This window comes from Phocoena phocoena, chromosome 6 (assembly GCF_963924675.1).
Source record: "Phocoena phocoena chromosome 6, mPhoPho1.1, whole genome shotgun sequence".
NCBI classification, from domain to species: Eukaryota; Metazoa; Chordata; class Mammalia; order Artiodactyla; family Phocoenidae; genus Phocoena; species Phocoena phocoena.
Genome location: NC_089224.1, coordinates 107,618,997 through 107,679,944, shown reverse-complemented (window position 1 = coordinate 107,679,944; position 60,948 = coordinate 107,618,997). Strand labels below are relative to the sequence as shown.

General features: G+C 54.8%; 3 protein-coding genes across 5 annotated transcripts; 1 reads left to right on the top strand and 2 right to left on the bottom strand.

Moving 5' to 3' along the window:
* Positions 1-1,542: 1,542 nt before the first annotated feature.
* ENG (endoglin) lies at positions 1,543-31,358 on the top strand. Of its 2 annotated transcripts, none has more exons than XM_065878715.1 (15): positions 1,543-1,965; positions 9,831-9,973; positions 18,742-18,882; positions 21,752-21,917; positions 22,628-22,793; positions 23,082-23,211; positions 23,654-23,828; positions 24,062-24,204; positions 26,695-26,832; positions 27,045-27,083; positions 27,590-27,706; positions 28,025-28,276; positions 29,306-29,360; positions 30,333-30,434; positions 30,561-31,358. In XM_065878715.1, exons 1-15 carry the CDS (start codon positions 1,899-1,901, stop codon positions 30,683-30,685), a joined length of 1,959 nt encoding a protein of 652 aa, XP_065734787.1. In that variant the 5' UTR covers positions 1,543-1,898; the 3' UTR covers positions 30,686-31,358. The 2 variants fall into 2 exon arrangements, with proteins under 2 accessions (XP_065734787.1, XP_065734786.1); XM_065878714.1 differs by having other exon boundaries at positions 1,899-1,965; positions 29,306-29,364; positions 30,310-30,434; positions 30,561-30,685.
* A 1,085-nt stretch (positions 31,359-32,443) lies between these two features.
* On the bottom strand, positions 32,444-40,952 carry FPGS (folylpolyglutamate synthase). Of its 2 annotated transcripts, XM_065879074.1 has the most exons (15): positions 40,815-40,952; positions 39,491-39,619; positions 39,348-39,401; positions 39,198-39,262; positions 37,488-37,602; positions 37,259-37,339; positions 37,066-37,127; positions 36,875-36,977; positions 36,495-36,572; positions 36,106-36,253; positions 35,888-35,977; positions 34,957-35,107; positions 34,565-34,640; positions 33,663-33,729; positions 32,444-32,829 (listed from the first exon to the last, which is right to left on the bottom strand). In XM_065879074.1, exons 1-15 carry the CDS (start codon positions 40,950-40,952, stop codon positions 32,444-32,446), a joined length of 1,743 nt encoding a protein of 580 aa, XP_065735146.1. The 2 variants fall into 2 exon arrangements, with proteins under 2 accessions (XP_065735146.1, XP_065735147.1); XM_065879075.1 differs by lacking the exon at positions 37,259-37,339.
* A 14,133-nt stretch (positions 40,953-55,085) lies between these two features.
* CDK9 (cyclin dependent kinase 9) lies at positions 55,086-59,215 on the bottom strand. The gene is made up of 7 exons (XM_065878924.1): positions 59,009-59,215; positions 58,482-58,563; positions 57,626-57,716; positions 57,097-57,263; positions 56,810-56,981; positions 56,502-56,650; positions 55,086-56,014 (listed from the first exon to the last, which is right to left on the bottom strand). The coding sequence occupies exons 1-7, from the start codon at positions 59,098-59,100 to the stop codon at positions 55,649-55,651; spliced, it is 1,119 nt and encodes a 372-aa protein (XP_065734996.1). The 5' UTR covers positions 59,101-59,215; the 3' UTR covers positions 55,086-55,648.
* Between the last annotated feature and the right edge of the window lie 1,733 nt (positions 59,216-60,948).

Genomic DNA, 60,948 nt, shown 5'->3' with positions numbered 1-60,948 from the left:
TCAGGAGAAAGCCCTGGCATTCAAGGTCCCCCTCCCAGAGCAGGGCCAGAGTCTGCCCCTCCAGGCTTCCCGTCACCACCACACCCCTGCTTGTCCCACGGTGGTCAGGCCACTTCTTGCCTCTATGCCTTTGCTCAGGCTGGTCCCCAGTCCGACATGCCCTCCTCACCCTTCCTTCTCTCCCCACCCCCAACTTGCCCAGACCTCCACGGGCCAGGCCTAAATGCCACCTCCTCCAGGCAGCTCAAGCTTCCTCCTCTGAGCTTCCTTGGGCCTGACCCTAAAGTGCCACATGTGACCAGCACCATGGTAGGCATGTAGTTGGCTCTTACTGTTTGCAAAACAAACAAGGGACAGTTCTGGGATTGTCTCCCAGGCTCAGGGAGCACTGATGGGTGAGTGCTGCCTGAGTGCCAGGCCCAGGGCTCTGCGCAGCAGTGCCCCGACCCATGGAAACCTCACAACAGCCTGGTGAGGAAGGCATCATCGTGCCCACTTTACAAACAGGATGACTGAGATCTCACAGCTCAGAGCAAGCACGGCAGGCTCTTGAACGTCGGAAACGCCATTAAAGGGACTTCCTTGGTGGCGCGGTGTTTAAGAATCCTCCTGCCAATGCAGGGGACACGGGTTCAAGCCCTGGTCTGGGAAGATCCCACATGCCGCGGAGCAACTAAGCCCGTGCGCCACAACTACTGAGCCTGAGCTCTAGAGCCCGCGAGCCACAACTACTGAGCCCGTGTGCCACAACTACTGAAGCCCACGTGCCTAGAGCCCGTGCTCGGCAACAAGAGAAGCCACCGCAATAAGAAGCCCCCTCACCGCAATAAAGACCCAACACAGCCAAAAAAAAAAAAAGCCATTGAAGTGTGTCCCACCCCTCCTCCCGCCACACACACGCTTTCATTTAGGGCTGCCATTTGTCCCTGAAGTATTTTCCAGCCACGGAGGGGACAGACAGAAAGTGGCCCTCTGCCCGTCCCCTGTCCTTTCTGGGCCCTGAGACCTCAGCCCCTGCTGCCAGGCTGTGCCAATTTTGGAGTGTTCCTCCCTTATCCTGGGCCTCAGGTTCCCTGTTTACGAAACAAAGGAACGTCAGCCGGGTGTCACACTTATGTAAGCCACCTTTGGTGCCCGATGAGACCTGTTCAAATTCCAGCTCCACCATCTTCTTGGGCCAATAATCTCATCTCCGCAGGCCTCTGTCTTCTCATCTGCAAAATGGGAACAGTGAGTACATGGAGCAGAACTCCACATGAAGCGCCTTGGCCAGGCCTGGCCCCTGAAATTTCCCCTTGGTGGGCTGTTGCGGTGATTCTTTTCACCTGCCCCCTGGGGGCTGCCAGATGCACCCCACCAGCCAGCCCTGGACAGGGTGGGATGGGAGGTTGGGTGTATGGGGAGACTGGGTCCTGGAGGCTGGGTCCTCCCACCCCACTGCCTCCCCCACGCCCCAGGGCCCCCCACCCAGCGACAAAGCCCGTGGCACTTCCTCTCCCCGCCTGGCAGGCCGCCTGGCCCGGCCCCTTGTCTAAGGAAGCTCATTTCCTGCCTCCCCGAGCCAGGCTGATGAGCCGGGAGCTCCACACTGCTGACGCTCAGACCCCAGCCTCCAGCCGCATCCACAGGCCGTGACTGCTGCCACCATCCACAGGAGCCCCGCAGCCCCTCCCCGCTCAGCCCTTGGCCAGCGACCCCCCGCCTGGCCCCGCGCCCCCGTGCCCACTTCTCCTGACCCCTTGGCCGCCACCTCAGAAGGCTGGAGCAGGGACGCCGTCGCTCCAGCTGCCTGCTCCCCTTGGGTCCCCACGAGAGCCCACGCCGGCCCCGGCGCCCGCCTGTAGCCCTGCCCCTGGACACCGGCTAAGGCCCAGCGCACAGATCCCCAGGTGGACAGCATGGACCGCGGCATGTTCTCCCAGGCCGTCGCCCTGCTGCTGGCTCTCTGCAGCCTCGGACCCACAAGTAGGTGTCCAGGGACCCGGGGTGGGGAGACTCGGCCCCCAGGGCACAGACCAGGCCCCAAGTGTTCTGGGCCTCCTCCGTGTGTCACGTCCAGTGGAGCTGTCCTGGGACGTTTGGACAGCCCAAGACAGATGCCACGGGGTGACCAACCATCCCGGTTTGGCAGGACGAAGATCTTTCAGCCCTAAAAGTCTCAGGCAAACAGGGATGAGTTATTTACCTTAACTCTGGCTACCCTGGCTTCTGCCCTCCCAGCTACATCCAGTTTCTCCCCAAGAAGCCCAGGTCCCAGAGTGCTGTGCAGCCCCTGGAGACTCTCCTGCCCTCTCTGGGCCTTAAGTTTCCCATCTGAGGAACGTGTGGGATGGGAGGGGGTGTGCGGCCTCACAGTCAGATCGTGGGCTCTGGGTTCAAATCTCATGTCATTATTTCCTCGCAGTGTGATCTCGGCCTCTGAGCTGAGTGGGGATGGTAGGAGAACTCCCCTCGGGGCTGTTGGGAAAGTCGGTGGTGAGGCAATGCTTGTAGAGAGAGGCAGGCTGGTTGTTTCTGTGTTGTTGTTGTTTAAGGATTAGTTTTAAATTCCTCTACCCTCACCTTCCCCGGGATCTGTGAATGGCTCCCAGAACCCTTCGGACGCAGTGCTCTCTCTGCTTCTACCCAGTTCTCTACTCCTCAAAAAGAGTACAAGATGCGGGCACAGGCCCGGATGAGGTGTTCTGCGGAGGCTCCTCAGCCTGGGGGCTTCTCCAGGTGGTCTTGGCCTCTGCTGTCTTCTGTAATGAGCAGATGGGGGGCAGTGACTCCCAGCCCCTCATCCCACTCACTGTGGGCCTCGCTGTGCCCTGCCCTTCATCCGCCTAAAGCCCCGGGACAGCCCTGTGGACACCCCTTCACCTCTGGCACATCCAGGACCACCTTAAAGGATCGGGGGGTGGGGGGTGAGCAAGGGAACAGCAGCAGCGGTGGCCACCCCCTCCCCACCCTACCGTAACGGCAGCATTTGAAAGTCCCTAACCCTTGATCTCTAAAGCTCTTACCACTGCCTCACTGATAGACAGGAATGAGTCTCAGACATTAAGTGACCCAGCAGGGATTTGCCCCAGGCCTGGGCCTCCCCTGAGCACTTGCTCCTGACCTCGGGTGATACGGCGACCCCTCTTGATACAGCTCCTAGTCACCCTGCAAGACTGCGGCCTTTATTGCCCCATTTTACAGGAGGAGAAGTGGAGGCTGTGACCTGCTAAGTTCACGCAGCTCAGACAGAAGCCCTACCTGAGCTCCACGATAGGCCCCCAGGCCACCCTGCCTTTCTCCCACCTACCCCCACGTTCTAGCTTGATAACACTCTCTTCCTCTAGGTCATCAGAGAAAGATCCTGGAAGCTCTTTAGGGCCTGGTTTTATAGGATCAAAGGCACTGGAGTGGTGGGTGGGGTAACGTTTGTCAATATCCACGGTGTAAGTGTTCCCACAGGGCTGATTTCAAGCTATCAACTCAGCAGACTCAGCGTTGGGGCGGATGCATAGTAATAAACCTTTATCTACTATTTCCACCACACAGATATTACAGACGTAGATAACCTCAAGAGCACAGATAATACAAAAGGGAATAAAATAATTAGGGAGTAATGAGTTTTGATATTTATTAACTTTTAAGTATATATAATTTATGTAATTGTAAGCTTATAAAATTTAATTTTTAATAATGGCTGTGTTTAAGAGCCAACTGGAAAAACTCCTGAAAATGTATCAACCTGCTCCTGAGGGCAGGTACTAGCACCCAGTGATCATAGGGCTCAAGGGCATCCCAAAGCATCCAGCCCAGCTCATCTTCAGTCTGGGAAACTGATGCCCATAGAGGGCAGATGGGGACCAGGGCCAGGGTGTGGGAGCCAGACCTCCACGCCAGGGGAGGAGGTGGGAGTGCTAGTGACCCAGGCATCCTCGTTAAAGCTGGAGGGGGTCAAAATGGGATGAAAACATGTCCCAAATGAGTCCAGCCTTCTGGGAACGCAGCTTGGCAGAATCTTTCAAAACCATAACTTGTGTAACAGACTCACCTTCAGAAGTCAACCCCGTGGAGTTACTTGCCCAACTCTGTAAAGATGTGTGGTCCGTAGGTACCTGTAACAAAAACCGCACAACTGGAAACCACCCAGTGTCTGCCAGCCTGGGCCCTATGACGTGGATGACCATGCAGTGGAACCCTACACAGCCGTTACCAAGAAAAAGCTAGCTACGGACCTACATTGCTGTGACATATGTCTAGGACACATTGTCAGGTGTGCAAACATCAATGACTCCACTTCTGTAAGAATAAAATAGTAATAATACACAAGATGCACAAAGAAAATCCCCATGTCACTGTTCTTTAGCACTGGGTTCCTCTAGAGGATTTTCATTTTCTAAGACACACATTTTTGTCTTGTTGGAATTTTTTTTTTAATTGAAGTATAGTTGATTTACATGATTTTAAAGTACAAATATGTAGAGATTTTTAAAAAGCAATTTAACCATATATTCGCTTTAGTTCACTCCTCAAAGGAAACAGATAAGAGGGGGAAAATGACCTCCCCGCTCCTTTACTAGTATGGGTACAATTAGCATGCTGGTGGATTGCTTACTAGTTTTTGTCTAGCTTTTTAAGGTAATTTTAATGCAGGTGGATCAAATTTGGAAATCTTGTGTACCCTTCTTATGCCCCAGAAGTTTTCTGTGTTGTCATGTGGACTCCATACCCATCCCATTGTGGTTCTAGAATAGTCTCTCCCTCAAACGTGCCATCTCATCGTTTGCCTAATGAATTCTTTATTGTTGAATACTTAGGTGGTTTCCCCTTTGGGGCCAGTTATAAATACCACTTCCATGCACGTTTTTGGTACATGCATCTTTTCCTGTATTTTGGAGTATTTCACTTGGATAGAGTCCCAGAAGTGGAGGTACAGGGGTTCGTGGCCCATGTTGGGTGGTTGGGATCAAAGAGTGTCTCCTAAGTGTGGATGAGTGTTCGCTGGAGGATGGGGTAGAGGTGAGACTTGAAGTCCCCCGTACTGCTGGCCACATGTGTGAGGCTCTGGGACTCCCTGGAGAGGGGGGCAGGACATGTCCTGCTAGGGATGCAGGACACAGACCACACATATCCATCTCTTAGAGCCTGCATTGGGCAGCTTCCCATTTGCCCGGAGGAAAGGGAGGTTGAAGCAGGAGCCGTGTGAACCAGGAGACAGTGGGTCCCTGGGGACAGCGGGGGCATGACCATTAAGGTTCTCACTTCAGCCAGACAGATGGTAACAGACCCAGAGGGAGAGAAAGAATTGATGTCTCTCTCATGCACACAGATGGGTCAGTGATGGGCCCTCTGAGGACAGGCCTGGTCTATTTATTTGCTTGAGGACCTGACGAGGGATCTGGGCAAGAAGGAGGGACCTCCTCTTCTGTGTCCCCAGTGCATCAGTCAGCCCTTTGTCTCTATACCCAGGTTACAGACGAAGAAATCAAGTCTCGGGACAAGTGACAGGTCCAGGCTTCTTTTCTCTGCATCTTTGTTGGCCTGGGTGGGTGTGGAAGCCTTGGAGCATTGATTGCCCTGGCTCTGGAGCAACCTCCCCCTTCTAGCTCCAGCTTTGGGGCCTCAGCCCTGGAGGCTGAAAAGGACCCTCATCCAAGGCTGAGCTGACTTCAATACCTGTGACGGGGTGGGGGTGAACGCCAGACACTCCTCTAGGCTTGTTTTGTGCACCATCAGATTTAACCTTCCCAACAGCCCGATGAAGCTGTCACTCCTGTTACCCCCATTTTAAAGCTGAGGAGACTGGGGCACTGGCAGGTGAAGGAATTTGCCTGAGAAACACAGCTCAGAAATGAGCAGCTGGGGCTTGGGCCCTGGACCTAACCATACACCGTAGTGCCTTAGGGAAGACGATGAGGCTCTCTCTGTTGCCAACTCCTCTCACCCCATGCATTAGGTTTCTTTCCTACACCTGCAGTGGCCCTCCCACCTAGAGCACAACTGGATGGGTTCTTTTTTTATTTAAGATTTTTTTGATGTGGACCATTTTTTTTTTTTTTTGATGTGGACCATTTTTAAAGTCTTTATTGAATTTGTTACAATATTGCTTCCGTTTTACGTTTTGGTTTTTTGGCCACGAGGCATGTGGGATCTTAGCTCCCCGACCAGGGATCAAACCCACACCACCTGCATTGGAAGGCAAAGTCTTAACCGCTGGACCACCAGGGAAGTCCCTGGATGGGTTCTGGTGAGAAGCTTTTCACAACAGGGTTTTAAAGGATGAATAGGAATTGAAGAGAAGTCGTCAAATAAAGGAAGGCTATTAGTCTGGGAAAGGGCATGGCAAGGGCAAGGAACAAGGTGTGTTTGAAGGAAAAGTTCACTTCTCCCCACTGCTGGATGTAAATAACTGTGACGGCGGTTGCCAGTTCCTCACACATCAGGATCCTCCTTGGCCCTGTGCATGTGTCAATTTTCCAATATTCTCACCAATTCGTTGAGGAAGGTATTTTGATGATCACCATCCCCATTCTACAGATAATAGCACTGAGGCATGGAAAGGAAGCTGGCAAGTAGCAGAATCAGGGTCTGAACCTTCAGCATCTCTCAGATCCCTGCACTTTTTAAGTCCACTCCAGGTTGTGGAGTATGGCCTTAGCCTGCAGACATCGGGCAGCCGGAGACAGACTAGGGAAAGGAGTGTTGAGGCCTCACTGGTGGCCAGGCCCAGGGGCAGTTGTTGGGCTGGACACAGGGAAATCTCTGAGGCCACGATTGGCCCCTGAAAGGAGCAAACGGTGGCTGGGTAACTGAAGAAGAGGGAATGCAGAAAAGATCCTTGTCAAAGAGGATTGGCCCTGGTTTCATGAAATAATCACAGCTTCCGTGTCCAGAACACTTACTGGGTACCAGGCTCTGTACATGGGTTACCTCATGCAGCTGATACATAGCCTGCAAAGTGGGTGCTGGGCGCTAAAGCTGGATTGTCTGGGTTCCAATACGGGCCCTGCCACTTAACAGCTGCCTGCCCTCAGGCAAATTCTTGCACCTCCCTAAGCTTCAGTTTCCCCTTGTGTCAAACGGTTATAATAACTGCACCTACCTCGCAGGGCTGCTATGAGCATTAAATGAATGAACCCGCAGAAAGCCACAAAACAGTACCTGGCGCCCAGTAAGCGTGATGGAAGCTGTTTTGCAAATGGGGAGACTGAGGCTCAGAGAAATTAGGCTTTTGCTCATGGTGACCAACTTTTTTTTTTTTTTTTTTAAATAACTTATTTATTTTTGGCTGCGTTGGGTCTTTGTTGCCGCGCGCGGGGGCTACTCTTCGTTTCGGTGTGTGGGCTTCTCATTGCGTGGCTTCTCTTTGTTGCAGAGCATGGGCTCTAGGCACGTGGGCTTCAGTAGTTGTGGCTCACAGGCTCTAGAGTGCAGGCTCAGTAGTTGTGGCGCACGGGCTTAGCTGCTCCGCGGCATGTGGTATCTTCCGGGACCAGGGCTCGAACCTGTGTCCCCTGCATTGGCAGGCGGATTCTTCACCACTGTGCCACCAGGGAAGCCCCAAGGTGACCAGCTTTTTTAAGAGGCAGAGATGGGATTTCACTCAGACCATCCAGCTCCAGAGCTGGCTTTGCTTGACCATCATCCTCTCGGCCGCCCAAGGCGCTGGGGGTGGCCATTTGGAAAGGCCCCAAGGTGGCTCTGTGCTTGTGGGTGGGGGAGGATAGGGAGGCAACAGAGGTGGAGAGGTGGCCCCCCAGTTGGTAAGTCTCTCACTCACCCGGTCACCCAGGGCCCCAGCGGCGCCTCCTCCAACCCAGGTCCCAGGAGCCCCAGAGTTTCCCTTGGTGCCAGGGGATTGTTTTCAGCTCTGTCTGGGCCCGCCTCTGGCTCCGGGAGACAGGCCCTGGGCGTCACACTCCCTCCTGTCTCCCCATTCTCGTCTGCGGAGTGGGGGCGGCCAGGACTCGAAAAGGCCCCAAAATAAATGGACCTCTTATCTGATCTCCCAGCCTGGCCTGTTATCTGATCATTACATAATGGCTAGGCCTGTGGCCTCTCCCGCTGGCTGACACGCTGACGGCATGGAGGAGGTGGCCCCAGGCGGCCCCAGCAATCCGGAGGAACTGGGGTTCCTGGAAGTCTGGGGAGGGGGCAGGGTAAGTCCGAAGGGAAGGAGGAAAGCGCTACAGTAATCTGCAAGCCAGACCCCGGGTCTCTGTGGGGAGAGGTAGGTCCGAGCCCGCCCGGTCAGCCGCGTGTGCTGGGAATCTGGCACATCGCCTGTCTCCGGGCCTCGGTCTCCCCATCTGTACAGGAGGACTAAGTAGCAGGCAGGAAGTCTGTCTTCGCTATCAGGGACAGGGAGAGCGTGAGGGGCTTGGTGGGTCCCAAGCGGGGGGGTCAGCCCTTGAGTCTACTTGAGCCTGAGACATCAGTGACCTCCCTCACAGAGGCCCCTCACCTGCAGGCCACCCTGTTCCACCACATCACCACCCACCTAGGACAGTCAGTTCTTCTCCCGTGGCTGAAGGCAATCAAACAATTGTGATAAAAAGAACTGCCACACACCCTGTCTCACCTCTGTGCGTTGTGTGGGTTCTATTCTCACTGTCCTTTTACTGGCGAGGAAACCGAAGCCCAAAGTGAACTCGTTCGCCAAAGCAGCATCAGTTAGTAAGTGCCGTGCCTGAGATTCAAACCCAGGTCGGCCTGGCTCCAGGAACCTTGCTTTTAATGAAAACGCAGGCACTCTGGAGTCCCTGGCACATAGGACAGGGCCAGGGTGAGGATTTATAAGCCAAATGTCCTTGTCCCGGACTTATCCTTCCCAAGGTGTTGCCGGTGGGTGGCCGTCTGCCGTCCTTCTCTGACCCCTGGGGGTCCTGAGCCAACCAGGCGGTGGAAGGAGGCCGGGTTAGGCCAAAGACAGCCCAATAGCCCGGGATTCAGAAGAAGCCTCCCTCCCCCCTCCCCTGAGCTGGCGTCGGCTGGACGTGCGGCCAGGCCCTCCGCACCCATCTTTGATCTCCAAGAAAACAGGAAGTAAGCGCGACAAGATGGAGACACAAACTTCCAAACAGTCTCCCCTTCTCTGTCCTCCTTCCCTCCTCCAGAGCCCCCCCTTCCCTGGCACATTCCTCAGGACGAGGTGTAGGGGCCTCATTTCCTCTTCCTCCTCTGCTGGGTCAGGGTGAAATTCCATTCCCTTCCCTCAGGACCTGCGCTTCCGGGCAGCGGGCCCTGCAGCCTACTCCGGCAGCTGCCCTCTGAACCTGGGCTCACTCTGTCCGTCGGGGCCAGGAGACTCTCAACCCTCCTTGGCCCGTTCCTCCCGGCCTCCTTGAGGCATAAGAGGGGAATTTTTGTCTCCTGATCCTTTGGAGTGGACCAGCCGAGAGGCTTGGATGTGTGCACAGGTGGGTCCTGCCACACATTTAGGGTTGCCAGATGTAGCAAATGAAAATTTAGGATGCCCAGTTTAAGTTTTAATTTCGGATAAACCGTGAAAAATTTTTTAGTATAAGTATATCCCACGCAATGTGTGGGACATACTTATTCTTTAAAAAATATTCATTTTTTAATTTATTCAGATTTAACTGGGTGTCTTGCATTTTATCTGTCAACCCTACACCTACAAGCACTGTGACCTCAGGCAAGAGACTTTGCGTTTCTGAGGTTCAGTTTCTTCATCTGTGGAATGGGTATAATGATATCCACCTTGCAGGGTAGCTCTGAAGATGCAATAAAGCCCTTCACCAGTGCCAAGCACCCAGTAGGCATTTGGAAACTGGGAGCAATTGTCACCACGTTGCTCTTAACTGGCCCACTCTCTGGCTGTGCTTTCCCAACAGGTCTTGCAGAAACAGTCTATTGCGACCTACAGCCTGTGGACCCACAGGTGACATACATCACCAGCCAGGTTTCTGAGGGCTGTGTGGCTCAGAGCCCCAATGCTACCCTGGAAGTCCACATCCTCTTCTTGGAGTTCCTAAAGGTGAGTGCCTGATGGCAGGATCAGGTGGGGACCCAGCAGATGGCCCAGGGCCGATGAGATGAGGGGAACTTTTCCTTGTGGCTGTCCCTGGGACAGTGGGCTGAGTCCTCACCAGGGCCCCTGTCAGGAGTGTGACATCGGCATCTCATCTCACAGGGCCCGTAAGGGGTGGCATTTCTGGGGCAATCTTCTGGATGCCCGCACAAGACCCTGGTGGAAAGGGCTGTGTTTGGCCAGCAGTGGAGTGGAGAAGAGCCAGGCGAGCTGTCATTCATGTACCTCCAGTGATGGGGAGCTCACTGTTTCGCAGTGACACGGCTCTGCTCTAGGCAGCTTTGACCTTGAGACAGTGCTTCCCTCAGTTGAGCGCAAATCTACCTCCCTGGAATGTCACTCATTGAAGATCTTGTGACCCAGCCAGGCAGCCCCCCAGAGACTGGAAGCCGGTGATGTCACCTCAGAGCCCATTCTCCCCCCACCAAGAAGGTCCACCATGAGTTTGTCTAAGCCCCTCTTGATAATAATAACACGTTTATTGAGCACTTACTATGTGCTAGGTACTGTGTTAGGCCTGCTAAGTACCAGGAACAGAGTTAAGCACCTTTCGTGTATTAAACCTCCTGAGGGCCCATCTGTCAGGGTCTGTTTCTCCACTTTTCGGAGGAGAGAACTGTGGCAGGCTGAGAGAGGTGAAGCAACATGCCCGAGGCCAGAGTTCACTAGATCCCCAAGACTCCAAGCTAGGCCGTCACCTGGGTCTCCAGTGGATCTCAGTGTTCAGCCGGCGCCTGGCCTGCCCGGGGTTGGCAGCCACACCTGACCAACGCGGCCTCAGGTCCTGATAGCGATTTAGTGGTGTCAGCTCGGGGTGAACTTGTGGCCCCCAAAACTGTTAGGTTGCCCTGCATTTGTGCAGTGATAAGACAGTGCCAAGACCACCAATATCGGGGGGCCTGCTCCCCACCACCCTGCCTGCCACCAGGACTGTGGGTCTCGATAATCCCCAAGCCGAAGATAGCGCCAAACACACGTTGTGTGGTTTCCATAGCCATTGTAATTTTTTTCAAGTTTGTTAATGATATGGAAAATGAGATTGCCCTCCGTAAGTTCATTACGTGTGTTCGGATGTTCAGGTCTCTGTGCCTCGCCTGGGTGACCCCGGGACCCCCCCCCCGGCCCCAATCACTCAACAGTGAGCCCGTGTCAGAGAAGGCTCCTGGCCAAGCACCCAGGTCTATTGGAGACAGATGTGTAGACAGACAGCCAGCACCCAGATGACTGGTGCTTTCTCGGGGGGCGCAGGGCAGGGGTAGGCCAGCTGCTATGGGATTAGGCCGGGCTTCGTGGAGGAAGCAGGAACAGTAACAAAGGCCAGAGTTCACGAAAGGAAGGAGGCCGTGGGGAAGAGCAGAGGATAGAGTGAACGTACAGGCGGGAAAGTGGGATTCAGCTGAGGCCGGCATGTGATTCACTGAATCGGAGCTTACAGCTCACCTCGGGGCAGGGCTGGGGAGACGGACAAGGCCCCGTTGCCATAGGAAGGGGTTCGGTCTTTACCCTGTGGGCAGTGACAGTCGTTGGAGGGTTTTTAGGGGCATGACAGGGTGCTGCTGTAATATGTCATCCTAGAGCTCACGACAACAGAATCTCCCTGTCGCACTCTGCCTCTTCCAGAGAACTCAGTCCATGGAGTGTCCGGCTTTTAACTCAAGGAGTCAGGCTGCAGGCTCCAGGACAGCTGGGCCTGTTTGTTTGAGGGGGTGATGGAGAGAGCCAGGGTTCGGGAGATGGGGGCTGCAGTCCTGGAGCACTTCGTATCGTGCCTGGCATGCAGCAGGGACTCCTCCCCACGCTCCAATAGACATACACTTCTTGGGCTAAGGGACTCACCGAAGAATCATGGAGTAGCAGAAGCTGGCCCAGGGCCTGGAGTGTACCAATGGCTCTTTGTTGAATGTATGAATGAATGAATGCACTGCCATGTGACCTTGAGGCCAGTGTTAAGAGCATGGGCTCTGGAGCCAGACAGTCTTCGAATCGAACCTTACCCCCCACCACTTACAAGGGCTCGATCTTGGGCCACCTCTCCAAGCCTTGGTTTTCCCTGGGAAACATGGAGGTGATAATCGTACCTAGCTCACAGGGGGCTGTGAGAATCCAGTGGGGTAGCACAGGCGAAATACTGAGCTCGGGCCTGCCCAGAGCCACTCTCGATGTTCAGTAGCTCTGCCTGTTGTCGTCAGAACGTCTCCTCTGTGGGCTCCGTGTCTCCCCTGTCAATACCCTCATTCGGCTGAGCACTCTACAGTGTGCAGTGCATCTTCACGTCAGTCAACTAATTTGATCCTCATAGGTTGTTGCTACGAGGCGGCTGAAACAGGGATGTGAATCCATCTGCAAAGGGGGAAGCTGAGATCTAGCCTGACGGAGCTGGGTGCTCCTGGCTTCTTGCCCCAAGGGTCGAGCCCATGATCCCACCAGATCTACTACCGTGACAGCGAAAGACCCGTGGCTTCCCTGGGAGACATCTTCCTCCCCAGGCGGCCCCCAAGAAGGGGGTCTACAGCTCAACAGCCCCCCTCAACCAGTCCTCGCCAGGTGCCTGCTCTGTGCCCAGCCTATGTTGGGCATTGATGGCACAGAGAGAAAGCAGATCTGGCCCTTGCCCTTGAGCCACTCACAGGGGAGGCAGAGGTGGGCACTGGCATCCCTGGCACCAAGTGATGGACTCGGCAGCTGGAGAAGGGGATGCAGGGGCCTGCTGGCCCCGGGAGGATGATCACTGAGTGTGGAGGGAAGGAGGCATTAGGGAAACGACTCCCAGTGTCTAGCCAGACCGAGAGGGGAGTCAAGGGCATTCCAGGCAGAAGGCACTGTGTGAGCAAAGGCCTAGAGGCAAGAAACACGAGTGGGCAGCGGTGGCGTGGGTGGCGACCGTCTCAGCAACAGGCCCAATCCCTCCCAACCTATGGCTGCTGCCTTCAAACCCTGGCACAGAGAAACAGCTTTCCCCTGCATCCCCGCGTGGCCTCTGAAGCCTTAGATTTCCTGTGGGTGGGCGGCAGATGAGTTGTGGCAGCCAAGAGCCTCGGGGAAGAGAGGTTCGGAGGGGTGTGTGTGTGTGTTGGGAGGGTTTGCAGACAGACGAGGGGGCCGCTGGGCAGGGGCTCTATCTTGCTGGGTCCCCGAAGGGCAAGCTGGAGCCTGGATTCCGGGAGGGGGCCCAGGGTCACATCCTGACCTGCGGAGACAGGAAACCGGCCTGGTGTCTCAGCAGTTCCCGTCAGGCCGACTACACTGATCTGCTGTCCTCCTAACAAACCCCAGACAGCCAGAGCTGAAGCAGCCGCTGATTCACCCCACTTCTGGGCAAACTCAGGGAACTGACGCTGCCTTGCCCACCCCCAAGCACACGACTCACGGGGCTCTGGCACTGACTCTTTCCTGGGGAGAGGGGCAGACAAGGCTGCTCGGGCAGAGGGAGGGCAGGGGGCCCACGGGTTCCCCCAGACCATCCTGGGAGGCTGTGAAGGGCTGTGGAAGGCAGTGCCGCCCTCAGACCTGGGCAAGGGGTCCTTGCCTGGCACCCACAATTTGCAGCCCGTCTCTGGCCCTTGTCCAGTTGCATCTCCCCTGCCCTGGGTGGGGAATCTGCCGAAGGGACCTGCGTCCCTACCCTGGGAACCCAGGACTCCAGAATTCCCTGCCCAAATGCGCTGGGCCTCCTCCCAGGGTTGGATGGGGCTCTTTCTTGTCCTTTCCTCTAGAAGGGGCACTGCACGGCTGGGGTCAGCTCCCTTAGACCTGAAGGCTGGGTGAGGTGACTAAGGGTGGACACTGATGGTGCAGAGAGAAAGCAGACCTGGCCCCTGCCCTGGAGCCACTCCTGGGGGAGGCAGAGGTGGGCGTCAGCAGCCCTGGTACTGAGTGATGGACTCAGCAATGGGGGGCACAGGGGGCTGGGAGGAGTGAGCATGGCAGAGCTTGGGCATCCAGGCTGGTTTTCCACACGTGTCCATGCGAAGAGAAGCAAGGTGGGCTGGGGCCAGGGGCTGTCATATATGTTCTTGTGCCAGGCCTTGCAGATATTAGGGGCAAGCTTGGTGGAGGGGCATGGGCTGGGGGTCAGACAGACTGGACAGGGATTGCATCTGCTCTCTCAGTGCTGTATCCCCAGTGATCAGCTCAGGGTCAGTCCAGGTACTGGATGGATGGATGGATGGATGGATGGACGGATGGGTCGGTGGGTGAATAACGGAAGGAAGGGGAAATATACGTGGGTATTAGCATTTGCCTATTGTCCATCCCCAAGAGGTTAGTGGTGTCACTGACAGTTTGCGGGTGTTACTCTTGTTCTCTGCCAAGCTCCTTGATGACAGGCTTGTGCCTTCTTTCCTGTCCCCCTTTGACAGCATAGAAGCCCCAGGCTGGGCCCAGTGCTGGTCTCTCAGACAAATGAACTGGGGATGTGGGGAGAACACGGGCTGACCAGGGACCCTCAGCTGGGGAGAGGAGCATGCGTCTCCTGGGTGTTCTGGAAGCCCACCCTGTAGCCACCTGGCTGGAGACCATGACCCCCAGATGCCAGTGGGAGCCCCAGGAGGCCAGATGGAACGTCACTGAGCCCAGCTCCTCCCTGCACAGAGGGGGAGACTGAGGCCCAGAGAGGGGAAGCTGCAGGGTGGCGTGGCTGAAGTAGGTCCCAATTCCAGCTAACTGCTGCCCAGCTCTAACGCCAGCCTCCTCAGCCCCCAAACCATGGCACTCCTCTGGATGAGCGGGCAGGGAGAGAACCGGCGGTAGTGAAAGCCAATCTAGCAATACTACCATGGGCACTGGACAACCCGCTTTGCAGGCAGACTCTCACTGAATCCTCACAAGTCTATGAAGTGGGTATATTGTTCAGCCCATTTTCCAGATCAGGAAGCCGAGGCCCAGAGAGAGGAAGTAACTGCCCAGGGTCACAAGCGAATGACTGAGCCCGGGTTTGAATTCAGGTCAGTCTGGCTTTGCCCCCCTTCACCCATTACCCTGCCTGCATGTGCCGTCTGAGTCTGCTGGGGTGGACAGAGGACGGCTGGCTCCAATCTGGCCGGCTCCAGTCAGGCCCTCGGAGTGGGGGGGCTGCAGGCAGCCCCGAGGCTCCACTCCTAGAAGAATTGCTGGAAGCGACTTTCTATAAGTGGCTACTAGCACTCAGGACCTCCTCACTGAAATCTCCCCTTCCCGCCACTGACTGCTGGGCCAACAATGGCATCTGTGGGACACGGGCACAAAAATAGAAACACGGTCTCCCGCCCACTGGCTCAGGGAGGGGGCCGGGGCGGGCCCAGGCCGGCCCAGGTTGCAGAGTTGGGGGAGAGGGCTTGGCTGGCCTGCCCGCCTCGCTGGGCTCCCAGAATTCCCAGGATGACATTGGAAGACTGGGAGCTTGGGGTGGGGGGCAAGGCAGGCCCCTTTCTTAGCCTTTGGGCTCCAGGCCGGGAGGGAAGAGGGAAGTCAGCGTGTGTGAGCGACCACACTGATGAGTCAGGGCCATGGGATGGAAATGTTTGCTGTGGAAACCCTGACTGGGTTTTTCTGGTAACCAGCTGGCCTTCGGCTTGGCCCAGGGGCTCAGAGACCCCAGAGAGCCCAGCCAGCCGAGTTTCCACATGACTCGCTTGCTGTGTGGCCCTGGCCCCTTCCTGCCCCTCTTTGGGCCTCAGCCCCCACCCCTTTCCCAGCCCCCAACTCTACAGGGAGGGACTTGGTGACAACTGAATTGGGGGATTGGTATGTGAGCCCTGGGAGCACAGCCAGATGTCATGACAAACGTCACCAAGCTCCAGTCTCCTAACCCCCTCACCCTCAGCATGACCCGACCCTGACCTCTACTTCTCTTTTTTAACTTCCTTTGTCCCGAGCCCCACCTGGTTTTGGTTCCCAACCCTGTCTTACTCCCATTTCACAGATGGGGAAACTGAGGCACAGAGAAACTGGGACAGTTACAGAGCGGCAGCAGGAACGGATGTTCACAGGGCTCTTTCCTCCCAGCTCAGGGGCTGCGCTCCCAGTCGCTCTGTCACCTGCAACGCTCTCGGCCTGCGGGTGCCCACCCAAGGGCAGAGGAGGGATCTCCCCATCTGCAGCAGCCATGGCACCTCCAAACCATGGGGCCCATCTATTCACCATGTATGGGCCTCAAGGTCTACTCCTCTGTGGGAGGACAGACAGATGGGGCTGGACAGTGATGAACAGTGGGGCAGTCTGGGGAGCGGCAGGATTGGGAGGAAAGACACGGTCCAGGTGAGCTACCCAGGGGTCCAGGCACCCACTCTGGCACCAGGCTGATGTGCACTGGGCACCTGACTTCATCACTCACCTTGGCACGTGACCTCCCTGTCCCCGATGGCTGCATCTGTGAAATGGGAGAGTTCCTGACCCTGCTTCGTGAGAGCATATGCGCAACTTTCACAGCACAGGACCGGGCACAGATTAGGTTGAACCACGTGAAATTACTGATATTTGATTGTTGTTTCTTTAAGAGCTTTGTCGTGAAAACATTTGCCTGTTTAAAGTGTACAGTTGAGTGGTTTTTATCAAATACACAGAGTTGTGCAATCATATTCGATTGTTCAAGCTAATAATACATAGGCAACTAAGGTAAGGAAGCTGGGGTGGGTGCATTCTTGATGGTTCAGACAGGTCAGCAGTGCCCCGGCCTTTCCTGACACCGCCAAGGTGGGTCTTCCTTCACTCCGGTTAATTTCGAGTACTGATCACAATCCTGGAACAAAATGTCCGTTCTGACCTTTGGATTGGTGTTTCATATTTTACCAGAATATGATATTAAATCCAGTATTTAATTCTTCAAGTGTTTAGAATGCATAATATTTTTAAAAATTGATGAAACAAGGTATTTCAAAATCCAAAAGTTATAAACCCATTAGAAAACATAAATTAATCAAAAATGTGAACTTATACAAACATAAATTTGAGACACATCATTCTACTATAGATTAGTATAAAAGTGATTATTCAAAAAATAGGCAACATAAATAGCTCACTAAAATGAAACAAAATATTTATGAAACATTGAAAATGAAACATTATTTGCTTTTCTGTTGTTGTTTCAAAGAGCAAACTTACGAAGAGTGATTATGGTGTCATTTTTAGGTAACGGAAATATTTCTGGCAGATTTTTCCAGCAGCTGAAACACTCCCTGGCTCTGTGACATCAGTTGGGGAAATGGCCCGGAGATAATTAGAAGTTAAATCTAAAAACTTTCCACTGATGTCTTCATCTTGAAATATCTGTCTCCTTTTTGATAAGTTTGAGGAGATTTGGGGAGGGTCAGCTTTTTGTCTCTTTGGAGAGACTGCCAGCTTTTGAGAGCCTCTGGAGTTTGTGTTTCAGTCAAGTGTTTCCATCTGTCTTTGTCCTCGTGAGGACGGGGCTTCTGAGGCCTATACCTGTCTCAGTTTCAGGAGTCACCTGTTTATACTCCATTGGTTCAGAGAGTCTTTGAGCAGAGCAGGGGTTCTTCTTTCGATAGAAGCTTTGCCTTGTGGATTGCTGTGTTCTTTTTCTTCTTGAGAATAAGGAGTATAGAAAAACGTGATGGGACAGGATAGCGGTTGAGAGTAGAGGCCTGCCCAGGTCCAGATCTTAGCTCCATACTTACTTGCTGTGTGATCATGGGCAAATGACTTCACCTCTTTGTGCCCCACTTCCTCCTCTGTGAGTGAGAATAACAATGGTACCTACCTCTTCGGGTTGTCGTGGGGATTAAGTGAGTCAATGTGTAAAGCACTTAGAATAGTCCAAGCACTTAGTAAGCACTATATAAGTGTGAGGTATTAATTATTGTTGTAGCCGTTGTTATGAAAGCATTCTAAATGCGTACACCATGATCAATTAAAATTTTTAATGCAGTCGGTACCTCTCAAGACACAAATGATTTCAACTTACATTTCTTATAAAATATCAAAATAATGGTATTACTCAACAAAATATGAGTATTCAGTACTTTAAAATAGTAAAGTAAAACAGGAATACTGCAAACTGGGGAGGGTTTGATGCCTCAACGCTGTTGCATAGGGACAGAGAAAGGGCACAGGGTACTCTCTAAGTCACACAGGCGTTTGCAGGCCTGGTACACAGCAGGTGCTCTGTGGAAATAATAAACCTCAACTGACTACTGGATAAAGTTCAGGTTCATTGCATTTACTTATTTATATTCATGGAAAGGCATTTTATTTTATTTTATTTTTTTTGCGGTACGCGGGCCTCTCCCTGCTGTGGCCTCTCCCGTTGCGGAGCACAGGCTCCGGACGTGCAGGCTCAGCGGCCATGGCTCACAGGCCCAGCCGCTCCGCGGCATGTGGGATCTTCCTGGACTGGGGCACGAACCCGTGTCCCCTGCATCAGCAGGCGGACTCTCAACCACTGCGCCACCAGGGAAGCCCAAGGCATTTTATTTTAAATATAGCCGTGTGTACATGTCAATCCCAAACTCCCAATCTATCCCTCCCCGCTACCCTTAAAGAAACATCTCCTTGGATTTGCTGGGACTCATCTCCTTCATTCGTTCAGCAAATATTTTTTCTGGGTACCTCCTGAGGGCCAGGCACTGTGCTGGGCTCTGGGAGACAGGAGTGGACAAGCTGGGCAGGGAGAATGGAGTGGAAGCTTACAGTAAATGAGTCGTCACTACTGATCTGGTGGCACAGCCTGTGCAATCTGACTGGTCTCTGTATTTGTCTCTCCCCTGCCCCCGTTCCAGGAGGTGTCAGTGCTGGAGCTGACTCTGCAGACATCCAAGCACAATGGCACCCTGCCCCGAGAGGTGCTTCTGGTCCTCAGCACTAACAAGACCATCTTCCTGAAGTTGCAGGCTCCGGGAATCCCACTCCACCTGGCCTACGTGAGTGTGTTACCTCCAGCCCCAGCCTCAGGCACGGGCCTGCTGTCCACCTCTGTGGGCCAGGGTCCCCTACTTCTCATTTTCATTCTGACATTATTCACCAGGGCCCTGCCTGGTGAATCCCATGGGGCCCTGACAGGGAGAACGCAAAGGGCAACAGAACCTGGGATAAAGAGCCCAAACCTGGAGGTGGGAATCAGGTTGATGTGCAACCCTGGCCAACTCCAATCCCCTCTCATAGCCTCAGTTTTCCCCTATGTGCAGTGGGAGAACTGAGGATAGTCCCATAAAATAACCTTGTCACTGTCTTTGAGAAAGTTACAAGACATAAATTTGAAAATATTTAAGTGCAGACGAAAAAGGTCAGGAAGAAACCTAACAATGATGGACTTCCCTGGCCGTCCAGTGGTTAAGACTCCACGCTTCCAATGCAGGGGGCACGGGTTTGATCCCTGGTCAGGGAACTAAGATTCTGCATGCTGCACGGAGTGGCCCCAAAACCAAAACCAAAACCAAACAAAAGAAACCTAACAATGCGTTATCGGTAGTTATGGGGAATTCCCTGGTGAAAAACCAAACAAAACAGTACTTATGGCTGGGGAGTGGGATTCGGAGAGATATCTGTTTTGTTCTTTAAACTTTGTTGAATTTGCAAGATTTGCTATAATTAGCATGGCCTAAGTTGGAGAAAAATTATTTTTAAAAAATTCAGATAGTAAGTGTCAGACACATCCACCAGAGAGAGGAGGTCCGCTGTCCGGGACCCACAGAAAGGAAGTTCAGGGCTGGAGGAGGTGGGGCGGACCACGGCACTGCCCCCTCCACATGGAAGGCCCTGGGAGGTGATCCCCAGATGCGAGCAGCTGTTGTTTACAGCCAGAGAAAGCAGAAGGGAGGGAGCCAGAGCCCGGGGGAGAGCAAAGATAACAAATGCGAGAGAGACACAGGAAGAAAAATGGCAACGGAAAGAGGGCGGGCCTGTTGTGAGAGGAATAGACAGACTCTCAGGGAGACCACAGAGTTCCAGCAGCGGGAGAGAGGAGCTGGGGACCTGAAGAGAGGCCCAGATCCAGGGCTGCCTGGGAGACGGGCCCAGACACGGAGAGAAGTTGAGGGGGTGCGGGACTGGCGGCAGGGGCAGCACAGAGGCAGACGGGGCTGGCCAGCCCGGACGGCCCTGGGAGGGAAGTTGCAAGCCTATCGAAAGCCGACCAGGAGGGCAGAGCCGACCGACCCCACGCGGCACATCCCTCGGATCCCAGTGCGGGAAACCGAGATCCTGCCACGGCTCCTCCTTCCTCTCGACTCTCCCCTTTCCCCTTCCCATTCCCGGACGCCCTGGCGGCCCAACCCCGGGATCTGGGCCCGGCGGCGGGGTTCCGGGTGACGCAGGGCCCGTGAAAAGCGCCAGCTCGCCGGGCCGGAAGGTCGCAGCAGCCGCCGGCTCCGACCTCCGCCAAGCCTTCCTTCCCCCCTCCCTCCCCCCACCCACGCTAAGAATACACGGCCGGGGGGCCGGGCCGGGGGCACCTCCGGAGCCGCGCGCTGCCTCGGCCCGCAATTTCCGGAGCCGGGCCCCCGCAGCCGGAGCCGGGATGCTGCTGGAGGGACAGAGAGCCTCACGGGGGCGCAGGCCTCTGTGCCAGACCCAGCGCCAGGAGACTGAGAAACGCCTTGCCCTTTAATCCCTATTACATCCCGATTTTACAGAGCTGACCCTGAGGGTCAGATGGGTAAAAGTCTCCCCACCCCCAGACTCTCCAGCTCTAACCCACTGCCCCAGCCCTTCCATGCGGGCGGGCGCTAAGTTCCTCACCCAGGTGCTCATCACTTGGCCCCCCTGTTACAGTCCTGCTCCATTCCAGGTGGGCCATTCTATGGTGTCTTGCCTACTGCCACTGTCCGGCAGTCCCCCTTAGTATCTAGCCTGAAGCCCTTATGCGGCTCCTGCTTCAGCGCAGTGCCTCTGGCTTTGGAGATGGATGGAAAAGGAACTCTCTTGAGTCTGTGGCCCCAACAGCTTCCTCTGAACCCTTTGACTTCACCAGAGTACCTACACCAGGAAGTCTTTCCTATTTCCTTCCCCAGCCCAGCAGAGTCTCTCCTGAGGCGTGGGCAGTGGAGGCAGTGAGGTGCTGGAGCCACCCAGATTCTCATCCCTGTCCATCCAGGGGACGTGTCCTGCTCCTTTGTTTCTTATTAAATAATATGCTCTGTCTTCTGTGTTTCAAATGACTTGAGGCGTGACTAGTTTCTGGATGGTAAGATCCCTCAGAGCAGGGACCACCCCTGTTTGTCCTTCATTCATTCATGAATTCATCCATTTCTTCTCTCTTGCCTTCTCCCTTCCCAAGTGCAGAGAGCACCTGCCATGTGCCAGGCATTAGGGAGAAGCTGCCATGTCAGGATCCCAGTGCTGGGCCCAAGGCCCAGCACGAAGTTAGACAGATATTACTCAGTGCCTACTACGTGTCAAGTCCCCTGCAGGGGTGGGCGAGGCAGGCGTGTTCCCTCACAGACCTTAGAGTGTGGGGGAAACAGACAGTAACCAAAGATGTCGTTAAGTGTGGGCTGAATGAGGATGCCTACGGAGGGGTGCGAGGGTGATGTTTGGACAGGTAGAGGCACGTGGTTGTGTGTCCATCCAGCTCCCCAGGTGTAGAAAGGAGATGGGCAGATCCGGCTCTGGGGGAGCCCTGGTCAGGGGACTGTGAGCTAACTTCAGGTCCACCAGCCTCCGCACCCTCAGGCCTGGCCTCCTCTGCTCAGCCAAACCGCTGCCTCCTCAGATTATCTCCTGACCTCCTGCATGGGACAGAGGGGACTCAGGCCCAGGAACAGCACCCTGAGCCTTCACATATCTCCCCAGGACCCCAACCTGGTCATCTTCCAAGAGCCCGCAAAGGTCAACACCACACAGCTGCCACCCTTCACTACCAAGGGTGAGCTCCTCAACTGGGCGGATACAAAGGGCCCCGTCACCTCTGCTGCTCAGCTGAACAATCCCCAAAGCATCCTCCTCCGTCTGGACCAAGGTCAGCTTCCCCAACAGCCTCTCTGGGTTCGGGACTCTGCTCTGGAGGAATGTGAATTCCCGTGGCTCATTCCTCGGATGGGGACACTGAGGCACTGAGAGGGGATGTGATTTGCCCCAGGTCACACAGAGCAAGTCAGTGTGCTCTTAGGACAGCGATTACCCCTGCACCAAATGTTAGCTTGAACCATGTGAAATTGCTGTGCTCTGTCAGTTTCCTGAACTACAAAAACAGCACTTTCTTCTTATTTGGTGTGCACCTACTAGGCACCAAGCCCTATGCTAGGCATCTGGGGACTCTGTGGGGACAGACCCAGACCCTGCCCTCCTGGAGCTGGCACTGTGGTGGGGAGATGATAATAAATATGTACACAAACAAATTCTATAATTTCAGGTCATGGTAAATTCTATAAGAAAGATAAGAGGGGGATGACGTGCTGGTGGTTGCAGGGCTGCATCCCTAGCATTATGCCAGGAGTTCATACCTTAAATTAACCCTGTCTTGACAGATGAGGAAACAGAGGCCAGGGACTTCCCCTGGGTCCCTCTGCTGTAAGTGGTGGAGGGGTGATTTGAACCCCGGTCCTCCCATGCCCCTCACTCTTTGCTCCTCCATCCTGCCTCCCCCACCGTTTCTGTGGCTGAGGGTGGGCCTCCGTATTAGATGCCAGGCTGCTCGAGGAGGAGACATAAGTGCGCTTGTCTCCGCAGCCCCGAGGTCACCGTCTTCCTGCAGTCTGGAACCCCACAAGGACATGGGCCACACACTCGAATGGAGCCCTAACGCCCAGGCCTCCGTCCGGGGCTGCCGCTTGGAAGGTGTGGCTGGCCACAAGGAGGCGCACATCCTGAGGGTCCTGCCGGGCCCAGAGGCCTGGTAAGGGTGCCCGCCCCACCCCTTATAAAGCCCCGCCTCTGTCCAAGCCTCAGCCGCGCCCCTGGCCGGGTCAGAGTACTGTCACCCCCACCTATCCCGGGGCCCCGCGCATTTCCTCGTCCACCCCACGGACCCACGATCGACCAGGTTAAGAGCGCAGTCGCTGCCCACCCGACCCCAGGTCTTGTCCCTGACCCGCAAGTCCAGGTCAAGCACCAACCCTCCACACCCCGTCCCCTGCACCCCGCACTACCGCCCACTCTGATGTGGGGGTCTGTCTCCCCACAGGCCCCGGACAGTGACCGTGAAGGTGGAGCTGAGCTGTGCTTCGAGGGATCCCGACGCCGCCGTGCTCATCCTTCAGGGTCCACCCTACGTGTCCTGGCTCATCGACGCCAACCACAACATGCAGATCTGGGTGAGACCCCATTCAGGTCTCCCCAAGGCTCCCCAAAGAAGAAAACCAAACTCCCTGCACCATCACCCCAGCCCTGAGGCTTTATACGTGATGATCCTTCTGCCCCCAACCTCTCCTTCTGTGCACTATCTATTCTTCCTTCAGACCTTCACCTAGATGTTACCTCCTCCAGGAAGTCTTCCATGATCCCTTAGGGAGGCCCCTAACCCAGCCCACAGGGTCAGGAAAGTTTCCTGGAGAGGTGAACTCCAAGCTGAGTTGAAAGACGAACAGGAACCAGTAGATGAGGGGAGGTGGCCCAGGCAGGGGAAACAGCAGGAGCGAAGGAGAGAGCAGGATCGAGGCCTAGCAGACCCTCACTGGCTTGCAGGTGCCCCCGCCAGGCTGTGTGCCCCCCGACTGTGTCTGTAGCTCCCTGCTCTGCCTCTCTCCCTGTCATTAGACCACTGGTGAATACTCCTTCAAGATCTTTCCGGAGAAGAACATCCCTGGCTTCCACCTCCCAAACACAACGCAAGGCCTGCTGGGGGAGGCCCGGAGGCTCAACGCCAGTGTAGTAGCGTCCTTTGTGGAGCTCCCTCTGGCCAGTGTCGTCTCTCTGAGGGCACCCAGCTGTGGTGAGCACCCGGATCCCTCCCGCGCCCCCCTCCCTTCCCTTGCCCTCTCCTTGGATCTGTAGCCACGCCCAGCTGCTGTGTGTGCTGGGCAAGTTGCATCCGCTGGTCAGAGCCCCATTTTCCTCATCTGCATCTCAGGGACCCTGAGAGTACTTAGCTATAGAAGTGCTTAGTGCTTAAGAGCACAGCGAGCCCGCAGTGACTGTCTGCCGGCTGCCTCTGCTGCCCTGCAGGCAGTGGGCTGCAGCCCTCACCCACACCGGTCCAGACCACCCCTCCCAAGGAGGGCTGCAACCAGGAGCTGCTCCTGTCCCTGATCCAGCCCAAGTGCTCCGACGACGTCATGACTCTGGTACTCAACAAAGATCTCATCTCGGTAAGGGAACTCCTGGCCTCCGGCCCAGCTGACATGGGCAACTGGTCCTTCCTCTAGCCCAAGAATCTTGGGGTCCTAATCCAGGCAGGAGGACAAATCATATCCCTCGGCAAGCGTCAGTTTTTCCACTTGTAAAATGGGGTTGATAATGGTCCCTACCATGTGGTGAGAATTACATGAGATCTGACGACCCAGCCAGATGTGGAACAGTAAGTGCTCAGTAAATAGATACTAGGTAGGCGTCATTATTAATCCTAAGTGGAGGCTGAGCTGAGTGGCCACTTAGAATATCTATACCGTATGATCTCTGCCTAATTGAAGAACAAAGATGTTTATTATAAAAATAACACAGGCTTTTTTAAATGTGGAAAAAATTAGAAGAAAATCTCAATCACCCCATCCAAAGACAATGGCTACCAACAATTTGGTGGATTTCTTTCTGGAATGTTTTCTCTGTGTATTTGTTATACAGTGTAATCGTACTGGATGCAATTGTCTGTTTCCTGCTATATTCATTTAATGTATTTTTAAAACTTTGACATATGTACTTAATAATATCACTTTTTGATTATTTTTTTAACATTGATTTATTTATTTGGCTGCGCCGGCTCTCAGTTGTGGCAGGCGGGCTCTTAGTTGTGGCATGTGGGATCTTTAGTTGAGGCTTGCATGCGGGATCTAGTTCCCCGACTGGGGACTGAACCCAGGCCCCTGGAATTGGGAGCATGGTCTATTAACCTCTGGGCCACCAGGGAAGCCCCAATAAAATCACTTTAAAAGCACATCCAATCCCATGATATTGACATGCCATAATTAACTCCTCCTCCCTCGTTAGACATTTGGGTTGTTTCCAATTCTGTAATATTATAAATATGCAGAAAGTGTCATTGTGCATATGAAATTTTTCTTTAAATAGGATTATTTTCTTAGGATAGGTTTCCGCATTAGTGAGATTTCTGGGTCAAAATGAGTGAACATCCTGGAAGTTTTGATACATGTTGCCAACCGGCTTTCCAATAGATGATTCCAATTTTCATTGCTGATTAATGAGAACACTTTGACTCTCTCTCTCCCCAAATTATTATTTTTTGTCTAAAAAACTTTTTGCTGATGTGAGAGTGGGAACACTGTGTTCTATTCTTTTTTTTTTTTTTTTTTTTTTTTTTTGCGGTACGTGGGCTTCTCACTGTTGTGGCCTCTCCCGTTGCGGAGCACAGGCTCCGGACGTGCAGGCTCAGCAGCCATGGCTCACGGGCCCAGCTGCTCCGCGGCATGTGGGATCTTCCCAGACCGAGGCACAAACCCGTGTCCCCTGCATCGGCAGGCGGACTCTCAACCACTGCGCCACCAGGGAAGCCCTCTGCTCTTGTTTGAATTTCTACTTCTTTGATTAGTAGTGAGTTTGGGCTTGGCTTCGTGCGACTGATAATAACCAAAGTCTCTGTGTGCGTTGTAACTTGGCATTTTTCTTGATGATTTTTATTAGCTTTTTACATGAAGAAAGACATTTGTGGCCCTTTGTCCATCATTCTTACTGAAATAATCTCTCCCGGTTTGTAGAGTTCTTTAAATTTTCGCCAGAGTGTTTTTTAATTTTTTGGACATTTGAAAACGTTGGGCCATCCTAGCTGGTCATCTTTTCCTTTGTGATTTTTTTTCTAGTCTTTCCGAGGCAGGAAATCTCTCTGCCAGAGCCTTGACAAGTCATGCATGTTCTCGGGGATTTTTAGAATGACGTTTAACTCTACATCCATGTGGAAGTCTTTTGGGGTGTGGGGTATTGGGGCCTAGGTGAAGCTCCACCTGTCTGCGGCCCATCTCCCCCTCCTCCCTTGCCTCTGCGTGGCCAGACAGATGTCTGGGAGGTGGAGGGACCAGCGATGGCTGGCATTACTGCTGTCCTGTCCCAAGAGGTCTGGATGCATACACTGTAATCCATCGATCTTTGAGACATTACACTCCAGTTAAAAAGAATGTTCTAGATCTATAGTATAAACACAGAAAGATGTCTGTGATTTATTGTTCAGTGAAAAAACCAAGCTAAAGCATGAAGGACGGTATGATGCCATTTGTTAAAGATGAGTGGAAAGAAAGGGACTTCCCCAGCGGTCCAGTGATTAAGATTCTGAGCTCCCACTGCAGGGGGAACTAAGATCCCGCATGCCGGGCAGCACGGCCAAAAAAAAAAAGGAAAAAAGAAACCAACAAAGCCACACAATTTCTCTGAGTATATATGTCTGTAGAGAAGGAAACACTCATGATGTCACAGATCTTATTGCTAAGTACAAAAGTGTTTGTCAAGTTCAGGAAAAGTAGTCTTAAATGCTGTGGGATGATGAAAACTAACAAAAATGGGGAAAGGAAGAGAGGCATGGCTGTGATTTGGGACCCCTGGGGGGTGGTCAGTCCTTGGTGCTGGGGTGTGATGGACAGGTCCCCGGGAGCCCCGTGCCTCCTGACCGTTCCCCCCACCCCCCACCCCTGGCCCAGACTCTGAGGTGCACCATCACGAGCCTGACCTTCTGGGACTCCAGCTGCCAGGCTGAGGACAGAGATGACCAGCTTGTCTTGCGCAGCGGCTACTCCAGCTGTGGCATGATAGTGACGGAAAATGTGATCAGTAATGAGGTAAGAGCTGTGGTGGGAAAGGTAGCAGGGCCAGCTTAATTGGTGCCCCCTGGATCTTCCAGGCTGAGGGGCGTTTGGGAGAGCGGGTGGGATGCTTAGTAGGAAGACGAGTTTAGCCATCGGTTGGTTCAGTCTCCCCATCCACAGAAATGGGCGCGCTGGGTGGGACACCCTCTCTGGCTCTGACCAGCTCCTTGGCTCTGTCCCTGCAGGTGATTCTCAACCTCCTGTCAAGCTCGTCACCACAGCAGGTGAGATGGATGATCACCGTGCTAACCCATCTGGTCCAGGATCCTGGGGTCCATTCCTGGCCTGGGAGGGAGCAGGCCTCAGGAAATTCAGGCCCTGATCCTGGCAAGCCAATGTGTCTCCAGCGTGCCTGTCTCCCCTTCCGTGCAACGGGAGCAGTACTGTTTAGGGTTATGTTCTCAGCCTCTCGAGTCAGAGGGTCCATGCACATATCGGCTGCGTGGCCTTGGGCAAATCACATAAGCTTTCTGGGCCCAAAGGTCCTGTTAATAGTGGCATAGGAAAGGATCCCCATACGGGATGAGCCATCACTGAGATGACGCGTGAAAAGCACTTCACACAGGTCTCGTGCAGAGCAAGTTCTTAAATCTCAGTTTGGGGTGGGGGGTGGTTCAAGGTGGTGATGAAGGTCAGGCAAGAACTCTGGGCCGTGACTCCTGCTCCCACCCCTTACCTCCCTGGCTGGGTGCCTCCCCGACTGACCAAGCCCCCCTCCCATCTCCCACAGAAAAAGGTGCAGTGCATCAACATGGACAGCCTCTCCTTCCAGCTGGGCCTCTACCTCAGCCCGCACTTCCTCCAGGCCTCCAACACCATCGAGCTGGGGCAGCAGGGCTTTGTGCAGGTACTGGACTTGACCTCTTAGGCGTTGCCAACGCCTGGGATTTCTCAGAGCCTTTCTTTCCACCCAATGGAACTTGACTTCCCAGAGGGAGGAGGGAACCCCCATGGTGCTTGGTGGAGGGGAGAGGCAGAGCTCAGACACTGGTTGGGATGTCGCCTCTTCTTCCTCATTCGCTCCAGGCAGGCCCATGACCGTCCTTCCACCGTCAAGGTTCTGGAGCGGGAACTCTAGAATGAGTCTAGCTTATTTCATGAGAACAGGCAGGGCGGAGAGTTAAGAGTAACTGACCGTGCCTCGTCCCCCTTCCTACCCATGCAGGTGAGCGTGTCCCCATCGATCCCCGAGCTCACGATCCAGCTGGACAGCTGCCAACTGAACTTGGGGCCTGACATGGAGATCGTGGAACTCATCCAGAGCCAGGCGGCCAAGAGCAGCTGTGTGAGCCTGCTGTCCCCGAGCCCTGGTGGCGACATGCGCTTCAGCTTCCTCCTCCGTGGCTACATGGTGCCCATGCCCACGACTGGCGTCATCAGCTGCACTGTAGCCCTGCGTCTCAGCACTTGGTCCCTGGTGAGTAGGGGCTGGGCTAAGCCCAGCTTCAAGGGTGGCTTCCGGGTCTGGAGTTTTCAGGAAGGGATGTGATAGACCATGAGGATGTGGGACCAGTGGGCGAAAGACACAGCCACAGGCAGGCGCGTGGCCTCTGGGTACCAGGGGCACTCTTTCTGCCACCCTACAGCCTTCTGATGGCTGTGTCTTGGACATTGGTAGGATATGCAGCTGCAACCATTAGTTAGCTATCCATCCATCCATCCATCCATCCATCCATCCCACCCAGTCATCTATCCATCTTCTCACCATCCCACCCAGTCATTCATCCACAGTCCTTCCATCAGCCCAGTCCCCCAGCCAGCCAGCCATCCTTCTGCGCTCCCACCCAGTCATACATCAATCTCTCCACCCAGGAATCCATCCGCCCACCCATCTATCCATGTAGTATGATCACCAGTGTAATCTCAACAAACAGGAGACCTCGGGGAAGAGGGTTAGTACAAAGGACACAAAATTCTGATTTTCTGCACTTACTGGTCACGTTTCACCATCCAGTGGATCCCTGTTCTCAGACACTCAGCCCTGGACACACTCACACAGTCATCCCCAGGCCCTTGCACTCAGAAGGGTCTCCAGGATTAAAAGCCTCTCTGGTCGTATGAAGCTGGAGGAGCCCCTGAGGCTGCTCCTGAGTGGGCCTCTCCCCCAGCCACAGTGAGCCTGGGCCTCTGGGCTGACCTGGCTCCTCTCACCCAGGCATTCACAAGGGCGATGGACACAGTGCCCCCATAATCCTCACGGGAGCTAGGGCCCTCTCAGGAACTCACAAGAACCATTCCAGCAGCAGCCAGGGATTGTCTGGCCGACACCCTCCCACAGCACAGAACTCAGCACTTGCCCAAAGGCTGCCAGCCAAGTGGCGGAGAGGGGGCTCAGAGTCAAGGCCCCAGGGTGGGCTGTGACAGGCCAGGGTCACAGAGGCAGGGAGTAAGCCTGGAAGCTGCTCTCGAAGGCTGTGTCACACACTGTGTACTCTTCCACCCCAAGGACGTCCAGAGGACTGTCTCCACACGCCTGAACATCGTCAGCCCTGGCCTGCATGGTGAGTTCTAAGTCTCTCCAGGGCTCCAGGGGCTGAGGTCAGAGTGGGGCATGACGGACGGCCCAGAGGGATGGGTCTAGGCACACAGCAGGGAGGACCCCAGAGAGTACAGCTGCATCTTCCAGATGGAGAGCCTTTGTTCGTGACCACCCCGTGGGCCCGGGTTCCAGGCCTTTGGTTCTTCTTGATCCCCAAGGTTGCTGGCTGACCTTGCTGGGGGGCGGGGCATGGGGCCTCCTAGGATGAGACATGGGGCAGCACTGACCTTACCTTCCTTAAGGCCCCTACTGTGGAGGTTACGCCTCAGCCCTCAGCCCAGCTCCCTCCAGCCTGGGCAGAAGAGTCCCTGACACTGAAGGCAGAGGTGGGAGAGGCATCTGCCTCTTTGCCATCCCACCTGGGCCTGGATGGAGCCCCTACACCCAGCCTGCAACCAACAGTGCAGGCTAATGACCCCACTGCAGGGATGGGAACTCAGAGGCCTAAGGGGAGGCTGCCTGGCCCACAGTCACACAGGAATCGGGAGTGTGGAAAGAGTGAAGGTTGGGAAAACCCAAGAGCAGAGCTGAAGAGCCCTCAGAGGTGCTCTGGTCTATCCCTACCATGGTATAGGGCTCAGAGTGGGGCAGGGACTGACTTAAGGGCACACAGCGGGACTCTGTACTCTCCGGCCCCACTCACACTTTGCTCAGATTATACCATGCATCCTCCCTAAAAATGCATCTCTACCAGCCTTGGGAGGCAGAGGCATGGCCCAAAGGCCTGGCTGGACCCTCTGGGTAGATGGTCATAGCAACCACGGCTTAGTGTCAGGCATGGGTGTGATGAACCCATTTGCTAGGGGTTCAGAGAAGTCAGGGTCAGTAGCTGAGACTGGCACCGAAGCCTGTGCTCCTGGCCAGCACAACAGGGTAGGGGGGCAGGGAGGAGGCGGCAGTGCTGACCACAGCTGTCCTGCCCTTGGTTGCGCAGACAAAGGCCTCGTCCTGCCCGCCGTGCTGGGCATCACCTTTGGCGCCTTCCTCATCGGGGCCCTGCTCACCGCCGCGCTCTGGTACATCTACTTGCACACGCGTGAGTATCCCAGGCCCCCAGGATGAGTGCTCAGGACCCCTCCACCACCACCTGGGGGAGCCCAGCGAAGCCTCTGGGGGAGTGGGGAGCCCTGGCCGGGGCCCTGACCTCCACCCCTGCCCCCAGGTCACCCCGGCAAGCGGGAGCCCGTGGTGGCGGTGGCTGCCCCGGCCTCCTCGGAGAGCAGTAGCACCAACCACAGCATCGGGAGCACCCAGAGCACCCCCTGCTCCACCAGCAGCATGGCGTAGTGCCCAGCCCGGAGTCCTGGGGGCCGCCCAGCCAGCCCTCGTCCAACAGGAGAGACTGAGCAGCCACCAGCTGGGAACCAGTGGCCATGAACTTATCCTGGGACCCCAACCCCTCCACTCGAGCAAGGATGGACAAGGCCCTCTGTGCCCGCCCCTCCTGCCTCCCTCTCCAAGGCCTGCTGCCAGTGGGGGCACCAGCTTGGAACACCTTGGCGTCCCCCCACCCCACCACGAACCTTCAAACCCAGTGGGCCTGGGGTACGGCTGCCCAGCACCACGGAGAGAGAGTCCGCTGCGCTATATGTCCACATTGCTGTAGCAACCCAAGTCCCTGTAATTTTAACCTGGACCCAGTACTCGGTGACGTGGGCTGGGCAGGAGCTGAGAACTCCAAAACGGACTCAGCCCAGCCCACCCAGGCTGACAGTGCCTCCTCCATGGAAACAGCCAGCCCAGAGCCACCCGGACCTGCTCCCATCGGCCTCTACATCTGGACTGGCCCAACTCTGGCGGGCGAAACAGAAGCCTAGCGGCACCCAGCCTGGGAGTGAGTGGGGGAGCCTAGCTCCTCCCTGCAACTGTCACACAGAGACCCCCCGCACCGGGCAGCCAGGCTGCCTGTCCTGGGCCCACCCCTATATACTCACCACCAATAAATCAGACCATGAAACCAGTGCTGGGCTGGGCTGAGAGAAGGAGAGTGGCACCTAAACTGGGGTTGCGGGGGGCGACAGTTCTGGGTTCAAATCCTGGACCTGCCACTTATTGGCTGTGTGACTGTAGGCAGGTCCCATGGCTTCTTTAAGCCAGGCACAGTTCCCTTATCTGTAAAACGGGTATGAGAATTTGCGATCACAAGGTCTGCAAAGTGGTGCGTGGCACGTGGTCAACGGACATCAATCCATTCTTCTCATTTCACAGACAGGCCACCTGAGGCTCAGAGGGAAGGGGGGACTTGTCCCAGGCCACAAAGCCCAGGCTCCGACGCAACCCAGTTCCGTACCAGCTGTAGCCCCCAGCCCCCTATTGTCTGCTGAGGGAGCTAGAGGTCAAGAGTCAATCAAATATTCAGCCAATGCTTTTTTTTTTTTTTTTTTTTTCTGTACGCGGGCCTCACTATTGTGGCCTCTGCCGTTGTGGAGCACAGGCTCCGGACGCGCAGGCCCAGCGGCCATGGCTCACAGGCCCAGCCGCTCTGCGGCATGTGGGATCCTCCCGGACCGGGGCACGAACCCGCGTCCCCTACATCGGCAGGCAAACTCTCAACCACTGCGCCACCAGGGAATCCCCAGCCAATGCTTTTTTTAAAAAAAAAAAAGTTAAAGGCTTTAAATCACTCCAGCCACCCTCTGCCCCCACAGAGCCCCAGGCAAGGACCCTCTCCTTTCCCAGAAGGCCACTGGGAGAAGGAAATCTATCAACCAGCAGCCAGTATCCGGCAGGACCCCAGGCTAGGTCAGGCAGTTTACCTGATAAGCTGCGCCTGAGGCAGGAAGCAGACAGGGTGGGAGGGGAGGTGGGCTGGAGGGTCAGGTCTACTACAACAGCCAGAGAACTAGGAAGGAGAGGCCTGGGGCACTTGAGGCTCAGAGACAGATCTCAGCTTCCTGCCCCCGGCCCTCTATTTCACCGCCCAGAGCCCAAGTCCCTGGGGCCAGTCCAGACAGAATCAGGAAGGCACGAAAAGCACGTAATTTAGTTCATGGCGAAATGCAGGGCAGGTGTGGTGGAAGCCCACCTCCAGCCCCACTGCCTTGGCTACTGGGACAGGGAGGGCTCCAGCAGCTTCAGCACGCCGCCCACCAGGTGCAGGCTGCCTGTGACCAGCACGTGGATGGCAGCAGCCTCCTGGAGGACGACGGCCCCACTGCCTGCCACAGGGTGGGCAAAGAGGACCCGTGGGGGACTGGGTGGCTGAAAGACAGGGTCCCGGCCTTGACTGATCCACTGCAAGGCGTGGGAAATGCAGCTGAAGACGAGGGAGCTGGCGCTGTGGGTGTGGGCTGGGCGGGGTGCCAGCAGCAGGGGTGCAGGCCCACCAGGCTCCGGGCTGGCCTGGTCCTCGTGCAGGCGGCTCCAGTGCTGCTGGTGCGCCAGGCAGCGGAGCAGCACCTGGTCCAGGGTCACTGTGAAGTTCTGTTGGTCTGCGGGGCACAGGGATGGGCGCGTCAGCGAGGCAGCCGAGGGCCGGGGAGGGGGAAGCACGCTGTGAGCACCTGCGCAATGCCAGGCTTTATACAAGCATCATCCGTCCTTACAGTGGGTGCTATGAGGAAACCGGGGCTCAGGAAGTTCAGTGATTGCCCATCGTCACAGAGCCGGTGAGAAACAGGGCCAGGCAGTTTAGCTTCTAAGCTGGGGCTTCTGCCTACCAAGCACATCTTTCTGCCCTAGCCTTATTGCCTTCATCTGTAAAACAGACAGGGGCCATCACCAGGTGGGCATAAGTACTTCTACAAACGCAGACTCCCGCACTGTCCCCACGCAGTCTGATGTGGGGCCTCGGGATCTGTATTTTTTAGATTATTTCAAAAAAAACTTTTAACATGATCCACAGTAAAAATACACATTTTACAGTGGCAACCCAGTACTCACATATGTGTACATATATGTTTGGAACAGAATCTTCATCAAATAATACCTACCCTTAACTTTGTGCAAGACACACTGACACTCTCTATTCTATTTTATTTAAAATTTAAAATGCTGGTTGAGACCCACTAAACTGACTTCAAGAACCATCACTGGGTTGTAACCTGCATTTTGAAAAATAGTTTCACCAACAATTCTCTTTTCAGTATTGCAGTCACATGCAAAATTCACAATGTACCAGAGGTTATTTATTTATACGATAAAACAAATCTAGTTCCTACCCAAGACCTTCAGTTCAAAAGCTCTCACCGTCACCAACAGAGCAATCCACCTCAGGGCCCTCCGCCCCCCGCCCACCGGAGGGACCATGCCTGTCACCTCTCACCTGCGTTGTCTGTGGATGACACCTCTGTCAGGTTAGGGCAGAAAACGGTATAGTCAAACTGGCAGGGCTAGAAGGCCAAGGGGAGAAGCTCAGTGTCAGAGCCCTGAGAGGATGCCCCCTATCCCAACTTCCACACAGCACCCCCGGAGTCCACATACACGTCCCCATCTCTGGAGATGCCCCCCCACCAGCTGAACTGGAGTGATGGTGCATAAACCGAGCCACAACACTTCCGTGTCCCCCATCGACCTCAATATACCCTGCCTGGCCTGTGGCCTGGGCCGCATGGCCCAACACAAATGGGGAGACAGAGGCTGGAGCGGGGGGCTGCATTTGCTTAAGGTGACCCAGCTACTGAGCACAAAGGATATGAAGAACAGCCTCCGCATCCTGGTCTGTGAAATGGGAAACGATCACTAGGAACCATTTCAGCCCTGACAGTCTAGGGCAGGCTCAGTTTCCTTGGGCAGAGGAGGGCCCCTCCCTATACGCTCTATAGCCCAGTGACTCCTTAAACGAAACTTTAGAAGCAGGTATCCTAGTAGCAGCCCTATTCTACGGAGAGGCAAACTGAGGCTCGGAAATGCCATCTCTTATCCAGGGTCATATGCTAGCAGCTAAAAGGGCCTGACGAGTGAATCCAGAGCCTGAGCCTTACACCACTTACCTGGTCCTCACTGTAATCCTGGGCTTGAGTGTGACCATGGAGGAGAATGGGTACAATGACCTGTGACTTGACTTCCCTGTGCCCAGTGCTTTCACATTTACTCCTCAGTACAATTCAGGGGGGAGAGGAAAAATCACTCCCAACAGAGGCTCAGGGATGAAGGCACCGCTGCTGGGGGTCAAAGCCAGAACCAGGGCTGGGTTGCCTGCTGTCCATCCCCCAGGCAGTCCCTCACCTGCAGCAGCTTCAGCAGGGCCGCGGAATCCCGGTCCCCAGTGGAGTTGAAGAGCAAGACACGGACCTCAGACCCGCTGTGTGAGTGGTGAGGAGCGGGGGGAGAGGAGGGTCAGAACGGCGCCTCCCACCCCTTCTCCGCGGGCCCCGCCCCATCCTTCCTCCAAAAACTTCCCGCCTCCCTACTGTCCCAGTGCGACCCCGTCCCTGCGACCCGCCCCATCCTTCCCCGAGGCCCCTCCCCTCCCCACTGGCCCAGTCCTACCCGGGGTCCCGCTCCATCCTTCCTCAAGGTTCCTCCCCTCTCCACTGGCCAAGCCCCGCCCCCGTCCCCGGTCCTTCCCCATCCTTACCCGAGGTCCCGCCCCAGCCCCGCCTCTGGCCGCAGCTCACCCGCCCAGCCTCTCGCGGCTTTGCAGCGCCTGGCGGAACCAGCGCACGCAGGCCTGCATGCTGCTGGTGGTGTGCGCGCCGTCCAGGTACCAAGTAAGGGGGCCCCGCCGCAGCAACTGCGTCCGGCCCGGCCACTCCGTATCCCGAAGCCCTGGGGGAGGGGAGTAAGGTAGTCCTCCAGCGGCAGCCGCGAGGCTGCCCTTCTACATCCTCCCACTCCAGTCCTCAACTCGCACACATTACCCGTCCCCGCTGCTGGCCACTCTGACAGCCCAGGAGCCTCTTACTGGGCACTAGCCACTGGGATCAGCTCTTTGGCTGCCTCATCTGGTGTAATCATCCAGGCGGCCCTGAGAGGGGGCTGCTCTCATATATCAGTCCCAAGTTTCAGGCAGAGAACCCTTAGCTCAGAGAGATTAGGTCACAGAGCAAGTGACACTTGGGGCTGGGATGTAATCCACCTAGCTCCAGGACTGTGTCATGACCCTGACACGGGGCCTGGCACACAGTGGGCACACTGGAACCAACTGCTGAAGGGGCTTAACAGCCACGAGGACCTACTGTGTGCTGAAGGCCTCGGGGGCAAGCACGAAGCCTGACAGTATCGCCGTCCTCAAGAACCTCATGGTCTTATGACGATGGTGACAAGGATGGTAGCTTGGCAGCTACCAGTGGCTGGGCACTTTATCCCGAATCTGCCAGGCTCTGGACTCAGCCCCTTAGTGATGTCACTTCACAGTGCGCCCTATCATCGTCTCATTTGGCAGGTGGGGAAATGGGCTCAGAGAGAGTTCATGAACTCAAGGTGTGGGAAGCTCACTGACTTCAGTCCTTTCTCTTAAGGCACCATCTTGAATTGTCCCCACCTCTCAAACAGGAGACCAAAAGAAACATCTGAAGCAGCCTGGCTGGGCAGGAAGGTCCAACTCACCATGCTGCATGTGGGACGTGGGCTGGAACACAGGTGCCAGGGGCAGCTGCCCCGGGAGGCTTGGCCTGGACGCCTTCAGCTCTCCAGTATCTAGGCAGGGGAGGGGAGGGAAGGGAGAGGGAGGGCTGTGTGGGATGCAGTGTGCTCAGGCCTCACCTAAGGGCCCTCAGAGGCAGGTTCCACGTGTCCCCTGCCCACCCACTCACCTGCCCACTTACCCCGGTAGCCCTTCTGCTGCAGCCAGCAGCGAGCCAGCTGCAAGGCCAAGGCGGCATTGGCCTGCTGGTGTTCCCCCTCCAGGCCCAGGGTCAGCAGCGGCCCCCCTTCCTCCAGGGCTTCTAGTGGTGGGCACAGGTAGAGGGGACACTACAGAGGAGACGGGCAGCAGCTGGTCAGGGAAGCTGCTGCTGCCTCCTTGGCCAGCAGGCCCTCCCTGATGCCATCAGCCCTTCCATCTTTCCCCATCAACCACAACCCACCAAGTCCTGTTCCTAGAACCGAGATGTCCTGCAGCTGGACGAGCACAGATGAGCAAACTGAGGCCCCAAAGGGTAAAGTACCTCCCCAGTCAGCCAACCACCCACCCAGCTGTCCCAATCAGACTCACTGAGATCTGCTGAGCGCGGTCCCTCAGCACTGCCAGGGGCCCGTCAGGCTGGAGCACAGTGAAGGCGGGGACGCCACTCTGTGGAGGACACGGAGAGTGAGCCTAGGGTCCTCCGTCTCCCCACACTGGCCCCCACATCCCTGGTTCTGGATGGCCCACTCAGCCTTCCCCCCCATCAAACCTTTGGGAACCCCTCGATGGGGAAACTAAGGCCAGAGATGGGGCTCAACTTGTTCCAGTCCCACCCAGACCCCACTGATGCCCAAGACCTCGTCCTGAGTCAGGAGGATACAAATGACTGTGCCACACCCGCCCCCACTTCCCTGAATCTTGGGGCCCAGGCCATCCATGTACCTCCCTCCCCAGGACTGCCTGGTCACCTTAAAAATGCCCCCTTTCTGCCATGCGATCTTCTCCATCGTGTCCCCCAGAAGGCCAGTGTGGTCGATGCCAAGAGAGGAGACCCCACACACCACAGGCTTCCTGGGGGAAATGAAAGAGCCATGATGCCCCTGCCCCCGGCCACCGGGCTCCCAGCCACCATCCCTCTGCTCAAGCCGCTCCCCCTCACTTGACGATGTTGGTGCAGTCGTAAGCACCGCCGATGCCCACTTCCATCACTGCCAGGTCCACCTGAAGAGGATCAGAGGGCATGGCAGGGGGTACAGGGGCTCCCGAATACCACACAGGAGCCCCTAGTCTGCTGAGATTCCCCTTCCCGAGGCCTGGAACACAGGGTTCTGGGGAGTGGTGGGCACACACACCTTCTCTTGGAGGAAGATGTGGAAGGCCATGAGTGTGAGGAAGCGGAAGTAGCCAGGCATGGAGACACAGCTGCTGTCATCCTGTGGACAGGATCACATCAGAGCTCGGGGCCCCTGCAGCCTCTGCCCTGGGGAAGATGGTGTCCCGGGATGTGCAGTGCCCTCTGGGTCTACCCACCCACTCCAGGCCCCTTACCCTGCCCACCCACCAGCCCTCCGGCATGGGCACCTTGGTCTCCTCCAGCCGGTGGTAGAGGCGCCAGAAGTGCTTGGTGAAGAGCTCGGGGCTTATGGGCTGCCCATTGATTCGGATCCGCTCACGCACCTGCACCAGGTGGGGAGAGCTGCCGAGAGACCTAGGGTCATCAGGACTCCCTTCCCAAGACCCCCAGGCTGTCCCCCTCCCCACAGTCAGACCTGTCTTTCAGAGAAACAAATCTAACTATGTCACTGCCCTACTGAAAACCCTTCTGTCGCTTCCCCCTGCCCTTTAGAGAGTCCCAGCTCCACATCTCAGCCTACCAGGCCCCGGCGGGTCTCATGCCACTGGCCTCACCTCTCATACATCCCTTGGTAGTTCCCTGTGCCCCAGCCACTCTGGACTATTATTAGTTCCTCCAGCTCCCCCCGCCACCAAATTTTCTAACTCCAGGCCTATACACATGTCCACTCCACAGGTCTCAACTAAGACGGCTCCTCCAAAAAAGAGAAAGGACCCCACCCCACCAGATTGCTCAGGCATGCTCTCTGGGCTCCCACAGCCCCCCATGCTTCCCCCATCCCACATCGATCAGTAACTCGGCCAACATCTGCCCCCATAATGTCTGTCTTCCTGCCCTTGAGGGCAAGGCCCCATCTGCTGTGTTCAAGCTGCATCCCCAGACTGGCCCATGAGGCCACATGGGCCCAAGTCAAAGGCTGGGTTTTTACCCCAAACATTATTTTGGAAGAGAGATTGTTGGCTTATATTTAAATCCTCAAAGGCCCTCTGGTATTATGAATCCACTCCATTTCTTTAATTTGAATGAAGAACTGCTGAGGGAAAACACATTAGTCTGAAATGACCTCAGTCAGCAGGTTTCAGGTGCTTACAGAGGTCACTTGATGGAACTGGTAAAATAAAAGGAGGCAAAAATCTTGAAAGCCCCAAGCTTAAGGACCAAATCCTGAGCCATCTACCATCATGTGAGTCCCACTGCTCTACCACTGACAGGCTTAAGAAGGCAGGTACAGCTCCAGAGAAGAGAGACCCATGTCTAATCACCCTGCCCCCCCATCCTCTGGTGTGAGTTTAGATGCCTGAATGCAACCAAGAGGGGGTGCTGCCTGGAGGGCAAAGCAGCAGCTGAGGCTGGCACAGCGGAAGGGCTCCCTTCCACTGCTCACCAGGGAGGTCTCAACAGAGTTGTCATAAACTACGCATATTGTTTAAGCCCTCACTAGCCTGGTTTTCTGCTCCTTATGGCAAAGATGCCCTAGTTGATAAATATTTCTATGTGATTTAAAAACTGTATAAGGAATTTAAGTTAATAAAAAGATATCTGAGGGACTTCCTTGGTGGTCCAGTGGTTAAGACTCTGCACTTCCAAAGCAGGGGGCACGGTTCGATCCCTGGTTGGGGAATTAATTAATCCCGCATGCCGCTAAGCGTGGCCAAATAAATAAATAAATAAGAAGATATCTGACTATTCCAGCTGTGTATTTCATTTATCCATTCAAGTTGCTGCTCCCCTCCCCAGTTTCTTTCCGTTAAAAATTAAAAGATTGCCACAAACTTGGGCTAACTGGTAAATGCTAATTGAATGTTTGTTGAATGAATGAACACTAGGCAGAGAGACATGCAGCTGAGCTGCTGGGGGTGACCCTGGCCCTGAGGTGTTGGCTGGTTCCAGACCCCCGAGAGAGCTAGGAGACACCACACCCCTCTGTACCTCAGTACCTAAAGAATCCCGTCTTCAGGCCATAGCTTCGGAGGATACGTTCAGTGAAGGCACAGGTGGAGCCCTAGAAAGAAAAGGTCTTGTCTGGGCAGGTCCCCCCACCCCCACCCCACCAAGTGCACGTCCTACCCCTGGGTCCTGTGGCTCGCCTTCCCCTTGGTCCCAGTGATGTGAATGATGTTCAGTTGGTCCAAGTCCTCCACCTAGGACAGACGGACAAGGTCCCCGCCTCAGCCACAGGACTCACAGACAGATGGGAATGGGGTGTGGTCAGAGGCCCTCCCCACCTTACCTGCAGCCCACTCCGTGCCAAGTACAGCCTCATGGCTTCCAGTTGTGTCTGGGGGTCACCCCGCTGGCGCTTCACCTGCTCCAAGTAGTTGGCATTGGTCTGCAGGGTGTTGAGTGTGCGCACGGCATCCTGGCAACGAGTCCCCAGGTGGTAGGTTAAGGCTCATTAGGGATCCATAGGGACAGAGGAACCCAGCATACCAGTGGCCAGGCCAGGGGCCAGGCCTTCCGTGCCAGCCCTGTTTCCCCAGCCTAGAGGTTAGGCACCAGTGAGAAAGAAGTGGCATCTTTCCAGTTCTAGCAGAAATGGGAGCCTGGGGCAGTTCAGACCCACCCAGGGAGTGTCAGGCAAAGCAGGCAAAATGACTAACGGGACTATCCTTGCTTCCTGTTCGGCCTCCCCAGGCTTCACTCTCAGGCTTTTGCCCTCATTCTCTCCATGGTCCACCACCATGTTGGGCCCCTCTTAGGGCAGGGCCAGAACTACAGAAGGGTGGGGGTCTTAGAACTGAAGGGATTAGAACTAGGAATTCCTGGAGGCTTCCATGCCCAGGATTGGGCATGAGGATTGGGGTTCCACATCCTGACCCAGAGAAGAGTTGCTTGAAGCAACCAGATGGGGAAGAGGAGTCTCAGGGGGAGGAAGGGTGTGTCAGGGTCACTCAGACAAGAAGGCAAGTAGGTATAACCTCAGGACTATACTATTCCACTTGGGGGGGGATGGAAGTGGGGGTGATGTTTATTTCCTCTCAGGGCCTCAGTGGCTGGTTGGAGGACCCACTCTCATCACACTGGTGCCACCTGCCTGGCCAGCATCAGGTTCTGGTCTCTGGCAACTGGCCCCTGGCACAGAGCCAGGAGGAAGCTTTCTGTTTTCCAGATTCTTGAACCACCCCCACTGCTCCCCACTTCCAGGCACCTGGATCTTCATCTCCTGAATCCTAGAGACGCCAACCCAGACCTATACTCTGGATCTCCCAAGTCTGAACTCCTGAATCCCTTTCCCCTCCCCCACCCCAACTGCTGGTTCTGAGTCCGGAGACACTGGAACTCCAGAACCTCAGCTGAGCCACTGGATCTCTTGGTCCTATCACACGGCGTCCCTTCCCACTCTCTAACGCGGTACACTTCAGCCTCAGAATTCCCAAATCCGGTACCCCGGGTCCAACTTCCTGGTGCCTGTCCCCACCTCCGGAATCCAGGATGTCCCCGCCCCCCCGAGTCCCCCAGTCCCAGGCTCTTGGCCCCTCTCTCAGCTGGCGGAGGCCAGATGCCAAGGGCCTCAGGCCCGGCTCACGTGTCATTGCAGGACCTCCCTCCAATACCTGATACTCCATGCCGGGCTCCTGCGGCGCAGGCCACGCGCTCAATACTCGCCTCGCTGCGACCCCGGTTGTTGCACCACGCGAAGAAACCGCTGCCAGGAAGAGAGCCGCGCGCAGGTGGCAGCGTGCCCGCGACATAGTAGAGATGCAAGCGGCGGCACGCTAGGCCCGGACCGAATACGCCCCGCCCCTCTCATGGCCCCGCCCCCGACTCGCCTCCGCCCTCCGCCACTCAGCGTTGCCCAACGAGCCCACCGGCACCAATAAGAATCTGCGGGACGCCATCCTTGTGAGGGGCAGGCCCCGGGGCGGGGCGGAGAGCTTCATTCATGTTTATGAGGGGCACGGTACCGAGCGAGTCCACTGCGTTAGAGAAATACGCGCTCCTTTCGTCATCATCCTCTCAAGCACCGGGCCGCGCCCCGCAAATTAGCCAGTCCCAGTCAGCAGCCCTGCTCCAGGCCGGAACCAGCTTCGAGCCGGGACAGAATGATAGAACTGGCGGACACCTTAGGGAGGTCGCTGAATCCTGGACCCCAAACGTCCCGACCCAACGCAGAGACCCAGGGCGGCGGGGATGCGGCCTCTGGTCTGTCGAATCTGAGAGCTCGATTGTGGGGCAATAGGCCAAAAACCAGGCACCTACGCTACTGGGGCTCCTAACCGTTCCTGGGCAGCCTGGGAAGGCTTCCTGGAAGAGGCGACATCCTGGCCTCACGAGGCCTGGAGATGGAACGCAGTCAGAGAGCCCTGGGGTGACAGGATGCCAAATCCAGCAGGACCTTTTAGCCTTATAAGAAATTGGATTACATTTAGATGGCAATAAAATGGTTCTAAGAAGGGATGACAAGATCAGATTTGTCATCAGATCAAATGGAATGGATGGGAGAGCCACCCACGGAGGGGGCAATAATCTGTCCTACCTGGGGGTGGAAGACTCCCATTTGTCCTGGAGTTTTCAGAGCTTTTTCTGTCTATGACCTTCTTGGCCCCAACTAGCATGGAAAAAAGTAGTATGGAGATTCCCTTTCTACAGCTGAGATCTGGAAAGGTGTGTGTGTTTGGGTGGAGGTGGGGGGATTGCTGCAAAAACCCTCCAGAGAAGTTTCCTCAGATAAAAGGCAGTCCCTTAACTGATGGGGTTTCAGTACCAGTAGCCCCTCCCTCTTTCCTGCAGGCATTGGGGATAAATATTTATCAGAGATTGTTTGATTTTGAAATAAACAAATATGTTGAGAAAACTCTGTCATTGGCTGGACTTCCACTTTTCATATCACTGCAGGGTGCCCCACCCCTGCCGCATGGGAGACAGACAAGTCCTTTTCTCTCGCAGTGGTTTTTTTTTTTAAATCATTGAAACTTTCTTTATACATTATAATTTAATAACTGAATAAAAATAATCATAATGAGATCCCAAGAGGGAGACTCCCTCCTCATTTGTATGATTTGGAAGCAGGTCTTCCAAAGTGCAAATCTAACCTTTTCATCCCTCCTTAGAACCATTTTATTGTCTTCTAAATGTAATTCAATTTCTTATTGGAAAATCCCATTGCCTACTTTCCTGAATCTTAACTGCTTTCTTTCCCTTTGTTCTGAGCAAAGCAGTCCTGTCAGTTCTCCCGTCTGGCCTGATACAGCCCTTCTCTAGGGTGGGGTGAACTCAACAGTCCTAAAAAATCGTTGAGGGGCTTCCCTGGTGACGCAGTGATTGAGAGTCCGCCTGCCGATGCAGGAGACACGGGTTCGTGCCCCAGTCCGGGAAGATCCCACATGCCGCGGAGTGGCTGGGCCTGTGAGCCATGGCTGCTCAGCCTGCGCGTCCGGAGCCTGTGCTCCGCAACGGAAGAGGCCACAACAGTGAGAGGCCCACGTACCGCAAAAAAAAAAAAAAAAAAAAAACAATCGTTGAACTACACACCTCAGCTCAAGTTGGAAACAGAAATAGATGTAGAGACACAGAAGGCAAGAAACAGCACAGAAAATTCCAGGGATCCTATCTGGTATCATTCCAGTTGTGCAGGAAATTATAACTGGTGACTGGAGCCTTGGCAAAGTCACCCAGTGGCCTTGGGCATGTCACCTGTCCCCTAGACCTCTGCTTCCTCCATGGTCTCCAAGGACAAATTTTTTTTTGGCCGTGCCGCGTGGCCTGCAGGATCTTGGCAGTGAAAGTGCTGAGTCCTAACCACTGGACCACCAGGGAATTCCCTCCAACGACAATTTTCATAGCCAGTGACGCCAGGAAATTTAAAAGGGGAGGGGACAGAATAGATTTATTTTCTTTTCCTTATTCAAACTTTTCCTTACTTTTTATTTTGTTTTGAAATTCTAAATTTTTTTTTTTTGGATGGATGATACATCATATCATTCAAATAGTCAAAGGTACAAAAAGGAACACAGGGAAAAGCTTCCTTCCCACCCCAGGTCTTAGCATCCTTATTCCCCTCCCCAAAAGCAAAGTTATGTTTCTTGTGATCTTTCCAGAGACATTTTATGCACTTATAAGCAAATACGAATATATTTTGATTTCCCTTTTATACTCAAAGATAGCAGCAGACTATATACATGAGTCTGCATTGTACTTTTTCCACATATCTTTATATCCTGGACCTTATTCTGGACTGTGTTGGCACATAAGAGCTGCCCCATTGGCTAATTTGTTTTTTCAAAGCTGTATAGTACTCCTTGCTGAAGAAGTACTGTCGTGTATTTGGCCAGTCTCCTACTGATGGACATTTAGGTTTTCAATATTTTGCCATCACAAGCAATGTTACAGCGGGTAACATCATTTCTTCCATGTGTGAGCACATCTGATGGATAAATTCCAGGAAGTGCAATGGCTAGGTCGAAGGTGATTTGCATTTGACACTTTCATACAGATTGCCACGCTGTCCTCCAGAGGGACAGGACTGGTTTCCACCCCCATGCCCCTGCAGGGCATGAGCCAGCTGCTTCCTCACCAACACACACTGTTAGCCAACTTGGATCTTGCCAATTGCATAGGTGGAAAAACGGATTCTCAGGGTGGTTATCATTTGCATTTCTTTTATTGTGAAGGAGGGTGAGCATTTTTCTTATGTTTAAAAGTCATTTGTATTTCTTTAGCGGTCCACTCCTCTCTTTTGCATCATTGCTTTTTATTTGAAGAGTCACAGATGTTTGTAGAAGAAAATAGAGAAATGTATAAAGGAGAAAATCTAAGGCATCTTAATAGGGCACCTGGAGAGCCACTGTTAGCCTTTTGTTAGCCACTGAGGTGTTCTCATTCTCCATAAAGAACAATAGAAACAAAGCCATTGTCTGGAGAGCAAAGAAAAGAAAACAAGGGCACAGAGAAACTGGCAAGCAGGCCAGTGTCCACCCACGTGAGGCAGGTCTGCAGGCACGTGTGGAGGGTAAGTGAGGGGCCAGAGCTCCTGCTTCAACCCACACCCTCCCAAGGGGAAAGGACGTGAATCCATCCATTCCCTCATTCATTTGATGAGAAATTGTCTCTATGCCAGACCTGGGCTGGGTGCTGGGGACACTGTGTTCTGGGGACAGATGACAAGGCTCTGCTCTTGAAGTGACCTGTCCAGGGGGCAAGAGAATAGTAAAGAATGAAACTTGTGAAGAACGAATATTTGCAACCCCTGATTAGAGGCTGTAGGGGCAGGAGGCTGAGGCCCAGAGAGGGACAGAGACAGCTTGGAGCCACACAAGAGGTCAGCAAAGGCACCACGCTGGGCCTTCTAAATTCAGATCTGCCTGAGTTACTGTCCCCTCTCCTGCCTCATCATGACAGCTGGAAAGGACTTCAGAAATTGGCCTTGGCCTCTTCCACCTCCATTTGCCTCTGCCTGAAACACCCTTCCCCTAAGCTCTTCCTCTTTGCTTTTTTGGGTGGGTTCTTTTTTGCGGTACGCGGGCCTCTCTCTGTTGTGGCCTCTCCAGTTGCGGAGAACAGGCTCCGGACGCGCAGGCTCAGCGGCCATGGCTCACGGGCCCAGCCGCTCCGCGGCATGTGGGATCTTCCCAGACCGGGGCACGAAGCCGTGTCCCCTGCATCGGCAGGCGGACTCTCAACCACTGTGCCACCAGGGAAGCCCTTAGCTATTATTAAGCACTTATCCCTGTACTTGGCATTGCAATCTCTCTCTTCTTTTAATAAATTTGTTTATTTTATTTATTTATTTTTGGCTGCGTTGGGTCTTCCTTGCTGTTCATGGGCTTTCTCTAATTGCCGCGAGCAGGGTCTACTCTTCGTTGTGGTGCGCGGGCTTCTCATTGCAGTGGTTTCTCTTGTCGCAGAGCACGGGCTCTAGGCGTGCGGGCTTCAGTAGTTGTGGCACACGGGCCTAGTTGCTCCGCGGCATGTGGGATCTTCCCGGACCAGGGCTCGAACCCATGTCCCCTGAATTGGCAGGCGGATTCTTAACCACTGTGCCACCAGGGAAGCCCTGCAATCTCTTTTAAATCCTCACAAGAATTGTATGAATTAGAGATTATCCCCACTTTACAGGTAATGAAATGGAGGCTCACAGAGGGTAAGCAACTCACTCAGGGCGACACAGCCAGTATGCGGCAGAGCCAAGATACAAACCCAGGTTTTCTGCCTTTAACACATGCCCCTACTCTCTACCACTTGTCTGGTCAATCTCTGCTGTCAATGCGCCGTGTGACCTTGGGCAATTCGCTTCCTCTCTCTGATCCTGACTCTCAGTCTCCTCCTTAGTAGAACAAGGGTTGAAATGACTTCTGTCCCAAGTCATAATTTCTAGGGGGCTCTTGATGAGGACAAGAGCCTCCAAAGGGCACCACACTCCGGAGAGCCTGGACTAGAGGAATCCTGCTGCTCCTTCGCCGCCCCCATCCAGGGTTCTATGGAGACCAAGGGAGGTTCAAGCTCATAGGCAGGTTTACGCAGAAGCCTAGCATTCAGGAGGGAGGTACATTTCTGATGGCCACACCAGGGTTCTGTCCCTCCGATATACATAAGGACTTCCCCACCTCTGAATATCAATTCATATCCAGTGACCTACAAGAAAACACTTTTCTGTCACTGGGTGAAAAGAAAGTTGCCTTAAACAGAATTCCATATCCTCAGCGGCACAGCCTCTCCTTATCCTTGCCCCGACTCTGGCTACAAAGGTGTTTAATGGATTTAGTTTATTAGGAGGGCAGAGAACCTTAGAAATGGGCCTCCCTTTGACCCTGCAATTCTACTACTTCTAAAAATGACCCTGAGGAAAAAAACAATTGGAACTGTGCTCAGAGCCCCACATGCTCTGTTTATCACTCTCCAGTGGCAGGTGACACGGTTGGTGACCTGACAACGCCCTCCTTCCTGAAACCCTTTGTTCTCTGGGCTTCCCCGACACCTCCCTCCCCATTCTCCTTCTTCCTTGCTGGCTGTGCCTTGCTGGCCCCGCCTTCTCCCTTCCAATCTCCTCACCTTGGTGGCCAGGGGCTCACGCCTTTCTCCAAGGTGGTCCCTGCTGTCCTGGCTCTATGATGATGTCTGACTTTCAAATGTCCTTCTTCGCTGAGCTACCGACATGAGCATCCCGTGACCTCCTGATGTCTGCAGGCATTTCTGCCTTAAAACCTGCTGCTCCCCAGACCTTCCCAGCACAGAGGACAGCTCCACCATCCACCAAGGGGCTCAGGTCTAAAGCTGGACCTCACCCTGGATTTCCCTCTCCATCACCCCTGAGGCCCCCCAACCCCAGCCTCTCCAGGAGCCACTCCCATCCCTCCAGTGGCATCTCAGGCTGCCACTGCAGGTCTACCCTCTAGCCTCCTTCCTGCTGTTCCTCTCGACCCTTACAACCATAACCATTCTCCATCATTTTTAAAGAAACCCAGATCTCGTCCCTCCTGCTTCAAATCTTCCAGTGGATTCCCACTGCACTTAGGATGAGGTCCACACTTTTGATCTTACCATCTCTAACCATTGCCGCCCCCAGCCCTGCTGTCCTCCTCTGATTCGCAACCATGCCAGGCTCATGCCCACCTTTGTGAAAGTCCGCACCTGTGAGCACCTAGCATTAAAAGTACGCATTTAATCCTCCCAACAGCTTTAGGAGCACTGTGAGTATCCTCCTTATGAAGATGGGAAACTGAGGCACAGATGGGTTACGCAGCCAGCCAAAGGTCACACAGAGTGAATGCATGACAGAGCCTCAGGGCCTTTGCACTGGGGTTCCTTCTGCCTGGAATGTTCTTCCCCTCAAAGTTCACGTGACCGATTCATGATCATTCCAGGTCTCTGCTCAAACGGCACCTTCTTCCCACATTCTTTTCACCATTTACCCTTTTGTACCTTTTGAATTTTGAACCACGTGATTGTATTAGCATTTCAAAATAAACGTTTTCTAACAGTGTTATAAATCTCGATCTAAGAAGACTCTTAAGGGAACAAACCTGCTGATGAGACAGTAGGGACGGTGGGATCCCATTTTTGTTAAAATAATTATAATTTAGAAAACAGCCTGGGTGTTATTTCCCCAGATGGTAACTGTAATGATCTGTGAGTGGTGAGGCTAGAGGTGCTTTTTTAATATATACATATATATTTTTTTTCTTTTTTAAAAATTTTATTTAGGGCTTCCCTGGTGGCGCAGTGGTTGAGAGTCCACCTGACGATGTGGGGGACGCAGGTTCATGCCCCGGTCCGGGAGGATTCCACATGCTGCGGAGCGGCTGGGCCCGTGGGCCGTGGCTGCTGGGCCTGCGCGTCCAGAGCCTGTGGTCTGTGGCGGGAGAGGCCGCAGCAGTGAGAGGCCCGCGTACCGCAAAAAAAAAAAAAAAAAAAAAAAAAAATTTATTTAGAGGTGACTTTTTTTTTTGGTCTCACTGCATGACTTACAGGATCTTAGTCCCCCAACTAGGGATTGAACCTGGGCCACAGTGCTGAGAGCTCCGGGTCCTAACCACTGGGCAGCCAGGGAATTCCCTAGAGGTGACTTTTACCTTCCTTTTACTTGTATGTATCTTATAATTTTTCCCCTGGGAACATGCATAAGTGGGAAGAAGAATGAATGATTTCTTCCACACTGGGTGGCTGGCACTTCAGAGCTCTTCTTGACCAACCGTCTCGGTCAGCAGTTGGGGACACTGAGGCCAGCAAGGGGCCTGAATTGATCTGGAAGGAGGTGTGGCTCCTGGATGCTCCTGGGGTCCCCACTCATGGCCAAGAAGGCCCTTTGGAGGGCACCGGACATGTGGCCTGGGGTCTTGAGGTGGGCCACATCACAGAAAGGTTGGTTTCAGTTCTGCCACCTCTCCGAGGGGTCTGAATGCTCTCCAAGCTGGCCAAGGCCTTCTCTGCTCAAACCTGAGAGCAGGTGTCTTACCAATTTTCAGAGGGAAAAAAAAGTGTGGAATATTTTTTCTCAATTTTTTATCACACTCTGCAACCACAATTGTCCTCAGCACCTGCTCCCTGGGGTGTAAGATTTACTTAGCCTCTTCCTTGCCATTTTACAGGTGAGGAAACTGAGGACAAGAGGAGAGGAATCACCTGTGAAGGTCACCAGCTAGCAAGTTGGTTCAAGGATTCAGCTCAGTTCTAGCTCCTTTTTTTTTTTTTTTTTTTTTTTTTTGCGGTACGCGGGCCTCTCACTGCTGTGGCCTCTCTCGTTGTGGAGCACAGGCTCAGCGGCCATGGCTCACGGGCCCAGTCGCTCCGCGGCATGTGGGATCCTCCCGGACCGGGGCACGAACCCATGTCCCCTGCATCGGCAGGCGGACTCTCAACCACTGCGCCACCAGGGAAGCCCTCCAACTCCTTTTGATTCCACATTTAGCCCCTCTGATCAAGCTGGGAATCCCTGGCTTTTTTTTTTTTTTTTATAATATGGATTTTCTTAAATAACAGTTAATGTGAGTTCTTTCTAGACAGCAGCATTGTACGGAGACATTTACACGCATATATTTCGTTTGATCATCACACTCGCCCTGTGAGGAAGGTTCTGTTCTGGGCAGGACCCATTTCTCAGGGGAGGCGACAAAGGCCTAACAGGGGAAGTGGCTTAGTCATTCACAGGGGTCTGTGACACCAAGCCCCACGCTGCACCCCGGGCAGCCCTGGACCCCACCCCCACCTGCCCTGTGCCCTTGGACGTGCCTGGTCATCTGGTCAACTGGGCTCTGGCTTTGAGCCAGCTCTCAGTTCAGAGGGCGGCCCTGCTGGTGATGAGGAGCCCTGTGAAATGCCAACCCTCCCCAGCCCCTGGGGCCACCCTCAGTTCTTTCCCCCCTGGTGAGGGGATCACACCGTGTGACAGGTCACCTCACCTCTCTAGGGTCCTGGCCTCTAGAGTAAGGGGGCCTGGATGAACTTGCAGAGGCCATAGCTCCCAAACCCTGGCTTCTGGGGTTTCCCTTCTTCTGCTGCTGGGCAGAAGGCTCTGTCTGTCTCGAGGTCTGGGGAGAAGTGGCCTGCCAGGCGTGCAGCCCCTGGGAACGCTGGCTGAGCTGCTGCAGGGCCTCAGACGGCCATCCCGAAGAGGGAGGGAGGCACTGCCTCGTGGTGCCCATTCTACAGAGGAGGAAACCGAGGCTTGGTGAGGCCAAGCAACTTGTCTAGTGTCTGATAGAACCTAGACTCTTGTAGCCCAGCCCGGGGTTCCCATCTCCAGCTCTGGCTGGTCTCCGCCAGGGACTGGCTCTGCAGCTTTCCAGCTGGCGGGCCTCGGCCTCGGCCAGTCTCCTCGCCCCCTGAAACCCTGTTTCCTCATCTGTAAAGCGGGTGGACACAGTCCTTCCTGCCTCAGAGGGCCGGAGGAGGTGAATGAGGGAGGGCTGGGCCCAGAGCACAGAGCAAGGTCTCCACACGTGAGCGAGGTTAGGAATCTTTAACAGGCCGAGTCCTTAAATGCTCATAAATGCACCTTCCACATCTATGAAATGCAGATAATGATGGTCTCAGATCCATAACACGCAGACAGCAACGCGCACAGGGCCCAGCAGGTAGTCAGCACTTTGATCAATGTTGCCATTATTATTATTATTATCAAAATGGAGCTAACAGCCCTTCCTCACAGATCAGTACGGAGAGTTAAATCAGAAGAAAACCAGTGTGTGTATGGGGCCTGGCACGCAGGAGGACCCTTGAGACGGCCTCTGCCACCTCCCACGCCGGCCCCCGGGTCGCCCCTAGAGACCTCCCTCCAGAGCTTCCCACGCCCACACTGGGTGGGAGCTTCTGTGGCGCCTCCAGCTGGGCGGAATGGGGGTTATGAGGCCTGTGGAGAGGGGGGGCTGCCCTTGACCACCCCAGGCCTTCAGAACAAGGCTTATGATGACAAGATTTTTCCCTTGGGGCCCCACAAAGTGTGGGGTTACTATCATCGCTAATGGCCTTGGATCCCTGGGGGCTGTTTACACCCTTTGTACAAAGGAAGAGTTTAGAGAGGCAGGCCCCCTGTCCAAGGTCACCGTGTTCTCCTACCTGGAAGGAGGCAGCTTTAGCCGAGAGAGGACCCCCGCATGGGCCCGGCCGCTCCATGGGTGCTTCCCACCAGAGCTTCTCAGCCACTGACCAGGAGGTAGCCAGGGACCTGGCACCTCTCATCCCTGGGCTACCAGCTCCATGACCAGCTGGGGCACGAAGTGACTCATAGGTGTGGGTACCCCTGCCAAGCCTGCCCTGGGCTGGGCCAGAGAGGGGAGGGGGAAGTTGGGGGGATTCCTAAGACCTCGTAGCCTTCTCCCACCCTGATGTTGGGTGAGGGGGGGTGGGGAGTGTGCTGGGAGGCAGGTCTTCCCTGATAGGTCTCTGCTCTCATCCTGGGATCAGCCCAGGGATCTCTTGGCCTCCCTGGCTGTTTTCTGAGCGCAGGACTAGTCAGGACCTCCCTGTGAGTTAAATAACAACCGGCGGAGGTTAAAGGTGAGCAGGCAGAACGGGGTGTGTAGGGAGGGGGCACTTGGGAGACTTCCGGACCTTGGGGCTGGGCTTCCTGCCCAGTGGGGCTGGCTTTATCTGGCCTCTCTTATCACAGCCCACCCCTCTCCTTACGGCCGTTTCGCTGGCCCTGCCAAGCTGGGATCCCTGGGGAGGGGGGATAGGACACGGGATGCCCTTGACCTAAGGCGTCCAAGCCTGCCAGGGTGAGGGCTGTGTCACCAAATCATTTGATCAAAAAGATGCCAGGACACAGACCCAGTCCTCGGCCTGCAGGGTGACATCGAGGGCCTGTCCAGACGAGCTGGCAAAGGCCGTTCCCATTTCCACAGCCTTTCCAGCCATCGGCTTGACCGCTAGCTGACTCGCTCCTGCATTTGGGAGACTCCCAGGTGCCAGGCTGCCTCCGATGATGCCTCCACAAGGCCCTGCCTTCTGCGAGCATTTATTCCTGGCTCCGCACCTCCCTCCACAGATGGGGATGACACCACATCACCCCAGGGTGCAAGGCTGAAGGGGTCAGACCCACACCTGCCCGGCTAGTCCCAGCCTCCTCTCTGGGGTGTTCTATGGGGAGATGGGGGGGGGTGAGGAGAGCTCAGAGCCAGAAGCTCCAGGGTTTAGGGCCTGTTTTGGTTGTTTTAAAATACAGTTTAATTGCATGAGTAAAAATATTAATTCAGGAAATATAAGAAAACACAGAGAAGCATAAAGGACAGAACCATCCCAAATAACCATGGGTAACGTTTCAGTGTGATTGCTTCCATCACACTCCTGCAGAAGCAGGAGATATTTTGTAACCTGCTCTTTCCACCTGTTGTCTTTGTGTTGTTGTTATTGTTTTAATATTTATTTTATTTATTTGGCTGTGCCAAGTCTTAGTTGTGGTACGCAGGATCTTTAGTTGCTGCGTGTGGGATCTAGTTCCCTGACTAGGGATGGAACCCGGATCCCGTGAATCTGGAGCGTGGAGTCTTAGCCACTGGACCACCAGGGAAGTCCCAATCCACCTGTTGTCTTTGGAACGTCTTTCTGTCATAGTGTATATACTTCGTCCTTTCACGTGGCGCCCCAGCATCCCATCATAGGGCCGTGTTCTACCTGTGCCGCCCAGATCCTGGCCAGCAAGGCAGCATCGCCCATCAGCTTGTTAGAGGTGCCCCACCCAGACCTGTGAGTCAGGGATCGGATGTGCAGTGACTCTGCATGCTCTAACTTATTGAAGCTGATGGAGGTTTATGCTTTTCCACCTTTTCCACAAGCAAGGCTGCCCTGAACATCATGGACACACTGGGTGGAGGTAGCAGAGAACACGGTTGGAGCATGGCCTTTCAGGTTCTAGTCCTGGTGTGGCCACTGTACACTGGGCCACGTGGCTCTTCTGTGTACAGGACAAGAATCAACACGTGCCCTCTCTAGTGGGTCATTCCATGACGTGCTGGCTCCCGTCTTAGAATGTACAAGACCAGCTCCTTCCCTAATCCTCCTTTACCATAGATTGCTGCTACTTCTTGTCTTTGGTCCCCTTCCTCCTGTTCTCCAGTGAGCCTACTCCTCTCGGCAGGGCTTCATCCAAAGCAATCCACCCAACGGCTCTTGCCAAAGTCATCACTGAGGTCAGTGTGGCTAAACCTGATGGTCAGTCTTCACCCCCATCTTCTTGGCCCATCGAGAGCACTTGTCTAGGCGATCACTCCCATGTCTCAAAAACACCCTCTGTCTCTTAGCTTCTGGAACTCACTCTTCCTATGGTCTCTTTTTTTTTTTTGGCCATGCCGTGCAGCTTGCAGGATCTTAGTTCCCTGACCAGGGATTGAACCCGGGGCCCCGGTAGTGAAAGTGAGGAGTCCCAAACACTGGACCGCCAGGGAATTCCCTCAGTGGTCTTTTACTTCATCTGTTGTTGTCCTCAACTCCCTGACGACATTGAACACAGGAGTGTCCCAGTGGACCACGTCTCCCTACTCCGCTCTTCCCATGTGATCTCATCCTGCATTGGGACTTTAAAAACCACCAGGCTGGCAACTCCCAAAAGTGTGTTTAGACTCTTGGGGGCTCTGAATTATATATATAGTTCAGGTATATACCTGCCAACTCAACCTGGATGTCCATCTGTCAACCTCCCATTTATCATTGAAAAACCGTGCTCCAGGGACTTCCCTGGTGGTCCAGTGGTTGACTCTGCCTTCCACTGCAGGGGGCACAGGTTCGATCCCTGGTCGGGGAACTAAGATCCCACAAGCATGTGGCGTGGCCAAAAGAAAAACAAAAACTGCCCAAAAACCACAATCCAGCCTGACCTGCTGCAGCCTTCTCTGTCTCAAGGATGGTAGCTCCGTCCTCCTTCCAGCCAAAGCCTAGGACTCTCAGCTCCTCATTCATTCAAACTCACATCCAATCTGAATGATTTGCCCTCACAATAACCTATACATCCAAGCACTCCTCACCACCAGCTTCATGACCAGCTTGGTCCAAGCCACCATCATCTTCTGCCCAGATTATTACAACAGCCTTAACCAATCTCCCTGCTTCCATCTTTACCTCCTTAGTTTTTCTCAACATAGTCACTGTTTTTTTATTTTTAATTGGTATTTTTAAATTTTTTAAATTTTTTATTGAAGTATAGTTGAATCACAATGCTGTATTAATTGCTGTTGTACAGCAAAGTGGCTCAGTTATGTATATATGTGTATGTGTATATATATATATATATGTGTGTGTGTGTGTGTATTCTTTTTCATATTCTTTTCCATTATGGTTGATCACAGGGTATTGAATATAGTTCCCTGTGCTATACAGTAGGACCTTGTTGTCTATCCATTCTGTATATACCAGTTTGCATCTGCTAATCCCAAACTCCCAATCCAACCCTCTCCCACCCCTGCCCCCTTGGCAACCACCAGTCTATTCTCTACGTCCCTGATTCTTTTTGTTTCATAGATAGGTTCATTTGTGTCTTCTTTTAGGTTCTACATGTAAGTGATAACATATGTACTTGTCTTTCTCTTCCTGACTTACTTCATGTAGTATGATAACCTCTAGTTGCACCCATGTTGCTGCAAATGGCATTTCGTTTTTTTATGGCTGAGTAGTATTCCACTGTAGATACGTACATCTTTATCCATTCCTCTGTTGATGGACATTTAGGTTGTTTCCGTGTCTTGGCTATTGTGAATAGTGCTGCTATGAACATAGGGGTGCATATATCTTTTTGAATTATAGTTTTGTCTGGATATATGCCCAGGAGTGGGATTGCTGGATCATATGGTAGTTCTGTTTTTAGTTTTGAGGAATCTCCATACTGTTTCCCACCGTGAGTTTTTAAAAATCATGATTGTGTCCCCCTCTGTAGAGTTCTCTGAAGGCTTCCTAGGCTCAGGGCTAGACTAGATTCTCCTTCACAGCCTCCAGAAGGAAACAACCCTGCCGATGACACCTACAGATTTCAGAAATTCACCTCCAGATCTGAGAAAATAAGTTTGTTATTTTAAGCCACCATGTTTGGCAGCCCCAAGAAACAAATACTAGTCAAGAATTTTTTTCTTACTTTCACTGGCCTCTTGGGAAGCTGTGGTCTAAGTTAATACCTACAAGCAAAGGACAGTTGCGGTAAAAGGTTTTGCCAACGTCCCTTCCCAGGTCCCTCTAAGAGGACTCCCACCCGACAGAACGTAGAATTTGCCTCATACGTGGCTGTCCCCAACTTCAGACTCGCAGGAAATATATCCCCCAGAATGTGCTGCTCCTCCAAGGGTCCCAGCTCTGAACCCCTCACGATCCAATCTTCCACTAACTATTCTGTCCTCCTGCCCACCTGCCACCCTAATCCAGGCTACTGTCACCTCCCCACGCCCCTGGAGATCCTTCAGCTTCTCTGGTCATTTCCTCTCTTGCACCCTCTGTTCAGCAGCCTGAGAAGTTTTGCAAGTTACAGATTTAACTATTGTCATTCCACTGATTAGGAGCCTCTGCAGCCTCCCGTGCTCATGAGTCAAGTCTGAACATGTGTCAGCCACAGCAGACTGTGCCTCCACCCCCACGCCCCCCCCCCACCCCGGTCACCGCTGCAGATGTAGCTCACAGCAGGCCATCTCCAGTTCCCTCATCAGCAGACTGAGCCCCATTTCTCATGTCTCCCCGCTTCCTCGGACGCTGAGTGGAGAGGAGGAGCAAGGGAGCATCATGGTACCTGCCCAGTGGGGGGCAAATGTTCTGGAAGGTACTCAAGAGAAAAACAGAGAAGACAAACTCCTCTGAAGGTATGTCACGGGACATGAACTGGGTCAAAGGAAAGAACCAAGACTTGACAGATCAAATCTCAAAGGTCAGCTACAGGGTTAAGAGCTGGGGGTCTGAACATAGCACAGAGCACACAGTCATTTACTGAAAAAGAGTCAACTTTAATTGTTACTGACCAATCTGCATCCAGGAATGTCTCTGAACAACTGAACAAACACGATAAAATTGTCCTATTGAAGAAACCAAGAGTTTCTGCCAGCCCCAGAGTTTCTGAGGGTTAGGCCAAGAGCAGCCCATTCCCAAGGCTGGTTCTGTCCCCCACGCCAGCTTCTCATCCCGTGAGAAGGGCTGGGGATGGGTGAGGGACCTGTCCCCTCCTCCCAGCATGCTGGGATCTCTTAGAAAGTCACCGGTGGGGTGCGCCTTTCCTCCCATCTCATTCCTGTCCTAAGGTAAATGGAGACCCTCTGGGCATCACCCCAAAAGCCAGGGAATGAAGTGAGGCAGCCCAAGTGCCTTCCCGGACTCTCAGCCAAAGCTTTGTTCCAGTCTGCTCGGTTGGTTCCTGATGCCCAGGGTGGGGATTAAATAAAATATGCACGAGAGAAAAAACTCAAATGCCCCCAAATCTCCACAACACAAGTCACAGAGCAGAAGGAAAAATAAAACAACGGCCCTAATAAGAAGCAGCAGCGGCCGGCCCTCAGAAGACGCGTTCAAACTCCGTCTGGTTGGTGGTGGCGGGATTGCGGCTCTGGTTGGTGGACTGCTGGGTGATCTGGCTGCCCTTCCGGCGCGGTGGTGCTAGGTACTCAAACATGGACGTCAGGTGGGTGGAGAGCATGCCCTTGAGGTCCGAGGGCATGGGGTCGGACCAGAAGAAGTCGTGGTTCAGGGCGTCATCACTGTCAATGCGCTGGGCGGGATCCAGCACCAGCAACTTGTCGATGAGGTCCAGTGCATAGGGGTCACGCACATAGGCCTTCAGCCTGTCCTTCACCTTCCGCTTCTGGCCCTTGACCAGGTCCAGTTTCTCAAACAGCTCGTACTTGTCCACATTTGGCCACACCTGGGGTGGGAGGCATGGAAAAGAGAATGTAGTCAGTTCAGGGGGTGCGAGGCTGGTTCACCGGTCAAGCACCTGTAGGGACTAAACGCTCTCCGTTCAGAAGCTCCCAGACCGCCCCGGAGGGCAAACTTGACCCCTCCAAGGTGAAAGCAGCAGGAACAACATATCTGGCAAACGCCAAGTACCAGGCTCTTTGACACAAATTGTCTGGCGTACGTGCACCAAGCCTGAGAGAACCAGTTGTCTCACAGCACAGCAGCTCAGCTCTGAAGTGAGGGGCTCAGACGCCCTCCCCAAAGCCACAGAACTAAAGGGATGCAGCCGAGACTTGAACAGTCTGTGTGGCTCTAAAGAGCAGACCCCAACCACCCACCAGCAACCTCTCCAGAATGGAGCTTTTCCTCTATTCAGCACCCACCCCTCCCCTGCCAGGGAGACTTCTCTGCAGCCCGTGGGGCCCAGGGGCCCAGGCAGCCCGACTCCGTACCTCAGGAGTGATGGAGCCACAAAGCTGGCTGATGAGGGCAAGCTGGTGCTGCTCTGTGTTGCCCTGCATGATAGGGCTGCGGGTCCACATCTCTGCCATGATGCACCCAGCACCCCACAGGTCAATGGGGGGGCCGTAGTCCCGCTCCCCTGAGAAGAAGAGCACACCAGGAGGGCCCCTTGAGCCCGACAGCCTCCTGAGAGGCAATGCCCCCGGGCCGGGGGCTCAAGAAGCCCTGGCAGCGGGGGGCTGAGGCTGGGTAAGTGCCCAGCCCCTGCTTCCCTCTGCCAGCTCGGGAGAGTCCTCACCGAGCAACAGCTCCGGGGGCCGGTACCAGAGCGTCACCACACGGTTGGTGTAGCGGTTGGGCTGGCTGTTCTTGGCCAGGCTGAAGGCCCGGGCCAGCCCAAAGTCTGCCAGCTTCAGAACTCCATCGCGGGTGATGAGCACATTAGCCGCCTTCATATCCCTGTGCAGGATCTGCAGGAAGCACAAAGGCGAGGGTTCTCGGGGGGTCCTTTAGCCACACCCACCCCACAGTGAGAGCAAAGGCCAGCCCAAGCCTTGGTCTCTCCTCCCCTACTCTGGCCCCCACCTTGTTCCTGTGGATGTAGTAGAGACCATTGAGCAACATCTGCATGACCCTCTTGATCTCAGACAGTGTGAACTTGACTAAGACGTTGCTCAGCAGCCCGGCAAGGTCATGCTCGCAGAAGTCAAACACCAGATATATACTGCCTTTGCAGCGGTTATAGGGGGAAGCTGAGACCGGAAGAATGAGGGGGACAGAGAGGAACAAGAAAAAAATCAAAAATCTCATATGCAACTCACTTTCCCACAAGCAGCTCCTACCCTCTCCAATCTATGGACCCCTGGATATCCAGGTGCAAATTCCTTCACAGGTAAAATATTTTCTGAGCGCCTTCTCTGGGCTGGGTACTGCGGCAGGCCCCGAGGAGGCACCTGCTCTGATGAAAGGGCCACAGAAAGCAGTCACGCTTGGTACGTCTGGGTTAAGAAGAGGCAATGTAAGTGTGTCCAGTTCCAACTTTTGCAAACAAAACCTTAAGCAATAAGCCTCATTTCCTCCATCTGAAAATGGGGATGAGATCCGAACAACTTACCTTTGGTTCGACAGATCTCAATCAAGTTGACCACATTCTCGTGTTTTAGAAGCTGGAGGATCTTGATTTCCCGCAAGGCTGTAATGGGGAACTGGGTGGGAAAAAGACAGGAGAAGGTCAGAAGTGGGTGAGCGCACCACAGACCAAGGAACTGGCCAGGGAGTCCACAGGAAGGGTTAAAGGTTGGGAGACAGAGTAAGAGCGTAGGCTCTGAAATTAGCTGTCTCAAATGCCACATGTGTAAAATGGGTGTAATAGTATGTACCCCTCAAGGAGCTGGTTTCAGACAACGAATTGAAATAGCGATACTTCACACAAATGCTCTATTACTACTTATCAAATGCTCCACAGTTTCTTCAACCTTATAAGTTTTAGCTCTATGCCTGTGTTTAACTGTGAGATGGTTAACAAATACAAAAATAAAGAAACAAGTCTCTTGAAAGCTGGACCAGAGCTAAGATGGGGTGGGGGGTGGAAGGCACTGTTGTTTTTCAAGTGAATACCAGTCACCCTTTTAAAGTCATTGCATATAACTTATTATTATTTTACACTCAACAAAATTAAATCCTAAAGAAAAAGTGCTCAAAGCCTTCCTAACTTCAGGAACCAAGGTGCACTCCGTGCAAGCATGGGCTCCCCCTCCTGCCACCAACCACATTCACCTATGAATGAAATATGAAGCTGCTTTAAAATACTTGAATTGAAAGATTTAACTTGGAAGTCAAATTCCCTGGAATATGGAAATTTCCAAACACGTAAACTGAACCTATACGTGAGAGTCCCAGAAGCAGCAGGGTGGAAACCCAACCTTACGCCCAAGGGAGCTGGCCGACCTGCCCACCCCACCCGTACTCACCCCCTCCTTCTCATTCTCCATCAGTACCTTCTTCAGAGCCACTTTTTGGCCGGTCTTGCGATGCTTTGCCTTAAACACCTCCCTGCAGGCCGAGAGGGGGACCCAAGAGAACTCTTCAGGCCATTTCCGCAGGGCCCGCCCCTCCCCCACCAGAGGAGGACAGGAAAGGGAATCCGGGCGGGGCTGGGCCGGGTACCCAGGGCACTCGGCTACCCCACCACGCGGTGTCTTCGGTCCCTCTCCGAGCCTCTACCTCCTTCTCCTCACCCGGGAGTCTCACGGAGATACCGTTCCACTCACATGCTCCTCTCTGCAACCCCTCCCTGCCCCCCATCAAGGGCCTCAAGCTCCTCCCCGCCAGCCAGCTCTGTCAGGCCCGGGCGGGCTGCGGCGAGGCCTAGCGAGACCACGGGACAAGTCTATGACTAAATGGCTTCCCGACCAACTGGGCCCGGGCCTGGGCGTCCCAACGTCTGCCCGGAGGGGTGCAGGCTCAGGGCTCCCGGTCCCTGGGGGCCAAGCCTTACCCGAAGGTGCCTTGGCCGATTTTAGCGAGCTTCTCATATTTGGACACCTCATCACAAAAGGGACATTCCACCGAGTCGTACTGCTTTGCCATGGCCGCCTCCAGTGCGCCGCCACCACCTCCTGCCGCCGCCGCCGTCGCTGCTCCCGCTCCGGGTCCCGCCGCCGTGCTCCAGGCCCCTCCGCGGCCGCGCCACTTCCGCCTCCACGGCCACTTCCGGCCTCGCGGCGCCGACCCCACCTCTTCCGCCCGCCGCCCGCCGCCAGGCCCCCTGGGACTTGTAGTTCCCGAGAGGCCAGGAGGAGCCGGAGCTGCAGAGGCGCCTCCGCCACCGCCGCTGCCCCCGCCTCCGCCGCCGCCACTGCTGGCGGCGGCCCCGATCGGGGGCGCGGGGAGCCGGGGCGCCGGGGCTGGGGCTCGGGGTGGTGCGTCCCGCTGCATCGGCTCGGGCCGCCGCCGCTGCCGAAGCCGCTGCCGCTCTGGCGCCCGATCCGGGGCCAGCCGCAGTGCCCTGCTCCTCCTCCTCCGACGGCACCGCCTCCGCCAGGCTGCGCTGGGCGCGGGGCGGGGGGGCGGCTCCCGAGCCGCGGCCTGGGGGCTCCCTGGCCGGGCCCGGGCCCGGGGCGGCCGGGCGAGGGGGCCGGACGGGAAGAGCCGATGAGGAGGCGGCCCGAGAGCCCGGGAGGGGGCGCGTTATAAAGGGGGAGGTGCCCCAGCCTCGCCCTCCCCTCCCCCTCCTCCCGCCCCCTCGCTCGTCCCTCCCACCCTTCGCGGCCGCACCTGCCGCCGCCGCCGCCGCCGCCGCCGCCGCCGCCGCCGCCGCCGCCCGTCGCCGCCTCCGCCCGCCGCCGCCCGCCGCCGCCGCCGCCGCCCGCCGCCCGCCGCCGCCACCCGCCGCCGCCCGCTGCCGCCGCCCGCTCCCTGTCCGCCCGCCGCCCTCGGCGCGTCACCGCCCGCGGCCCCTCCTCCGCCTTCGGAGGTGGGGCCCCGCGCTCTACACCTGGCTGCGGGGCGACTCGCCGCGTGCCTCAGTTTACCTACACATGCTAGCTGCTGCGGGGAGCCCTTTCCTCCCCAGCTCGGGGTGCAGCCCTTCACAGGCGAAGGTGGGAGGTGCCGAGGGAGCGGCCTCCGGCCTGGGGAGGAGAGAACGGCCGCCACCGCCGCCTCCCCGGGCCCCTGCCACCCGCCGTTGATATGGCAACTGACAGCCGCCAGGGGGCGCGGTGACATTGGAGGCGGCGAGCGAGCAAAGCCCAGGCCTTCCATCCCTGGACCCCCTGTTCTCAGGGAGGCAGGGATGAAACTCACAGGACCCCCGTTCCCCCTGAGCTGAGCTCGAGCTGGTCGTGACCCGGGTCAGTAGTCACAAAAGTAGCTAGCATTTACTCTACACCCTTGTGTGCTCAGGGAGTGCTGAGCGTTCCTGCTGAATCCTGAATCAACAGCCCCATAGTCAGGATCACTAACCAATTTTACAGAAGAGCACATTGAGGCTCAGAGAGATGAGGTCATTTGCTCAAGGTCACACAGTGACAAAGCTGGGACTCGAACCTTGTCTGAGTCTGAAGAGGATTCTCTTGACTCAGGCTATTTACAGTCTGTCCAGGACAGCAGTCATGCTGTTTGAGGCCTGTTATCCTTATGTGCCAGGCACAAAGCCCACCATTCACCCATCTCCTTCTCTGGTCCTGTGCCCCCTTTCCCTACCCTGGCCCTTCCCCAGCATCTTTCTGATACCTTTCTGGCTCCAGGAGCCTCCTCTTTCTTCCTCCAGCCCTACTCAAAAGCCAGCCCCCAACAAGGCTGTCTTTCCAACTCCTCTGCACCTCTTCAATCTGCCCCTCCTCTCCAGTCCTCTGCCAATGGATCCTGAGTCCTGTCCTCCCCAGTCTGCCCTCTCCATCTGTCCCCCTCAGAGCACCCGCCAGATCATTCTGA

Excerpts from the sequence above, each read along its gene's own strand:
- CDK9 (XM_065878924.1), bottom strand. The coding sequence starts at position 59,100 with ATGGCAAAGCAGTACGACTCGGTGGAATGTCCCTTTTGTGATGAGGTG. Across the intron at positions 58,564-59,008 it reads ATCGGCCAAGGCACCTTCGG|GGAGGTGTTTAAGGCAAAGC; the intron begins GTAAGGCTTGGC and ends CTCGGCCTGCAG. Across the intron at positions 56,015-56,501 it reads GTGGCTCCATCACTCCTGAG|GTGTGGCCAAATGTGGACAA; the intron begins GTACGGAGTCGG and ends CTCCCACCCCAG.
- ENG (XM_065878714.1), top strand. The coding sequence starts at position 1,899 with ATGGACCGCGGCATGTTCTCCCAGGCCGTCGCCCTGCTGCTGGCTCTC. Across the intron at positions 27,084-27,589 it reads CAAGCTCGTCACCACAGCAG|AAAAAGGTGCAGTGCATCAA; the intron begins GTGAGATGGATG and ends CATCTCCCACAG. Across the intron at positions 30,435-30,560 it reads GTACATCTACTTGCACACGC|GTCACCCCGGCAAGCGGGAG; the intron begins GTGAGTATCCCA and ends CCCTGCCCCCAG.
- FPGS (XM_065879074.1), bottom strand. The coding sequence starts at position 40,952 with ATGTCGCGGGCACGCTGCCACCTGCGCGCGGCTCTCTTCCTGGCAGCG. Across the intron at positions 39,620-40,814 it reads AGCCCGGCATGGAGTATCAG|GATGCCGTGCGCACACTCAA; the intron begins GTATTGGAGGGA and ends ACTCGTTGCCAG. Across the intron at positions 36,254-36,494 it reads ACCGCGCTCAGCAGATCTCA|TGTCCCCTCTACCTGTGCCC; the intron begins GTGAGTCTGATT and ends TCTCCTCTGTAG.